Source organism: Miscanthus floridulus, chromosome 2 (genome assembly GCF_019320115.1).
Source record: "Miscanthus floridulus cultivar M001 chromosome 2, ASM1932011v1, whole genome shotgun sequence".
Lineage (NCBI taxonomy): Eukaryota > Viridiplantae > Streptophyta > Magnoliopsida > Poales > Poaceae > Miscanthus > Miscanthus floridulus.
The window spans coordinates 25203672-25275061 of NC_089581.1; the positions used below are offsets into that span (position 1 = coordinate 25203672).

At 46.2% G+C, this 71390-nt stretch overlaps 3 protein-coding genes, 1 long non-coding RNA gene and 1 pseudogene across 16 annotated transcripts; 1 reads left to right on the forward strand and 4 right to left on the reverse strand.

The window, feature by feature from the left end:
- Nucleotides 1-344: 344 nt before the first annotated feature.
- On the reverse strand, nucleotides 345-5393 carry LOC136520243 (potassium transporter 27-like). The gene is made up of 10 exons (XM_066513700.1): nucleotides 5021-5393; nucleotides 4642-4864; nucleotides 3607-3855; nucleotides 3423-3473; nucleotides 2461-2721; nucleotides 2303-2355; nucleotides 2088-2202; nucleotides 1741-1995; nucleotides 841-1646; nucleotides 345-710 (listed from the first exon to the last, which is right to left on the reverse strand). Exons 1-10 carry the CDS (start codon nucleotides 5189-5191, stop codon nucleotides 456-458), a joined length of 2439 nt encoding a protein of 812 aa, XP_066369797.1. The 5' UTR covers nucleotides 5192-5393; the 3' UTR covers nucleotides 345-455.
- A 2419-nt stretch (nucleotides 5394-7812) lies between these two features.
- LOC136520262 (uncharacterized) lies at nucleotides 7813-10233 on the forward strand. Of its 13 annotated transcripts, none has more exons than XR_010775201.1 (9): nucleotides 7813-8085; nucleotides 8193-8307; nucleotides 8475-8537; nucleotides 8634-8733; nucleotides 8820-8872; nucleotides 8954-9064; nucleotides 9168-9357; nucleotides 9440-9518; nucleotides 9894-10233. It is a non-coding gene; the product is annotated as an uncharacterized lncRNA (long non-coding RNA). The 13 variants fall into 13 exon arrangements; XR_010775215.1 differs by having other exon boundaries at nucleotides 8634-8694; XR_010775205.1 differs by having other exon boundaries at nucleotides 8193-8537; nucleotides 8807-8872.
- Nucleotides 10234-21700: 11467 nt separating this feature from the next.
- On the reverse strand, nucleotides 21701-22264 carry LOC136536233 (uncharacterized). Its single transcript, XM_066528596.1, has one exon. It carries the CDS (start codon nucleotides 22262-22264, stop codon nucleotides 21701-21703), a length of 564 nt encoding a protein of 187 aa, XP_066384693.1.
- A 4745-nt stretch (nucleotides 22265-27009) lies between these two features.
- On the reverse strand, nucleotides 27010-28190 carry LOC136520251 (probable potassium transporter 16). Its single transcript, XM_066513708.1, has 2 exons — nucleotides 27679-28190; nucleotides 27010-27547 (listed from the first exon to the last, which is right to left on the reverse strand). Exon 1 carries the CDS (start codon nucleotides 28063-28065, stop codon nucleotides 27724-27726), a length of 342 nt encoding a protein of 113 aa, XP_066369805.1. The 5' UTR covers nucleotides 28066-28190; the 3' UTR covers nucleotides 27010-27547; nucleotides 27679-27723.
- A 23792-nt stretch (nucleotides 28191-51982) lies between these two features.
- Nucleotides 51983-56602, reverse strand: LOC136538253 (probable potassium transporter 16; annotated as a pseudogene).
- Between the last annotated feature and the right edge of the window lie 14788 nt (nucleotides 56603-71390).

A 71390-nucleotide genomic window follows, 5' to 3' on the forward strand; every position in this document is an offset into this window, starting at 1 on the left:
GACCATATCTCTTGAGGGTTTTTTTCTTGGGTGCAAGAACATGGAAAGCTTGCGCCTTCCCTTTGATAGAGGATTTGTTTTGTGGTTCTTGGTTGGGAGTAGAATTATGGGTTCGAGACAGATTGCAGCGTTCTAACTAAGTGGTGGCGCTCACGATATCTTGTTATCAATATCTAGAATTCTTAGGATGGTCCTCACCTTGTAAGTTATGTTGTCTTTTGAGTCCTTTGATGCCATAATGGGTTTGCATCTCCCACCCCCTTCTTTTTGGTTAGTAACTTAATATCCATGATTCTAAAATATCAGTGAAACACATGCATAAAACTGAAGTTTTGTATCCATCATTGCTGTAGTAAATCAAGCACATTAATCTCCATGAAATAAATGAATACAGAGTCCTTTTTTGGGCATCAAAGTTGTGTGCAATCAGATATCCTGTTCTTCATCCACATTCCTTAGATTTCATATGAGATTCCGACCTTTAGGATCTGGCGACGGGGTATTGACAGCATCTTCTCACCATTTCTCGAGTTCTTTCTAAGAAAAGAGTATAGGTAGTTGACAGCTATCTTCTTAATGAGTGAGGAATGGGGTCTTGCCACCACCTCACTCTCTCCAAATATGTACACCACACCTTTACTCATCTCTTCAAGGACAGCCTGTTGCTCCTGCTGAATCTTCAGCATCTCTACTATATTCATTTTGTCTCCCTGACACAAAGTTGAACAAGCATCAGTACCACCATTCGAACAGAAATTTAACGGATACTGATAAAGCCAAGTCATTACAGAATGTAGGTGTCTTTATGTTTATATGAGGATAATGCAATAGATTATTCACCTGAAATTGCATAAAATGCTTGCTCTTTCCACTAGCTTGCCTTGTGTGCTCTGAGAACGACTCTGCTGGTGTGAACATCTCCTCAGCATAGACTGCCTTTACTTTGGTTTTTTCATAGCTACCAAAGCTCTCAGCGTGAGAACTGCGGTAGCTGGAGGACTGCTTCATCATAGGCTCACAACCCACACCATAGAGGTTGACATCCCGGATGTAGTACTGGAGATGCTCTACAAGTTTATCAACAAAGTCCTTGGCCTCCTCAAAGGGGTCTCGGTACCCATACCGTGCCACACATTGGAATACCTTATAATCTTCTCTGTCTACCTGTCTAAAGAGAAAGCGTTCTGACATGTCGACAGATGGAATTGGCAAGTGCTTCATTGAGACGAAAATGAGCACTGAATGGATGGAAGGGATCTTCTCGATGAGATGACAGAACACTGGGGGTATGCCTTGAACCAACTCAGTATAGAAGAGGCCAATCCCTGGTACTCTCTGTATGTCACAGCACTCAAGGAGTTCTTTCACTTTGTCACGGGGCACAGAATGCTCGAGCTCAAAGTTGTATTTCTTCACATGCACATAATGCCATACAATCATCACCACCATCAGGAATGCTGACATTGCCACAGGCACATATGCCCCATGCGCAAATCGATATAGGATAGCAGATAGATAAATTGACTCAGATGACATAAAAACAACAAAGAACGCAACAATCCACCAGATACTGATCTTCCATACTAGGAGCATCACGATTGTCAACAATAGGGTTGTGACAATCATAACAAGAACAACACATATACCTACATGGAAGGAAGAGACAAAGTCACATTTCTTTAGATTTGAAGATAGGCACAATACAAATGTAACTATAATTATAAGTTCTTAGGATCTTACCATGAGCTTCCCCAATGATGACGGTTGTCCTGAAGCCAATTGTGACAAGGCAAGCGCCCAAGCACAGCAAGTAGTTTACTTCAGGGATATATAATTGGCCCGAGTATTGCCTTGAGGTGTGCAGTATCTTTACCCTTGGAAAGCAACCAAGTGTCTGGGAATGTGAAATTGTTGCGAAGGCGCAGGAGATCATGGCTTGGCTTCCAATGATCGATGCAGCTAGTGCAAGAATGAACGTTGGCCAGAACAACGAGACTGCGTCCAAGTGGATATATATAAATGTCTCGTAAAGAATTCAGATGTACATATGTACCAGTGAGATACCAAGTGTTGGATTCTATACTTACTTGGAGTTGATCTGTAGAAAGTGTTAGCCACATCCTCGGGGTGTACTCTCAAGTATGCTGCTTGCCCAATGTAAGCAAGCAATACTGACGGGACTAAACCGAAGCCAAAGCTTAGCTGAAGCAGATGAAAGAGAATGTTAGTCTTATGGATTTTTTAGTGGTATGATAAATTAATGATCTTTTGTTCTTTAATAAATATTAAATGATACACATACCTGGATTGATTTGATGCTGAAGTATCCTAGATCAGCAAAAAGAGCTTCTGTGCCTGCGATATTTGCAGAATATTTCCTCAGTATGCATTCAGTGTCATGCTGTGCAGACTCCTGATTCTAGCACAATAGGCCACTATTTTTTGATATACAAATGGTACCTGTGAAACAAAGGAGTATGCCTCCAAGGGAGACCCATCCTTTTTTCTTGTTCCTTCTAAAATAGTCGATGATGTATTTCATATTGAATGCCCTGAGAGCACCGGTATCATACTTTATCAGGTTGTATAACCCAACGCCTGCAATGAGGAGCAGCCAGAGGAGGATGATCGGCGCAAACAAGTAACCGACTTTGTCTGTCCCGAACCTCTGGATTGCGAACAGCACCACCAAAATTCCCACGGTGATCCAGACTATCTCATCTGTGTAAAATATCACATGTCATTGTTGTGCATGCACCTCATTCATATGTACTAGAAAATCAACTGTGCCATATTTTCTTCAAAGTATAAGTTCATTCATATGTAGTCGGTTGTGTGCAGTTAAAACACACAATGAATCCTGTGCATTTTTTTATTGAATTAGATGTCACTAATGGAGGCTCCTGGCGTCACAGCCACATATACTTAGGCTGGGCCACATATTAATTGCTAACGGCGACAGTTCATTCCATGTCTTCAGTTCCAAAGATGGCCGGCAGATTTGAAAGTCAATAACAGAGGCATCGAGAGTCATTTTAGGTGCACTGTATATACTTGTGGCCCAGAGTCATTTGTAAATTACATATATTAACGTATATGTGGAGACCATTGATACAGATTGGATGGTAATGGGGCAACATCCCTATAGAGTATTGTCTGGAGTATTAATTGGTAACAACGACAGTCTTTTGCAAGTCTTCAGTTTATTAGCTGATAGAGATGTCATAATCATAAACAGTACTAGCGTGTAGAATAAAGTTGGGACCTCAAATTTTCTGCTGCCACAATATTCTGTTCCTACTTACTTCAAGGATTTCTCACATGAAAGCGAATCTAGAACAACTTTATGAAATATGTGTCTGAGTTGCACGTTCGCGAAAAAAAGAGAATATAGAACAACTTTTGAGTGGTTTTCCTCATACCTGTTGTAAGAAAAGACGCCTTTTCTTTTAGACCACCAACAGCAGAGAGAACTGCGCATTTTCAGGCAAGAGGAAGAAAACCGAACCATGTTAGATTATGCATATTGTACTTGATATCTGCTTGGAAATATACTCGAATCCAGATCATGGCAAATAATGTACTCAAGATAAGTTTTTTTTTAACCTGAAATTGCAGGAGTCAGAATAGCGTCGCTGATAACCATGGCGGTGGCGAGCATGGTGATGAGGAAGAGGGAAATCTTTACAGTCTTGTTCGTCTCGAGCAGCTCCTTCATCCACTCCGCTCTCCGGAGCGTCGCCGGCGGTTTGTCGCGGTTGTACTTGGAGACGAGCTCGTCTTCAACCTGCTGGTTCGGGATCAGGCTCACCTTGGCGTGGCGCGAGATGAGAGTGTAGAGCGCGAAAGTTCCACCTGGAGCAGAAGGAAGGAATCAGTTTACTTGGGGTTTGATTAATTTGTTTGTTTTGCGACTTTTCTTACGGCATCTACTGACTGTTGCGGTCTTCTGCTATCACATCTGATCTTACAGCCAAAGTCTTTGGATTGGATGGATATGGGCCAAGCAACGGTGAAGGGAAAAGACTGAAAGAGCATGACATTTCTGTAACCTAGCTGTTACATGGTTATTGGAGCCTCATGAGTTGGTCCAGGAAGTCCGGACTTACCATTCACTGAGATAATTACACCCATCTCAGTCTCAGATAACACCTAGCTAGCTACCTTGTACTATCAACTACTAGTGTATATCTTTGACGTGACTTGATATGAATTATGATGCAGTCTCCGGTGCATGTCTGGCGAGTTAGGGTGAGAGTGACTAATTTAGGAGGTGTTACGTGAGGGTGTTGTATGGGGTGTTCGGATATTAATAAAAAAATTAATTACAGAATCCGTCAGTGCTCCACGAGACGAATTTATTAAGCCTAATTAACTCATCATTAGCACATGATTACTGTAGCACCACATTGTCAAATCATGGATTAATTAAGCTTAAAAGATTCATCTCGCAAACTATGCAATTAGTTTCGTAATTAGTCTATATTTAATACTCTATGCATGTGTTCAAACATCCAATAGGACAGCGACTAAAATTTAGGAGAGGCAACCAAACACCCCCTTAGTCTTCGCATTGGACTAGTATGTACTACTGCACTGCATGACAGCATGAAGCAAGGAAGTTTTTGGTTGCTGACGTACCATCACCGTCGTCGTTGGCTCGTAGGGCGATGTAGACGTACTTGATGACGGTGAAGAGGAGGAAGCTGTAGATGATGAGGGAGAGCGCCCCGAGCAGGTCGTCCGGGTGGCCGACGCCGTCCCGGAACGTGCTCGAGTACACGAACAGCGGCGACGTGCCAATGTCGCCGTACAGGATCCCCACGCACTGGAACGCCAGCCGCAGCGTCGTCCCCCAGCCATCCTGTGTTTTGTTACGCGCACAAGTTCATCGATCGATCAGCACGTGATGATCGAGGCAGAGGCAGGCATCGTACGTGTTCAAATTTTCATACGTCGATCGTCCTGACAAAACAAACAAGCTAGTTCTAGCTAAGGTAGTGCAATGCTGAACAACAACCTGTCCGTGGTGGTTCGCGCCGGCGGCTCTTGTTGCGGCCATGTACAGGGAATCCTGCCGCTGCATGGTCGCCGGCACGTCGTCGTCGACGGCGGCCTCATCGCTCTCGAGGTCCACGATGATGATCTCTTCCCTACTTCCTCTGCTGTCAGCTGCTTGTTGGGCCGCCATACATACCAGCTGATAGATAGCTAGATCGTCTCTGCTGCTGCTCTCTATATGAGGTGGAATCACACAGGATCGGAGCTGGCCTGGTCTGTGTTACTAGCTACGTACACAAGGATATGTACTAGCAATATATAGCTAGTACCGCAGCAGTTGTAGTACTTGCCAAGTACGTCGTCCGAGCTCTAGGCGAGCTCAAGAGCTTGGGCTCCCTTTTATAAGCTCTGTCCCCTGAGGAGCTGCTGGCTCTGCTACCTAGTACGTAGCTCCGTTACTTCTCGTCCACGTTCTGGTTCCATCTTTGAAAAATCGTCGTTGGAATCGATCGAGAGCCTCAGCCTTTTCCGGTTATCGGTCGTCACAGAATGCATCATCGTCTCATCGATACCTACCCGGCCGGCAGTTTCGTCAGTAGCTACTTCACCATTCCTGTGGCAGGCAGAGTCCATGGATGCAATAGGCACTGTCGCAGATCGAGAGGCGACCGCCGGATTGGCTTTGGCTTTTATCTCCTGCTGCGTTGAATCTTTGACAAATCGTTGCTTGCGATTATTGAGCCATCCATCCATGTATACATAATACATCACTGCCGTTGTCACTCGCTGGAGTAACAAGTACGTCCAGGTACGTGTGGCAGTCAAGACATGAACTGTCGCGGTAGGCGCTTTTCATTAGTTTTGGCATTAGCATCGCTTTGTCCGCGTAGAAGCCAGCGAAGTCGCCGGACGCGTAAAGCTCAGATGAGGCCTGCCCAGTTCGATCGCGCGCGTCCGTCCGCAATTGCTTCACTTGCGACCTCGATTGTGACATGGCAGCGTTGCATTACCAACTCGCTTTGTCGCTTTGCTTCTTCGAGTCACCGGGTTCAGACGCGAGCACAAGGAAACACAAGAAACCTGCTGCTTCGATCGTTTTGCATAAATTGCTCAGGCGGGCAAAGCGATTTCAGGCGACCGGTTTCAGACGCATGACAGATCTGATCAAAGTTATTCAGAATTACAAGCTTACTTACTGTTACTCCATTTCTTCTAAATTTGAGATAGCAAGGTAATAATTTTGAGCCATTGATTTTTTTTAGATTTTTTTTTAAATAATTAATTAACCTAGAAAAAAAAATGTTTTCAAATCCCTGCATGCATGCTCGGGAGAAACAGAAACAGGCCGCCTGACCCGCGGCCCTTCCCTTTCATTGCACAGCCTGGCGGATCCATGCATGCGTGCGTATATTACCATAAAAAAAAATCCGCAAAGTCCATCGTATATGTATACAACAGCTAATGCATTTTCCCCTAAAAAAAATGCTAACGCATGTTATCCGATTAAAAAAATACGTTACGTACAATACATTAATTGGGGGCTAAATTTTAGCGATCTAAATAAGTTACACGCTAACATATTACAGGTAATCGAGTGTGCGTATTATGTTAACTCGAATGAAATTATATTATATTATAAAAATTGAGAAGGCCTTGAAATAAATCACGTACTTGTCAAGTATATTGAGCATCTAAATTTTTATGGAGGTTGAACATGTTTGTTGGGAACGTACACACGTAAAAAAATGGCGGCCTCATCATGTATACAGCGTGATAATATATATTTTTCTTAAAAGTGGTAAAAAAATTTATAATATATACTTCGTTTCATATACGCACATAAAGTTTCATATTTGTGCATGTAAGTTGGCACATATATACACATGTTAGGTTGCGTTCCTGAGTTACAAGTGCATCAAAAAATAATTAGTTTATTCTAATTCAGTTATATTATATCTAAAGTTGCAGAAATAAAAAGATTTACCATATCTAAAAGATCATGTATGCATCAATTAAATCATAAAAAAAGATATTTATCTAAAATTTTCCTTATTTCACCTACTACCTTCTAGAAAGTAATAAGTGACTCTAACCATCCGATTTAATTAAATGAACGGATCACAGTTATTTGGGGTACCACAGTAAAACCAACAATTCAAAAATACATGGAGGTGTGATGAAAAAATATGAAAAATATGGAGAATAGAAAGGCATATAGAATTATCTATTTCAACCGAGCAGATGAAAGAGAATAAATCTCTACTATAATGGATCAATCAAAATTATACTGGGTGCCCCAGGAAAACGTCCCCTGCTGAGAGCCTCTAACCATTGTGCACCCAGAAAAATACACATAAAAATTAATCTACGTTAAAATTAAAGGCTAATAAAACACACCATCCAAATCCAATGGCCGATAGAAGAAGTTTGATGCGAGTCTTCAAACGCGCCCACACAGGGCTTCAAACGCTCGCCACGCACACTCCATCCTGAGCAGGGTTCCAAGTCTGGAACACGGAATAAAAAAGCAAACGTCGGGATTAAGGCTCTGTTTGGTTCCAGGGACTAGAGACTAGAGACTAAAAGAGGACTAAAAGAGGGACTAAATAACATGTTTGGTTTCAGGGACTAAAGGGCTGAACAATGACTAAAATATCCTTCTTCTTTCTTTGGATAGAGGTGAAGGAGGAGAGAGAGAGGGATAAGAGCTGTAAAGTTAGTCCATTAATCCTACAAAGCCTCTCCCAAAAGACCAGTAGACTAGAGACTAAAGTCCCTCTAACAGTCGCTTTTATTATCTAGTCCCGTGGAACCAAACAGACCTAGGTCTTTAGTCGGGATCTCGCCGTTGCCGCACGCGCCGCCATCACCGCACACGCCTGCCGGGGCCGCACGCGCCGTCGCCTCCGCCTCTTCGTTTTCCTCCGCCAGTCGCAGCATGTGAGCCTGCAAGGAGCCAGGGGCCGCGCTGCTGCGCTCGCACGACCTCCCCTCCTCCATGGCCGCGTGACCTGGTGCCCCCTCGAGGTCTTCTCCTAGGAGCGCGTGACACCGAGGTCTCCATCCCCTGCCCACAGCCCCACGGTAAGTCCCAATCCGACCTTTGATTTTGGATTGTGGAACCCTAGAGCTGTTCAATTTGTAGTATGCGATGCTCCGTACTTCTGCGCTAAGGGATTTCCCCGCATCAGCTTTTCCATCCTGCATCTACACAAGGAACAGATGGATGCTGCGCAAGGAACAAATGGATTTGGTTATGGTCCGATGTGAGAGTTAGGGATTGATATTGGAGAATTGTGTCGTCAGGTTCTGCTTATTCTTATGCAAATACAGTATTATCAAATATTTGATTTATCAATGAGAATAGGCTGTAGTATTTTGTTGTTATATTTTGAAAGGATACGCATTGATTTTTTTGTTGTTACATTTTGAAAGGATACGCATTGATTTTGTCATGCTCATCTTCCTTTCAGTACAAGCCTGTGTCATGTACCATGCAAGCACACAAAGAAGACAAAATTAAGGTTCATTATCATGTAAGCATATGATCTGTATACCTGTTTAGCCTTGCTATATTTTCCACATTAATTTTTCAGTGATGTAGACCTCTAAGGGATTGCTCTCATATACAGATATGGCTTAACTCACACAGTTAATATAGCTACGCAGAAGAACTGAGCTAATTGCTTGGCAGTACGATCTTTGTAGATGCAATATCTTGTCTCATATATGGTTTGCCTTTTCGTGTTTGATTAAAGCACTCCTAGGTACTTTTCATGTGCTAATTGTCTCACTGATGGATCAGTTTTTTATTGTAGCTATGACAGAGGTGACTGTTTGAATACTCTTGGAAATGTCCAAGTGATAAAAGGTTATTGTCCTTCACTATAACAATAAACTTTCTTTGTTTATCTGTATCCAGTGTCCATACTAAACTGTATAGGGCTACCAGCATGTTCCTATTTGTTCGCTCGGGAAATAATACAGAGTCTCGCTTGATGGGAGCTATGGATGAAGGAGATGTAGTATTTGGTGCCAGTGCTGAAGTGGACCTTGATCACAGGTTTGGATCATTTTCCTTTGACCCCATTTGTGTTTTTAGCATGGTAACATGACAATAGTTGAATATCTATATTTTCTAATATTTTGCCTTGATACTGGATTAGCGAGAGAGTTCTCAGAATTCAACTGGGATATGGCGTAACTGTGACAAACACCGAAAAGCAGGTTTTTTTATAAATTTTATCTTGTTTTGTATTTTGCCGTAGCATTAGCACGGGCAAACTAATATATATAAGAGAAAAGAGATGGGGGCAGCCTACGCACCATGCAACTCCACACATTATGCTTTCACAGGTCGGTGTGAGCCCTTATGCCAACTCAATCGATTCGATCCGTGGATGCCTGATGATTGGATTTAAGTTTTTTGAATTTTAAGGTTTGATCCATGGCATCAAAGAGGATCCTCAAGGAGTTGAAGCACCTTCAGAAGGACCTGCCCACCTCCTGCAGCGCAGGTGATTTTGACTGAAATAACTCAAAACTGAATTCAGGCTAGCCAATAAAAAGGATGCCGACTCCAGTTTTAAACTTCTAATGTAGCATAAACTTTTTGCGACTTTAGTCATAAGATAGAAAGTTTCTGGGAACATCCTTGATGAAAGAAGAAGTAAACAATTGTTAGATTTAGGGCTGAGGAAAGTTGTGCAGTGAAAGAAATATATAGGTCTTACAAAATGTTTGTTTATTACTTTTCATACGGAAAATGCCAATTCAAAGGAAGCCATTTTTTAACATTGGTTTCAATTTTCAAACAATCTGTGTACTATTTGACTTATTATGCATGATTTCCATTTGAATATTAGTTCCTATACTTGATCTTTGATGTGTAGGAGAATCATCAGAATCGCTCATGTCAAGGATCTCGAATAAATTAAGGATGGAGCAAGAGATCACAGTATGACCAGGAATTGGTTCACTTAATGGAAACTAGGGATAATTAGCAATTGGTTCCAGTCCGTTACATGATCAAACTGTATTAATGATAGGTTCAGTATGTCATGTCTTTCATATCATTGTTTTGGCGTTTTGGCAATGGTTCAGTAAATGCAATGCCTTGTTTATGTAAAGACAGTGTAGTTGTCGGTGTTTTGAACAAGCACCGGCAAGTAAATTTATATTGATGCGCGTTAGGCCCGGATGGTGCGCTAAAGGACACAAGATTTATACTGGTTCGGGCTGAATGTCCCTACGTCCTGTCTGTTGCTGCTCGTGTTATTAGCACCGAAATTGGTTCGTAGTAGGGGGTGCAAACAGTCGAGAGAGGGACTGGTCATAAGTCTCTGATAGAAGGGTCGAAAGGATGCCAAGAGCCTGGTAGCAGCTTGACTGTGTGTGATGTGTGTTGTGTTGTCCGTCAAAAGTCGGTCCCTTTGTTGGAGGATGCACATCCCCTTTTATAGATGAAGGGGACGGCTTTACAAGTGAGAAGGAAAGGGTGCGTATGCTACTGAGCATTGTTGTTCACGTCTACCAAGCCTTGTTGTCTATTCTAGCGGATACAAGATAATGGTAAGCGCCTACAATACTGTCGATGCCACTGTAGAATATCAGGATGGCTACAAAGTACTGCTCCGCGCAGGGTATGGACTCTGGTATAGTGGTTTTGACTTATGAGCCTTGCCCAGCCTTGCTCTGCACGCCTTCTAGTTCTTATGAATCCCCGTTGGAGGGACACGGGGTCGGAGTTTGAAGTAGCGCTGTGGGCAAGACCTTTCGATCAGAGAGGGCGTCCGGAGGCCAAAGCGAGTGCTCCGATCTGGTGGGCCCGAGGGGTCGTGGAGCGGGCGCCGCTCCCTTGGGACCACAACGTGGTGACAGCACATCCGTCATTGTGGAGGGCGCGAGTCCTTTCCTGGACCGTAGTGGTTGTTGTATGTATACGTCGGGTTCCGTGTCTGAAGGCTGAAGGCGGCGCCTACAATACTGTTCGGACCCTGCAATGTCGGAGTGGGCTAAAGCACCTATCCTGTCGTTCCCTGGCAGTACTTTTCCTGTCAGGGCGCAGGGTATGGTCCACGATGCCGCGGTTGACATGAACGCCTTGTCTTACCCTGTACCTATCATCACGAGTCTAGCTTTTATCCGTCGGGCGAGATTGAGCCCAGCCCTTAGGGGTCGGGCGAGGCAGAGTCTAGCCCTTAGCCCTCGGGCGAGGCAGAGCTGGCCCACGGGCGTCGAGCAAGGCAGAGTCTAGCCCTTAGCCCTCGGGCGAGGCGGAGCTGGCCCACGGGCGTCGAGCGAGGCGGAACCAAACTCCCATCATTCGGGCAAGAAACGCAGTGGCGCCCTTGTCCGTCCGGGAGTTTTTAATGTTCGATGGTTATTAATTCCACCTCCTGGGGTACCCCGATATCCGCTGCCGAGGGGTGGCTGCTGCCCGGTGATGAGGACCAGCCGTCGCCGCCCGAAGGGTATGTCGTGTCTTTCGCTATCTTTCATGAGCAGGGATTTGCCGTACCTGCACATAGATTTCTTCGAGGGCTGTTGGATTACTACCAGGTGGAGTTGCAGCATCTTACTCCCAATGGGGTTCAACATATGGCGGCATTTGTTGCCTTGTGTGAGGGTTTCTTGGGGATCGATCCTCACTTTGATTTGTGGCGACACTTCTTTATCGTCAGTCTGTCGAAGAGGCGGATTGGGGGGAAGGAGGTGAGTGTGCCGATGGGATGTGCCAGCATTCATCTACGCCATACTCGGGCGAGCGGCTACCCATTGATGCGTTTGTCATCCTCCAACAAGGGGTGGCATTCGTAGTGGTTTTACGTCAGGGACGACATGAATGCCCCCCTACCGAAGTATTCAGGGCGCCTCATTGAAGAGGCCCCGGAGTCATGGAAGTGGGGTGTCCTAACCAAGGAGAAGAAGCATATCACCAATCTTCTCGCCGCCCTCCATACTCTGAAGGACTAGGGCGTGAAGGGGTCGGGGATCATTGGTGCCTACCACTCGAGGAGGGTAGTGCCGCTGATGGCGTGCGCGCTCCCCCTGCACCGGATGGTGCCTGGGGTGCCGTTTGAAGGGACGGTGCTCGTTGATGAAGCATTTCCTCCCTCTGAGGTGGCGCAACGCATCAAGGAGGCAATGGAGCCTACGAAGGACTCCGCCGGCGACATCCTCGATCATGTGTATCCGGTGTCAGGGTATCCCCCAATGCGACCGGAACCGGGGTTTTTTGACTTCGTAAGCTTTCTTTCCCCGCGCTCCTCTTTTCGCTTGAATTTCCGACCCCTTGATGCTAACTTTGGGATGGCAGAACCAGCCGAGGAGACTCTCTTTCAAAGAGAGTCCGGCCCCAGAGCCAAAGGACCGGGTTCTAACGGTGGCGAATCGCACCATGGCTGAGTGGGACAAGAAGATGAGGGAGCTCATGAAGAAGAAGGCGATACGGAAGCAGCAAGCTCACGATCGAGGAGAGGAGACTAGCAGTGAAGACGATGATGATGATGATGACGACGATGATGAGGCAGCAGCCGACGTGGCTTGGGGTGACCTAGAGAACGAGGACTCACTATCCATGTAGGGACCCCTTCTGTTCCACGTGGAGGGAAGTGAGTTCGTGAGGACGGTGGAGCCGGGACTGCCTCTGGGTCCGGTGGGAGCCGGTGGATCCGCCGTCACCCTCGGGGTATCGGCGGAGGATCAGTGGATGGGAGGGGATGGATCCGAGGCTGTCCCTGAGGTACTGGTGAAGGGGGTGGCTCCGACACCATGCCTAGTGAGCTGATGGAGGGGGGCGGCTCTGGCGCCGCGCCCTATGAGCCCATGGAGGGGAGCGGCTCTGGCGCCGTGCCCCTAGAGACAAGAGAGATGAGCCCCCCCTGCCTTGGAGTAGGGGGTAGGCTTGAAACGGTCCCGCCCACATGAGTTGGAGCAGGGGTCTGGGGGTTTGTCCCCGAAACGTACCCACCGCCCGAAAGCGTTAGAGTATGTCACCGATTCCCCTCATTTTTTTCTTTACTTTTTTGTTCCGACCTTATGCCCTTTTTCCATTTTGTAGATTCTTGTGATGGGGCCACCCTTTGGGGCCAGTGCCCAAGAAGAGCCTTGCCCTTCCGGAGGGACGGATGGCGCTGCCCGACGTTGCCCCTGTTTCGGGCAGGAGTGGCGCTAACGTTGCGGCCTCGTTGGCTGGTCCAGTGGCGTCCGCGGTGGCGCCAGTGCCGTTGGTGGTTGTCGAGCAGGCGGCCATGACCGCGACAAGCCGAGAGCAGCTGAACGCAGCTGTGGTGGCGTCCGAGGGGGTGGCGCATTCTGTGCCCCCGGCGGCCTAAGTGACGGCGCCTGACGTGGGCCGAGCGGAGTTGGATGCCGCCGTGGTGGCATCTGACGGAGCAACGTAGTTCACGCCGCTGGAGGACCAGATGGAGGTGGCCGCGACCACGACAAGCCCGGCAGGGTCGGACACCACCATGGTGGCATCCGAGGGGGTGGCGCAATCTGCGCCACCAGCGGTCCAGGCCGTGGCGCCCGGGGCAGGCCGGATGGAGGAGGACATGGCTGGAGGGTCTTCGGGCATCGTGATGGTGGTGGGGAGGACCAGAAGGCAGCCGCCTTTGGCCCTATTGTTAGGTGGCAGCCGCTCCCCCGCACGGGATGAGCCACCGGTCCAGTGGATGGCCGCTCAGGACCCAGCGTCGGTTCTTTTTTCGCTTGACAATGCTGCCGAGAGCTTGGAGCGGGAGAATCTTGACGTCGGGCTCTCGGTGGTGATGGGTGCCCTGAGGGAGGCCAGTGGTGCCTTGCACGAAATCCTCATTCCTTCTAGCCGGGTATCAGCTTGATCTTCTCGCTTGTTTTCTTCTTACTTCACACATTTCTGTTTTTTTGTGTCTTCTGATTCCGGTCCTCTTTTCAGAATATTGTTGCTCGTAGCCGGGACAAGTCCTGGTTCCTTCATGAGCAAAAGGCGGAATGGGACCGCCTTACCGAGGAGGCTAGGCTGCGAGGAGATGTGGGTGCGCAACTCGCTGCCGCCTAGCAGTGGGAGGCTGAGGCGCGGCGGGACACGGAGGAGGCTCATGGGATGTTTGAGGACCTATCGGCGAGGGTGAAGCTAGACGAGGAGGATGCCAGCAGGCTTTGAAAGGAGCAGGACGAGCTGCTACAGAAGGACGCCAGGCCAGCGAGTGGCCTGACGAGCTCCTGGCAGAGCTAGAGACAGAGCGAGACCTCAAGCTGAAGGCTGAGGAGAGGTCTGCGGCGTTGCAGCAGAGGGCGGATCGGGATGCCGAGACGATAGCCCGGTTGTGCGAGGAGCGGGACGAGCTATGCCGGACCGAGGAAAGACTTCGCTCGGAGCATAGTGCAGCCCATGAGGATTGCGACCGGGCCATCCGGGAGCTCGACGAGGCACATGGGGTGGCTGACTCCCTCTGGGCGGATCTTGGAGTCGTGGTGAACCAAAGGTTGGACATTGAGAGCGTTGCTGCCAGGCTAGAGAAAGAGCTTACCAAAGTGCGAGGGATCCTCTAGACCGAGAGTGATGAGCATGACCTTCTACAGGCCGCTGTTGGGGTGGTCATCGATGCCCTGAGGGTGGCGCAACCAGTGGAAACCAGCTCGCTCGTGGCTCGTGCCGTGGGTATCATGGCGTGGGTGGGACAACTTGAGGAGGACGCCTTTCATGCCGGGATCACCCAAGCCTTTGCTGTTGCTCGTTCCCATTATGATCGAGAGATTAACCTAGAGGTAATGAGCCATGGCTTTGCACCTGTCTATGATGACGATGAGCTGGACGAGATGGAAAAGGTAGTGGCTCCCCTCGCACGGAACCTGGCGAATAGGCTAAAAGAAGAGGTTCTCCCTTCGCAGAAGTAGTTAGTTTGATAAACACTTATCTATAATATGTGAACAAGTGTTAGTGCTTTTGTGTCCTGGAAATGGTTTCATAATTTTTGTTTCGTTTGTTTGATCTAACCTTCTTCTCTTTTTGCGATGAAAAAAGATTTAGACAATGGACCCTTCCGTTTGTTAAGACCGTAGGGCCCGAGGTTTTTTAGGGGAGATTTTGATTGTGCTAGTGAGCAAAATTACCGTAGCTGTCTAGGCGTGGGCTTTTTGTGGTCTTACTAGTCTGTTCCCCCGAACCTTGCCGCCAATCTTGATGCGAGGAGGAGGTCTAATGTCATGTTTTTTCGAAAAAAGAAGGGAGGTACCCATACCTTTATTAGCCCCCGAGTGAGATTCGACTCCTTGCGGTTGCTGGGGTCGGATGTTACTAGAGACCGGAGCGAGGGAGGCGAACTTACATTTGTATTTACTCGTACCCCTTACCTAGGACTTTGATGATCGCTGCGTGACCGTGCGTTCGGTCTTATCGCTGGTCTGGCCTTCCCCGAGCCCCCATGCGTGGTGGGATTCGGTTAAGGGCCGGTTCATTCGTGATCGTCGTCCCATCAATGGTTTTTTCACAACTGGAGGGGTTAAGGCGACGTCTCTTGCCTCAATGGCTCAAGTGACGTGCTTTATGAGCTTGCTAACAGGGATGTTCAGACGAAATCCGACCCCATTTGCTTCACGGTAGGGTCGGCGAAGCCCTCGGGTGGCGTTCCATTACTCCTTGGCCCGCCTTCCAACAAATTCCCCCTCAATGGGGTTTCTATGGGCTCGGCTAAAGGCTGGATTGAACAAGAAGGTTGAGATGACCCTATTTGCCTTAATGTGGGTCGGGCAAAGGCCGTTGAGGCTTATCTGTGTTTTCTCCCCTGGCTCTTGTTTGACGCGAGGTGGCCTCGGACCCTTCGTTGGTCAGCCTTTGAACCTCGGTCTCTTGATCTTGGATCAAGCGGCTCGAGCCCCCAAGCCCTTTAGGGTCTGTTAGGGGTCGACTGTGTTTTTGCGCGCTACCTCGTCCTCAGTTTCCATGACCGGAGGGGCTGAGTTGACGACACTTGTCTCGATGGCTCGAGTGTCGTGCTCAATGAGCTCTTTAATGGGTATGTTCATGTGGAATCTGGATCCATCATTCGCTGACGGGGTCGGCAGAGCCCTCATGTGGCATTCCACTACATCTTAACCCGCCTCCCGGTAGATGCTCGAGCCATTTGCTGGGCTCAGGTGGCCCATTGGCCTCTCCTCGACAGAGATTCTGTGGGTCTGGCTCGAGGTTAGAATCGAACGAGAAAGGTCGAGATGTCCCTGTCCGCTTCTGAACAGGGTCAGGCGAGGCCGCTGGGGCTCATTTTGGTTTTTCTCCCCTGGCTCTTTTTGACACGAGGCGGCCTCGAGCCCTTCATGGGCCAGCCTTCGAACCCTGGTCAGGCATCGCTTATATTGAATGAGGCGGCTGCCGCTTTGTGACGCGACACGAAGCGTTGAGATGGAAGGATTTGCATATGCAATGTTTGGATGTATGGATTTAGCATATAGTTTAATCAAAATGAAAGTGGGGGTCGGTAATGTTACCTTGGTGGTATGAGCCATAGGAAGCTCCTACCAGACATGTCCATGCCAGGTTCGGGTCCGACGTTTGCGACGAGGCCGGCGTAACCTGCATAAGTATCGCTATTTTTGTTTTCGTTTCTTGGCGGTGATCCGAGCCACTCGATTGATTTTTAAGCGATTTGTCAGCTTCCCCCCTGAAAGGGGGCTCTACAGGTGGACCCCTCCAAACTCCTTTTGGGAAGGCGGGAGCTAAGGCTAGTAATGTGAGGAACTGTGAATGCGATTATGCTGGTAAACAAAAAACACCGTAGCCATCGGGGCATAGGGTCTGGTGGTTCGTCCAGTTATATTCATCGTTTTATTCCCACACGCCGTGCTTCTGGTTTCTCAAATGTAAGGAGGGGTCGGGCTAAGAGGGTGTTTAAATAAACAGGCACCCTCGACAGCCCCTGAGCGATGTTCGTGCCCCTGCCATTGCTAAGGTTGGAGGCTCGGTAAAGAATTTAACACTCAAAGTAAGTAAACAGGGGTGCTTATCTTTTAATTGGTCATTCGTTCGTTGTTATGCCAAGGCCACCCGATCGACCCAGGAGGCCCGTTGGGCTCCCCCTGGAGGGAGGTTCCGTCATTGGGTTGTTCCATGGTCCTGCCTAGGGAAGCGAAGAGTTGCATGAAGGTGAGCGTGCCCCGATTCTCGCGCCCAGGGCGCATTAGTGGCGGGCCATGCTCGGGTGACGTTCTGACTTACCAGGCAGCGTCCCATCGTTTCCGGCGCGTCCTCTCAGATTTCTGTCAGCATTGATTTCACATTTGTATTGAATAGGGGAAGGCAAAAAGTTTTTCGTCTGAACCTTTCACCTTTCCTTAGCTGCTAAGCCCCCTCTTTAAATAGGGGGAAAGAGTTCTTGTCCCACCTCCCTGCCAGCCTTTGAGCCGCCACCTCTTCTCCTTCCTTTTCACCGAATGCATTGGCTCCTAAGTAAGAGACGGTAATGCCAGGGAGAGAAGAACTCATGGATCCGCTCATGAATCTGGAGCGCGATGTTGAGTTGGAGGTCATCCAACATAGATGAGATGGTGCAGTTTGCCTAGGCTGAGGAGGGGTTGCCGCTGCCGAAGGAGGAAGGGCGCCGGAGGGTGCTGAGCGTTGTCGATTTTGCCATCATTGGTTGCAGCCTTCCTTTAGTGGGAGGCGCTTCCTACCCCGACGCCGTTGTCAGGGTTGTGGCCGATGATGATGGCGTAGTCCCTGGGTGTCCCGATGGAGGGACACCGCAGTCGCCGGTGTGGTGCTCGTCGTTACAGATGACGGCGCCTCCGAGGATCCCGTGAAGCGATAGGACGTCGCCGATGGGGAGCAGTGCGCGGCGGCCGCAGTAGACAAACTAGGCCATGTATGTGCCTGGATGCTGCCGATGGAGAGCATGGCGTGGCGACCGTAGTAGTACTTGTAGTAAAGCTAAGCAGATACTGTAATTGAATAAGTTCATGGGGGGAGCCCCCGAGTGAATAGTCCTATGAATTTTAGGAGTATATTAGTCCTTTGCATGATGAAATTACTTTATAAGTGGTGAATTTGCGCAAAAATGAACAAAATTTCCATCTTTTGTTACGACAAACAGTTTTTTAGTTTGCTCTTTTTGTAGAAGAGGTTTCGATGCCTTCCCATGGCTCAAGTTGCAAAAAACTAGGAATGCGGGTGAATTAGTTCTAATTTTGCTGGTGAGCAAAGAGGTTGTAGCCTCTAGGGCATGGGTCTCCCGCAGTCCTACCAGTTGTACTCAGAATTTGTTCCCAAAATCTTAGTTTTTAGGACTTGTTATGAGAAGAACGGAAACCTTAGAGAAAGTTTGCAAAGATAGCACAGGAAGTGTTTGCAAGATAAACATACTTGTATTATTTGTATCAGCCCCCGAGTGAGGTCTGGCCCCTCGTGATTTGCAGGGGTCGGATGTCACTAAAGATCGGGGATTTGTAAAGACAAAAACTGATAAGAAAAACATGCGTTTATTTAAGGGTAAAAACGACATAGCTGCTCAATGTTCTAGGCATTGGTGAAGACCTCGCCATTGATGGTTTTCAATTTGTAGGCGCCTGGGCGAAGTACTTCCGCGACGACGTACGGCCCCTCCTAGGGCGGGGAGAGCTTGTGGCGGTCCATGTTGCTCTGCACGAGGTGGAGGACAAGGTCCCCGATGTTGAAGGCTCGGTCCCGCACCCGTCGGCTGTGGTACCGTTGCAACGCCTGCTGGTACTTGGCCGAACGAAGGAGGGCGATGTTGTGGGCTTCGTCTAGCTGGTCTATGGCGTCTTGGTGGGATGCCTCAGCCCCCTATTCGTCGTATGCTCTAATTCTTGGTGCCCCATAGTCAAGGTCCATTGGGAGAATGGCCTTAGAACCGTAGACCATGAAGAAAGGTGTGCAGCCGGTGGCCCGGCTAGGAGTTGTCCTTAGGCTCCAAAGCACCACCGGGAGCTCGGCGAGCCAGCGCGCGCCGAACTTGTTCAACCGGTTGAAGATCCTAGGCTTAAGGCCTTGCAGAAGCATGCCGTTTGCATGCTCGACCTGCCCGTTCGTCCAAGGGTGCGTGACGGCTGCCTAATCGATCTAGATGTGTTGTTCATCGTAGAATCAAATGAATTTCCTGTCGGTGAACTACGTGCTGTTGTCTATGATGATGGAGTTCGGTACTCCAAAGCAATGGATGATTGTCGAGGAAGAACAGCATAGCTTGCTCAGATTTGATCGTGGAGATCGGTCGAGCTTCGATCCATTTCGTAAACTTGTCTATGGTGACAAGTAGGTGGGTGAAGCCCCCGGGTGCCTTTTTGAGTGGCGCAACCAGGTCAAGCCCCTAGACCATGAAGGGCCACGTGATGGGGATCATCTGGAGCACCTGGGCTAGGAGGTGAATCTACTAAGCGTAGTACTACCACCCTTTGTAGGTGCGTACAATTTGCTCGGCGTCGGCTACTACGGTGGGCCAGTAGAAGCCCTGTCGAAATGCGTTTCCAACCAAGGTCCTTGGCGCAGCATGGTGACCACAGACCCCGCTGTGGATGTCGCTCAGCAGAAGTCTTCCCTGTTTGCTGGGGATGCAGAGCTGTAGGATCCCGATGTGACTCCATTTGTAGAGTTCGCCTTCTACAAGAACGAAGGACTTGGCGCGACATGCGAGCCGTCGGGCTTCTGTCTTGTCCACCGGTAGTGTGTCGCGGAGGAGGTAGTCGAGGTAAAGCGTTCTCCAGTCGTTGAGAGGATCGGGCTCTGCTACTGGATCCTCTTCAAGCTCCATGACCTCGGGGTCAGGCAGAGTAGTCGGCGGGTCGGCCCCCGGGGCCAGATCAGATAGGCCATCGTCGGCCCATTCTGACCCCTCATAGCACACCGAGGGCTTGTGTTGATCGCTGGCGAAGACACCCATCAGCACTGGCTCTCGGCCGGATGCTGCTTTCGCGAGCACGTCGGCTGCTTCGTTGAGGCACCTTGGGATGTGATTGAGTTCGAGGCCGTGGAATCTATCCTCTAGCCGTCGGACTTCTTGGCAGTACGCTGCCATCTTGGCGTCATGGCAGCTTGACTCCTTCATGACCTGGTCGACGACCAGCTGGGAGTTGCCCCTGATGTCAAGGCATTGGATGCCTAGCTCGATGGTGATTCATAGGCCGTTGATGAGCGCTTTGTATTCGGCGATATTGTTTGATGAGGAGAAATGGAGCTAAACCATGTACCTCATGCGGACCTCGAGGGGTGATATGAAGACTAGTCCTGTGCCAGCGCCCTTTTTCATCAGCGATCCATTGAAGTATATCGTCCAGTACTCTTGATCGACGACTGCTGGTGGCATCTAGACCTCAGTCCACTCCGCGATGAAGTCAGCCAGCACCTAGGATTTGATCGCTGTTCGGGGGGCATAAGTAATGCCTTGATCCATCAGCTCAAGTGCCCACTTTGCGGTTCTTCCTGTGGCATCCTAGCTATGGACAACCTCATCGAGGGGGAACGACATCACGACTGTCACAGGGTGTGACTCGAAGTAGTGGCGTAGCTTCCTTTTGGTGATGAGGATGGTGTAGAGGAGTTCCTAGATTTGGGAGTAGCGGGTTTTGGAGTCGGATAGTACCTCGCTGATGAAATATATAGGGCGCTGCACCTTGAAGGCGTGCCCCTTTTCTTCCCGCTCTACTACTAAGGCGGCGCTGACCACTTGCGTGGTGGCCGCTATGTACAACAGGAGAGATTCTCCGTTGCTTGGAGGAACCAGGATCGGGGGTTTTGTTAGAAGTAGCTTGACCATGTCAAGCACCTCCTGGGCCTCGGTGGTCCACTCGAAGCGGTCAGCTTTCTTCAGAAGTCGATAAAGGGGGAGTCCATGTTTGCCGAGGCGTGAAATGAATTGGCTGAGGGCGGTGAGGCATCCTATGATCTGCTAAACCCCCTTTATGTTCTGGATCGGGCCCATCCCTGTGATGGCTGAGATTTTCTCTGGGTTGGCTTTGATGCCGTGCTCGAAGACAATGAAGCCGAGCAGCATGCCCCTCGGGACCCCGAAAACACACTTTTCGGGATTGAGTTTGATGCCATTTGCCTAGAGTTTTGCAAAGGTTTGTTCAAGGTCGGCGATAAGGTGGTCGGCCCATTTGGACTTAACTACGATGTCGTCGACGTAGGCCTCAACGGTCCACCTGATGAGGTCCCCGAAGCAGTTGAGCATATAGCGCTGGTAAGTTGCCCCAGCATTCTTCAGACCGAACAACATTGAAATGTAGCAAAATGATCCAAAGGGGGTGATAAAAGATGTCGCGAGCTGGCCAGACTTTTCATCGTGATCTGGTGGTTGCCGAAGTATGCGTCAAGGAAGCAGAGGGTTTCGCACCCTGAGGTAGAATCGACTATTTGGTCTATGCGTGGCAAAGGAAATAGGTCCTTTGGGCACGCCTTGTTGAGGCCCATGTAGTCGACACACATCCTCCATTTCCTGCTCTTCTTTTGCACAAGAATGGGATTTGCTAACCACTCCGGGTGGTGTTCTTCCCTGATGAACCCAGCGGCCAACAGTTTTGCTATCTCTTCACTGATGGCCCTGCGCTTTTCCTTGTCAAAGCAGCGCAGGCGTTGCTTCACTGGCTTAGAACCTGGGTGGATTTTCAAGGTATGCTCGGTGACCTCCCTCGGGATGCCTGGCATATCTGAGGGTTTCCACGCAAAGATGTCTTTGTTATCACAGAGAAAGTCGACAAGCGTGCCTTCCTATTCAGAGGAGAGCGCGGTACCGATGCGGACCTTTTTGCCCTTAGAGCTGCTAGGGTCCATGAGGACCTCCTTGGACCCTTTCGCTGATTCGAATGACCCGGTTGATTTCTTGGCATCGGGCGTTTTTTCGGCAACCTCCTCCCTGAGGTTGGCGAGTTCCTTGGAGGCGACGACTGTGGCGGCATGGCCGCAGCATTCGACTTCGCACTCATAAGCGCGCTGGAAGGAGGTGCCGACGGTGATGACCCCGCAGGGACCCGTCATCTTCAGCTTAAGGTATGTATAGTTGGGGACGGCCATGAACTTCGCATAACACGGTCGTCCTAGGATGGCGTGGAAAGTTCTCGGGAACCCCACTACATCGAAGGTGAGGGTCTCAGTCTTGTAATTGGACTGATCCCCAAAAATGATGCGCAGATCGATCTGCCCTAGTGGCACGACCTGCTTACTAGGCACGACGCCATGGAAAGGCGCTCGGATGGGGCGAAGGTTTGTTCGGTCGACGCGCATCTCGTCGAGTGTCTTGGCGTACATGATGTTGAGGCCGCTGCCTACGTCCATCAATACTTTCGTGAGTCACTTTGGGCCGACGATCGAGTCGACGACAAGCGGGTACCTTCCCGGGTGTGGGATGGCATCCGGATGGTCAGTCCTGTCGAAGGTTATGGCGGATTCTGACCACCGGAGGAAAGCAGGTGTGGCCGGTTCGGTCGTATAGACCTCACGGCGTGTGATCTTCTGGCGTCGTTTGGAGTCATAAGCCATTGATCCTCCAAAGATCATGAGGGCACCGTTCGGCGTTGGGAAGGCGTCGTCCTTCTCCTTGGTGTCATCTATGGTGGGGGCAGGTTCCTTCCCCTGCTCCCCTTTGTTGAGGCCTCTAGACAAGTATTTGCGCATGAGGCCACAATCCTTGTATAGATGCTTGGCTGGGAAAGCATGGTTTGGGCATGGCCCCTCGAGCATTTTCTCAAAGTGGTTCAGAGTGCCCTCCATGGGCTTCCGGTCACCCTTGCGGTCGACAGCGGCCACGAGCGAGTTGTCATGCCGTTGCTTCTTATTCTTTCTTTTGGTGGGACGGTTGGAGGCACCTTCGTCGGTGCCCTTGTCCCGCCTTGCCTTGCTGTCGAAACGGTTGAAGATGGCTACGACCGCCTCTTCTCCTGAGGCGTGGCTGGTGGCGATGTCTAGGAGTTCCTTGGTGGTCCACGGGCCCCTGTGCCCCAGCTTGTGAACCAAAGACTCGTAGGTTGTCCCAGATAGGAAGGCTCCTATCACGTCGGCGTCGGCGACATTAGGGAGCTCATTCCACTGCTGGGAGAAGAGCCGGATGTACCCGCAGAGGGTCTCATTGGCCTTCTGGTGGCAGTTCTTGAGGTCCCATGGGTTTTCAGGGCATTTATACGTGCCTTGGAAGTTTCCCACGAAGATCTCCATCAGATCCACCCAACTTTGAATGGCGTTGGACGGGAGGTGCTCCAACCACGCTCGTACCGAATTGGCCAAGAATAGCGGGAGATTGCGAATAATGAAATCATCATCACTCGCACCACCAGCTTGACAGGCAAGCCGATAGTCTTTGAGCCAAAGCCCAGGGTTTGTTTCCCTAGAATATTTAGGGATATTGGTAGGCGGTCGGTACCTTGGTGGGAAAGTAGCGTTGAGGATGTGTCGGCCGAAGGCCTGAGGGCCTGGCAGGCCAGGGCTCGAGCTTCGGTCCTCGCTGCTGTAGTAGCGTCCACCGCGTCGAGGATGATAGCCACGGTGGGCTTCTTCCCTTGCGTCGCTGTGGGTGCGCCTACGAGCATCGATGGTGCTACGCACGTCGCGGTTGTGGCCGAGACGTTGATGTACTAGGATAGCGGTGTGCTGCCTGTCGCCTGGCGATGTCTGGTGAATGGATGCATCCTTGGCGGGGCGCACCGAGGGCGTGCGCTGGCTGGCGTCGGGCTCGCGTTGCCAAGACAACGAGCTTTCCGCCTGCTGCGCCGCCATACGCTCGAGCAACGTATGAATTTCTCGGTGGGCTCGGCGATCCTCGGACGTCGTGGCCTCTAGAAGGCCGTGCAGCAAGGTCATCGCAGCAACGATGTTTTGGCTCGCCCGAGCGAAGTGAGGGAGGGTCCCATCATCGGTGAGGATCCTCTGGTGTATAGTGCGGGTTGTGGCACGCGCGCGCCCACCGTTTTCACGGCATTCGATCTCGCGATTGATGTCCGCGTACTCCCGCACGAGCCCTTGTCCGGCCTCATCGATCTCCAGCTTCTAGGCTCTTAGCTACTCCATCCTCAAGCGAGATGGGGCCGCTGCCTCCCCCCCGGACCTACCGTCAGGGTTGCTTGTCGGGGTAGCCTCCTCCCCGGAGACGCTTTCGACGCGCCCCTCAGGGGTTTGCACCATGAAGCATTCCCGAGAAGGGTGATGGCTCCCCCTGCTGGAGTTAGAGCTGGAGGACAATGCTGGCTCCTCCGTGAGGAGCTTGTGGAGAGTCTCTGTATCGAGTTCAATTGCCCCCATAAACTCGCTGTCCGTGGGTGGCTGAACCATGTGTAGTGCCAGAAGGTGGCTAGCGGTCGCTGCGGCGTTGTGGAGACCGAACAAAACAATTGTCGAGGCGCTCCGCATGTGGCATTCCGGAGAGAGGGTGATGCAGCGCGGGGCCTCCCTGGATGACTAGGGTCCAAGGGAGACGTCGGGCTGGCCCTCAAGCCTCCGGTGGCTGAAGTTGATGGAAGGGAGAGACTGGACGGCCGTGTGGGCCAGCGCCAGCTCTCCTCCTAGTGTGACGATGAAATCCAGGTCACCGAAACGCACGTGTGCGCCCGGGACCCAGCTGATTGCGTGGTTGGCCATCCGACGCCTGATTTGGAACGCGCAAAGACCCCTACCTGGCGCGCCAACTGTTGGTGTTTCGAACAAGCACCGGCAAGTAAATTTATATTGATGCGCGTTAGGCCCGGATGGTGCGCTAAAGGACACAAGATTTATACTGGTTCGGGCTGAATGTCCCTACGTCTAGTCTATTGCTGCTCGTGTTATTAGCACCAAAATTGGTTCGTAGTAGGGGGTACAAATGGTCAAGAGAGGGACTGGTTCCAAGTCTCTGATAGAAGGGTCAAAAGGATGCCAAAAGCCTGGTAGCAGCTTAACTGTGTGTGATGTGTGTTGTGTTGTCCATCAAAAGTCGGTCCCTTTGTTGGAGGAAGCACATCCCCTTTTATAGATGAAGGGGACGGCTTTACAAGTGAGAAGGAAAGGGTGCGTATGCTACCGAGCCTTGTTGTTCACGTCTACCAAGCCTTGTTGTCCATTCCGGCGGATACCAGATAATGGTAAGCGCCTACAATACTGTTGATGCACTGTAGAATGTTAGGATGGCTACAGAGTACTGCTCCGCATAGGGTATGGACTCTGGTATAGTGGTTTTGACTTATGAGCGTTGCCTAGCCTTGCTCCGCATGCCTTTTGGTTCCTATGAATCCCCGTCGAAGGGACGCGGGGTCGGAGTCTGAAGTATCGCTGTGGGCATGGCCTTCCGATCGGAGAGGGCGTCCGGAGGCCGAAGCGAGTGCTCCGATCTGGTGGGCACGAGGGGTCATGGAGCGGGTGCCGCTCCCTTGGGACCACAGCGTGGTGACAGCACATCCGTCATTGTGGAGGGCACGAGTCCTTTCCTAGACCGTAGTGGTTGTCGTATGTCTACGGCGGGTTTCGTGTTTGAGGGCTGAAGGCGGCGCCTACAATACTGTTCGGACCCTGCAATGCCGGAGTGGGCTAAAGCACCTATCCCGTTGTTCCCTGGCAGTACTTTTCCTGCTGGGATGCAGGGTATGGTCCTCGATGCCACGGTTGACCCGAACGTCTTGTCTTACCCTGTACCTATCATCATGAGGGAGCGAGGAGAGGTCGTCAGGCGAGACGGAACTAGTCTTTGGACATCGGGCGAGGCGAGGTCCGTCCTCGGACGTCGGGCGAGGTGGAGTATAGCTTTTATCCGTCGGGCGAGACCGAGCCCAGCCCTCAGGGGTCGGGCGAGGCGGAGTCTAGCCCTTAGCCCTCGGGCGAGACGGAGCTGGCCCACGGGCGTCGGGCAAGGCGAAGTCTAGCCCTTAGCCCTCGGGCGAGACAGAGCTAGCCCACGGGCGTCGGGCGAGGCGGAACCAAACTCCCGTCATTCGGGCAAGAAACGCAGTGGCGCCCTTATCCGTCCGGGAGTTTTTAACGTTCGATGGTTATTAGTTCCACCTCCTGGGGTACCCCGGTGTTAGGTCCCAGTAGTTTCATTTATTCTTAACTATGGAAACATAGAGTAAATGCACCTTGTTTTTATCTCTCTGTTCATGTCAAGTGATTTTGAAGTTTATTTTTCGTAACTTTCTCTGGGGTACCATTAGTTTATTATGCTTGCCTTGTCATATTAGCAAAACACTGAACTTTTAGTGCTTAGTTCAGCGCTATGAAACAACTTTCACAAAGCATAATTAGCTAAATACTTCAAATATGATAGAATTAACTTTGTTACGCGTAAGTGTTTTTTGGATTATATACATGGTCATATACAATTGTTTGAAAGGTGAACTACGAAAAAAAAATCGTCCTTTGGTCGTTTTCATGTGCATCCTTGAATGAAGCCGTGGCGTTAGCACGGGCACTATACTAGTATATATAATGAGTTTTCATTAACCTTGGATTTTGAGTTTCTCCACAAACTAATAACACTTGTGTCATTAGTATTACTAACCGTGTGCAGATGCATACAAATTCTTGGGTGACATCACACAGTTACACAAATTGAGCCTACTACAAGGCTAATCAAATTGCGTGAAATTCTAATGTCACTTTCCAAAACCTACAGGTAATATACGTCATTGTTTGGTAAGTTGTTCTGTTAAATAAGGTTGAAATTCTCAGGTGCTGTCCAATTTCAAGGCAGTTTCGACTTCGTCCAAGGCATGTCTAAATTTTCTTGCAGTAGTTTGAAAATATATTGAAAAAAGGTGAGTATTTTTTATTATTGCATCCAGTTCGTAAATTTTCAAGCCAGGTAGGGGTATGCCAACTGTCGACAAAAGATGCTCGGCAGTCCACTGAGGGGTATCCCACGATGGTAGATTTATCGTAGAGGTGAGCGAGATCAGGAGCGAGATGGTAATACAAGCACCAAGACACAAGATTTAGACAGGTTCGGCCATCAGTATGACGTAATACCTACATCCTATGTTCTGATGTATTGCATTAAGATATAGTAGCTTGTCCGTTAGAGGACCCCTGCCTCTCCTTATATACTCTGTAGGGGTAGAGTTACAAGGTAAATATTCTATTTGGTACTATACAATAGCTTGCGGTGCACGCCGAGCAGCGCCGTGCACGCCTTCATGTGGGCTGGGTCACCTCTGATGGTGTGGCTCATGTCTTATCTTGTGGATACCGAGGGCCATACCCTCGTATGTTCTTATCCCTGGAACGTTCCAGCCCATGGTACAGGTGTGTCACTCCAACCTAATTGGTTGCAGGCGGTTTGGTTCTGGAGGGTAGGTGACAAGTCTCCGTTCCAAGGTCCAAGGCATGGGAGGAACAAATCTCCATTCCGACTATTTTTCATTCCAGGACGCATCTAACTGAATGCGCATTTCTAGTTCAACCTGACTTCAATCCGAGCGGAACACGCCTTGTTCCGGGCCGTTCTGGCTGGACCGAACGAGCCCTTACCAGCTAGAACCATTACCGCCGTGATATGAACCATTACGCCTTATCTTAGCACGAGCTCGTCCTCGTCCTGTTGATTTGGGATCAGGCAGATCTTGGCGTACCGCGAGATCAACGAGTACAGAGCAAAGGTTCCACCTGACGAAAACCGAGCAAATAACGTATGTACGTGCACCTTATTAGCTCCGTGTCCATTTTGCAACTCATCTCATGACAAGAAAGATCATGGTGAATTAAATTCAGTAGCTAGGTAGCATCGTCGATCGCACCGTCACCCTCGTCGTTGGCGTAGAGCTCGATGAAGACGATCTTGATCATGGTGAAGAGGATGAAGCTGTAGATGATGATGTGATGATGGACAGCACGCCGAGGACGTCGTCCTCATGCTTGACGCCATACTTGAAGGTGTTGGCGTAGACGTAGAGCGGCGACGTGCCGAGGTCGGCGTACATGATCGCCACGCACTGGAATGCCAGCCACAGCGTCCGAACCCAGCTCTCCTGCCGTCCATGGTGATGGGCGGCGTGGGCTGGCCTCGTGGCGTCGCGGTACAGGGAGTCCTGCCGTAGCCAGTTCACCGGCGGCAGCTGCAGCTCCAGGTCGCCGCTGCGGGGCACCATCTCCAGGCCACCTCCGGCACCCGCTTGTTGTGCCATCTTTCCGCCGGCGGCGGCTTCCTCTGTAGACTGTAGTAGTCAAGGGCAGAACAGGTACCTTTGTACGGCGGAAAGGCTAACCCACTCCGCACTGCACCGTCCCTCAAGCAGCACCCTGTAGGCTGTAGCTGATTTGTTGGCTTCACAGCTGCTCATGCATGTCGCCTTGGGACGCCTTTTATAGCCCAACTATGGTACGCACCCGCGTGTGCAACTTGTGCTCCCTTTTTTCCTATCTTTGCGACGTCATCGTATCATGGGAACTTATCAATTTTTCTGGTGAATTCTGATCAAATTTATTGGTTAATTGTTGGAGTAAATTAACCTAATTATTAATTAATGGTCGCAACATCATGTTTTTATGAAAGCTGGTCAAAAGGTTAACGTTTTGTGTGGGTGAGAGAGGGAGAGAGAGAGAGATGGAAATGTGCACCTCCGGTACATAAGGATGTGTGAGAGTACAGTGGTGTATGTTGTGAATAGGTCTTCGATATCGATGTATTTATCTAAGAATGACTTATTTTCATAAAGTCAATGGTAAGCGGATAGAACTACTGGTCAACCGTAAAAAGAAGTTTCGTTTTGTTCGTTGTTTTCAACGATGCCACTGCCACATCATCGAGAGTGGTTTTATGTTGATGAAGAAAATCACATCCTCAAATGCATACTTTCAATTCAATTGTTTTATATTCCGGTCATATAGCATTTAATGTGTGACATGGGATTGGAGGATTGTTGGACGAAATGAAATGTCTACGTTCTGTGTAGCAGCTGCTACTGTCGGCACACAGTAACATGCGAGCGGCAGCTGCCACAGGAAAAATGGCTGCTCAACAGGTTCATCTCTCTTTAAATAAATAAATTCCTAGCAAGTTTTTAAAAGATTAGTATAGCTACCAAATGACCATATTACCCTTGATTAATTTAAGTTCCACCATTAAGTTGCACATTAATCGGTGTTTGGGTTACACGCTGGTCACATTATTTACTACTCATCTGGCTAGCAAAATTGGCCAACAGGAGAGGATGCTGCAGTAAATAGAATGGGAATACGAGAAAGTATTAAATGGGTATGGGCCGGTGGATCGTCATCCTCTAGGAATCGACTTATTCATGGATACATTTTTACTCCAGAAATTGATTTTTTAAGGGACAGAGGGGTATCTTTACTTTTGTATAGAAACTTTCACAGCTTCCATGCATGCTTACCGTTACAAAATTTCCATAATAATCAACAACGTAATCTTGACCCGCAAGGTGCCGAGCGCGTTGAAGAATCGATGGGAACCGAGCAGGAAGTCGCACAAGTGCACTATAGGCGACGACAGATCAAGTCGACGTCGTGGGCGTCGTCGCATGGTGCCTAGTGGACTTGTTAGTTTTTACCAGGTGGTGATGGCACCTGATCCGTATGAAACCTGCATTCTTAAGAGCAGAGCCCATGGTTCAACAAAGTGTACGTTTAGAGCCCATCTTTTCAAATTGTCTAATTGTGTACTTTAGGAGTTATGGTCAGTGGCTGCCGTACGTACGTACTAGGACTTTTTAGTTGCCCACATGCGTATTTGCTTGCGTGACCTTGCCGCGCTCAAGTCTATGGTTTTGCTGGATTGAAACTTCGGTGTTCTACTAGCTAGTCGACACAATGTGTTCATACTTCATAGGTACAGGACGTACGAAATTTGAGTTAGTAAAATGTTCTCACCTTTTTTTTGCAATAATAATATTATAATTTTTCTGTGAACAAACTGTAGCTTGGCTATTTATTTAAGTTTGTTTTATGGTCAACCTGTGTTTCACCTAGTTTTGAGTCCTGTCGTCGAGTTGATCACATTTCTCTGAATTTATAAATTTAATTAGCCAGTAGTAGGCGGTGTGATTTATCAGGTCAGACTCTCAGAGCTGGTTACAGGGGTAGAGTGTGTGCGTGAGTTCATATTATTAGTCAGTGTACGCACATGTATTATATTTTTCTTTGCGAGGACGCACATGTATTATATAAGCGTACGTGTCCGTACTGTGATTAAAAAAGTATTATAGTTTTTCTAACTTTAACTAAATGCTACGAATATATTAGGTTATAGTGGGTGTGCACCCGTAGAGGTGAATATGGACACATATATGTAACCGTTTGTATCTATACTGTGATATTCATAGAAAAATAACACTCCTTCGTTCTAAATTATAAAAAGTTTATCTTTTCTAGATTTATAGCTTTTGCTATACACTTAGATTTACACTCAGTCTAAATACATAATATAAATAAGAGTTAAATACATAGACGGTCCTTAACTTGTAGCCTTATACCACTTAGGTCCACGTGTTGTACTGTTGTAACACTAGGATTCATAGATCTAGCCTTTGACTGTTCTATTCGGTATAAAAGATGAAGTAGTAGATCCTAACAAATCCTAGTACATCTAGACAGAGAGATGGAGATAGAGAGATAGGGTTTCGAACCTGAGACTGCAAGGGTGGAAGATCCAGTGGCCTCCATCAGTTTTGTCGATGCAGTCTGCGCACGAGCAACGATGGTCGGGGAAGATGTCGGTGTAGTTGCCGTCGTCGGAGCGGGACGACCCGACTGATGGCTTCCCGTCACTGGCTGCGCCCCTCTTGATCGAATTAGGGTTAGTGTCGGTGGGGAGGTCGGCTCAGGTCCACCTCATGATTAGAGCCGCCGGCCCCCACCTCTTTATATAGCACAGGGTGACAGATGCCCTCCAGCCATGGTGGGCTGGACGCCCCCGATCAGGGCGCAAATCAAAGGCCCAACTGGGCCGTTGGGTCCAATTAGGTTAGAGATCAGTCTAACAATCTCCTCCTTGATCTCTTTCCATCTTTCACTTTCATATTCTTTACTTTTGTTTATTCCATTACAGATTAGCGCATAGAGCATGTCTCATCGACACGATCCATTGCCGATAGATTTAACAGCTACAACACACTACTCTGTTCTGAAATAGATACTTATCTTTGGACCTTCTTTTGTTCAGGAATTATAGGCTTTCCCTTAAACCCATGCCGGCTACATGTTCTCTGAACACGTTGGGTGATAAGCCTTTTGTAAGCGGATCCGCGAGCATCTTTACTGTACTTATATGCTCAAGACTTATGACTTGATCCCGGACTTTATCTTTCACAACATAATACTTTATGTCAATATGTTTGGCAGCACCACTTGACTTATTGTTATGAGCATACTGTACTACTGGATTATTATCGCAGTATAACTTTAGTTGTCTATAGATGTCGTCAACCACCTTCAAACCGAGTATGAACTTCTTTAACCAGTTCACCTGCCCCGTTGCCTCATAACACACTATAAACTCGGCATACATTGTGGACGATGTAGTGACGGTTTGTTTTAAGCTTTTTCATGAAATAGCTCCTCCTGCGAGAGTGAATACATATCCAGACGTGGATTTTCTATTATCTCCCGTATAATCAGAATCTGAATATCCCACTATATGGAGTGAATCAGATCTTCTATACGTCATCATGAGGCCTTTCGTTCCTTGCAAATAACGCAAGACTTTCTTTACCAATTTCCAGTGTTCTATTCTAGGATTGCTCTAGAATCTGCCAAGTAACCCGGTAACAAATGCCAAGTCAGAGCGCGTGCATATTTGAGCACATTGCAAGCTTCCGACAGCTAAAGCATATGGAACCACTTTCATTTGATCGATCTCATATTGGTTCCTAGGGCATTAAAAATCCCCATATCTGTCGCCCTTGACTATAGGAGCAGGTGAGGGACTATATTTGTGCATACTGAATTTCTTTAAGATCTTTTCAATGTATGTCTTTTGTGACAGTCCTAATACCCCTTTACTTCTATCTCGGTGAATCTCGATCCCTAGAACGAACGAAGCTTCACCAAGATTTTTCATATCAAACTTTGAGGACAAAAACTTCTTTGTCTCTAGTAGTAGACTGACATCACTACTAGCGAGTAAGATATCATCCACATACAGGACAAGGAAGATGAACTTCCTATTCTTAAACTTTGTATAGACACAATTGTCCTCTACATTCTCTTTAAACCCAAAATTCTTTATTGTCTGATCAAACTTCAAGTACCACTGTCTTGAAGCTTGTTTTAATCCATAAATGGATTTCTTTAGACAGCATCCCATTCGTTCTTTTCCTTCCATGACAAAACCTTTCGGTTGTGCCATGTAGATATTTTCCTCCAAGTCTCTATTAAGAAATGCCGTCTTTACATTCATCTGATGTAATTCTAGATCGTAATGTGCCACTAATGCCATTATGATTCTAAAGGAATCTTTATATGAGACTGGAGAAAAGGTCTCATTGTAATCAATCCCTTCTCTTTGCGTAAAGCCTTTTACCACAAGTTGGGCTTTATATCTCTCTATATTCCCTTGAGAGTCAAGTTTTGTCTTGTAGACCTATTTACAGCCTACTGTTTTGGCTCCTTTAGGAATTATCTCTAAATCCCAAACTTTATTGGCATTCATTGATTTCATTTCATCTTCTATGGCCTCAAGCCACTTTGATGAATGATCACTTCTTATGGCTTCTTCAAATGAGGTGGGATCATCCTCCATTTGAAATTCCTCAGTGTTGTACACTTCATAATCAGCAGGAATAGCTGATTTTCTTACTCTTTGAGACCTTCTAGGGGTCTCCACATTTGGCACATCTTTTGTTTGAGGTTGTTGTTGCTCCCCCTCATTTGTGCAATAGGTTCTACAGGATCTTGAAGAATAGGTTCCTCATCATCATTTATTGTTGCCAAAGGCGGGATAACAACAGGTGCTGGAACCATAGTGTCTTGTACTGTCTGTGCAGCAACAGCAGGTAGTGAGAAAAATGGCTCATGAATTATCAGAGTGGGCGCATACACCTACTTCTCTTTAAGGTCAATTTCTTGAGCTACCATGCTCCCCCTCATCATTTCATCCTCTAGGAAGACAGCATGTCTCGTTTCCACAAACTTTGTATGTCTATCTAGACAGTAGAAACAAAAACCTTTTGACTTTTCTGGGTAGCCAATGAAATGGCAACTTACTGTTTTGTGATCTAGCTTCCCAATATTTGGGTTAAATACTTTAGCCTCAGCAGGGCTCCCCCACACACGTAAGTGGTTTAATGAGGGTACTCTTCCTATCCACAACTCATACGGTGTTTTGGGCACCGACTTACTTGGTACTCTATTGAGAATATGAATGGTGGTTTTTAACACCTCCATCCATAGGCTCATCGGTAAGGTGGAGTAACTTATCATACTGCGCACCATATCCATCATGGTACGATTGCGCCTTTCAGCTACTCCATTCTACTGAGGTTCGCCCAGTGTAGAATACTGGGCTACTATGCCATTCTCCTGTAAGAACCTTACAAAAGGTCTAGGAACTTGGCCATATGGGGTATGCCGACCGTAGTACTCCCTTCCACAGTCGGACCTGACTATCTTAATCTTTAAGTTGTGTTGGTTTTCAACTTCTGCCTTGAATATCTTAAATTTATCCAATGCTCCTGTTCTTTCTTTGATTGGATAAATATAGCCATAACGGGAGTAATCATCTGTGAATGTTATGAATGAATCATAACCATCCACACTCTTTATGGGGAAAGGACCACAGATGTCTGTGTGAATAATCTGTAGAATTCCCGTGCTTCGTTTGACATCTTTCTTAATTTTCTTTACATACTTTCCTTTTATGCAATCTCTGCATTGTTCTAAATCTGAGAGCTCTAATAGAGGAAGAATATCATTCTTAACTAGTCTTTCTATTCTCCTCCTCAAAATATGGCCTAAACGACAATGCCATAATTTCGACAACGCATCGTGAGCTCTCTTTTGTTTTCTATTTACATCCGCAGACGAGGATACATTCACATTGTCGCATGCAACGTTCCCATTATCGCATACAACATTCACATCATCACGTAGTGATAACAAATAAAGCTCATTTTATAAGATAGCATTACCAACACATGCATCATTATATGTTATCTTACATTTGCCATTTCCAAAATGGCAATCATAACCATCGTTGTCCAAACATGAAACACTAATCAAATTCCTCTGTAGGGAGGGAACATAAGGAACATCTCTAAGTATGAGTTTGAAACCATCAGCTAGCTCTAGAGAAAGATCGCCAACGGCTTCAAATTCTGCTTGGACTCCATTTGCGACTTTAACGTGTCTTTTGCTTCTTTGCGTAGTCCTCGTCGAACGTAATCCCTTTCTTTGCCATAATCATCTTTAGGTAATCAGGACAATCTTTCTTATAATGCCCTGTCTTCTTGCAGTGGAGACATTGATCTTTATCCACTGTGAACTTATTTTGCTGAGGCTGATGCAGCATAGGACCCTTTCCCTTTGACTTTGAGGAGAAGTTTGCATTAGTATTATTTTTCTTATTATCTTTTAGATAATTGATTGTGCCACCATTGATAGCCTTCATTCTCTCCTCCTCTTGCACACACATAGCCATTAGCCTCTCCATATCCCATTTCTCGGGCTGTATGTTATAGTTAACAACAAAAGTGTCAAACTCTTTTGGCAAGGAAGTAAAAACCAGATGGATAAGGAACTCATCCTTGAGAGCCAGATCCATTGGTTTTAGCTTAGATGCTAAATGGCTCATCCTCAGTATGTGCTCTCTTATGCCACCATTACCTGAGTATCTCTCTGTCACCAGCTGCTTTATCAGCTGGATAGCATATGTCTTTGAAGAGCTAGTGAACTGACTCTTTATTCTTTCGAGATACTTAGTGACGGTGTCACACTCTGGGATTGAGCCCACAATAGCAGGCTCAATCATGTTCTTTATCACTACCAAACACTTCTTGTTGGCAGTGACCCACTTCCTATGCTCAAGGTCATAGGACATTCTTTGGGATGCAAAGTCCCTCTCTCTGGTTGCCTAGGTGGCATCAACCTCGTTTGTCTCCCGCACCGGTGCCATAGGCTCTGTGGGACATGGTGTGGTGACTACCCAGTCCACCTCAGCGAGGATGAAAGCTAGGTCGATCTTTTTCTTCCACTCAATGTAGTTATCACCTTTTAGAGTGGGGATTTCTTTGATACAACTCAAGTTGTATTTGCCTGAAAACACAATTCAAATAATGTGAGAACATAAATGATAACAATAACAATTGCATGCCTTAGTTCAACGTTGGTCAAAATTAAAATATACAATTGTTCTCTACATTAATTCTATATCACCGTTGGGCAGAAAATAGAATTGATGCAAGACAAAACATCATAATATTGTCATTAATCAATGTTGGTCAGAATAATAACAATATTATAATTAATTAAAACATATCTATTTTTTCAAAATTAAATTCTCCCGTTGGTTCGAATTTAATAATGAAAATAACATCTTTACATACGCAGCGGAAAATCATTCAATTTGATGAGTTTTACCCACAAGGAAAAATACTTTTTCTATTTTCTTTTGAGCTAATTTCTATTTTCAATTTTCTGGAAAAAAGAAAAAAAAACAAAAATTGGGCTCATTCTTTACTGTTTCGGCCCAAAACCGGCTCGGCCCATCACTGCACGCGCGCAGGCCGCACCCAGGCCACAACCGAGGCCTGGGCCGGCAAAGCTTCGTGCGCCCGCGCACCAGCCTAGGTCGCGACGCTGGCCTATTTAATCTTGGTCATCCGTCTGCATCCGACGGCTGCGCGCGCATCTCGCTCGGATAAAACACCATCACGGCCGCCCGAGCAGAAACCCTAGGTCATTTTCATTCACTCTCTCTCTCTCTTCACCTCACTGCTCTCTCTCTTCTTTCCTTAGTACAGCCGCAACAGTCACCGAGTGAGCAAGCGGGCGAATCAGTAGAGCAACGAGCCCCGGCACTATCGTCGGCCCCCTCACCGGCGTGCGCGTTCCCCAGTGGGTGAGCGCGCCGCCATCGAGCGGCCTAGCCACGGCGCCCCTGTGGCCAGATCCCGGCGAGCAGAGCCCCTGGCCAACCCTTTCTTTTTCCCCGTGCGCTGGCGTGCATGACGACGAGGTAAGCCACCCCTTTCCCCTCTTCCCCTTTCAGTTTCTTTGGTTCTTGTGCTCGGATTTCATTCGATTTGGGGATTAGGGTTAGGGTTTGGGGATGGGGTTTCACTATTTTCTTTTTCCCAAATTTATTTTGGGTTTTAGGGTTCGATTTTAATATGAAAACGAGCCCTGCTTCTTTAACCCAGTTAGGGTTAGGGTTCATCCGAACCCTCTTCTTTTCTTAGTTCCGAAAGGATCGAAGTTAGGGTTCAACCGAACCCTTTGTTGGTTGAAGCCCCCTTCTTATTTTAGATCCGCACTGGATTTCCTTTTTGATATGCTAGATCTATTCTTAAACGTGGCTCTAGTACCATTGTTGTACTGTTGTAACACTAGGATTCATAGATCTAGCCTTTGACTGTTCTATTCAGAATAAAAGATAAAGGAGTAGATCCTAACAAATCCTAGTACATCTAGATAGAGAGATGGAGACAGAGAGATAGGGTTTTGAAGCTGAGGCCGCAGGGGTGGAAGATCTAGTGGCCTCCATCAGGTTCATCGATGCAGTCTGTGCATGGGCAGCGATGGTCGGGGAAGATGTTGGTGTAGTTGCTGTCATTAGAGCGGGGCGGCGTGGCTGGTGGCTTCCCGTCACTGGTTGCGCCCCTCTTGATCGAATTAGGGTTAGTGTCGATGGGGAGGTCAGCTCAGATCTACCTCGTGATTAGAGCCGCTGGCCCCACCTCTTTATATAGCGCAGGGTGATAGGGGCCCTCTAGCCATGGTGGGCTGGGTGCCCCTGATCAGGGCGCAAATCAAAGGCCCAACTGGGCCATTGGGTCCAGTTAGGTTAGAGATCAATCTAACACCACGAACTCTCAAAATCAAAATATGGATCCCTAAACTTGTTAAGTTGTGGTGCCTTGGATCTAGTCTTGGCTACGTGACAAGCCTCAATTCATGGATCAAGCCTCGACAAAACAAACACTCAGCTAGAGCACTATCACAGCTAGCCTTCTCTAGCAATGCTCTCTTAGCGTTCTTTTCAACTATCTCTGACTGCAAAGCGGGACATGACTTGCACACACCCAACAAGCTAGGCCTATACTTCACTTCATCTAGCTCATCGAACAAATATGCATTCTCAGTTTGCAGGGTGTTAAGATTTGACATGTGTATCGTGCAGGTATCGCACTTCGTCTCCTCATACATAACTAGAGCTCTAGCAAACTCAAGGTCCTTAAGTGCTTGTTCTATTAGCCTTGAACTTGTTCCGCTCTTTCACCTAATGTCTAAGCAGCTTGTCCTGACTAAGCAAAGCTTCATTCATGGTATTCAACTCAGCACCAAGCTCGTTAGTAGAACATGATACCTCAAAGTTAGAGTCTTCATCATCGTCCTTGCCGCCTGTCTTCTCATCGTCAGGTGCCATGACATAGAAGCCCTTCTTGGCGGTGTCGGCGTGGAAGCAGAGTCCATTCAGCTTATCCTTGATCTTGCGCTTGAACTCATCATCACTAGAGGTGGAGGAGTTGCTATCAGTGGAGTCCTTCTTGAGGTCGCTGAGAGAGTCAAAGGAAGGCATGCTGTTGTGCCTTGGTAGTATCTTGCAGAACTGCTTCTTGAGCGCCTCTTGTATAGCTTCATCCCCCTGGACTTGTGCTTGCCGAAGGTGTACTTGCGCTTGTCCTTGTGCTTGTCGTAGTCCTCCTTGCCCTTCATCTTGGTGCAGTTGGCGATGCAGTGGTCAGGGTCTCTACAATTGAAGCAGCCCTCCTTGTGTCCACACCTCGTCGTCGGTTCTTGTGGTTGTCGTGGAACTGCTTCAACCGGTTGATGACCAACGCCAGCTCATTATCTCCAAGTATCTCAACCTGCTCCTCAGTGATAGATATCAAATAATACAAGGAAAACCAAGTGGGTGAGGGGTTAGCAGAAGATCCTCCTAAACCAGACACTAGAGCCATGGATGAGTTTGTTGGGTTCTCAATTTTGGCTCTGGATTGCTAGTCTATTTCTATGGACTCGAGCTTGCTAAAAAGCTCATCGACTGTGAGAGTCTCATAGTTTGGGGACTCAATGATTGTGACAACTTTGATGTCCCAAACCTATGGTCTAGGCTTGTAGCAATTTTTGGCCCTCTCATGATTGTCATATGATAGCTGTGGCTTTTTAGCATGCATCTTGTTCACAATCGATTGAAATCATGCCAAGTCCTTTGTCATCGTAGCTAAAGGCGATGCGCTAGCCTGGTATTCAATGCTAAGGCCAAGTTCTGTCTATTTATAGGAAGACCTTCGCGACAAGATCTTAGCAAATTTTAAGGGATTCACAAGTGAATCCTTGACTTTCATGGACCTGTTTCAATACAAGCAGAATCAAGGAGAAGTCCTAAAAGACTACTTCTAGAAATCTGTGCAAATGAAGGCAAAAGCACCCAGTGTCCTAGAGGATGTCGCTATCGAAGTAGCAATCAAAGGCCTTCGCATAGGTCCATTCACAGCTGACCTAGCTAGGGAAAAGCCTCGGACCATCGAAGACCTTTATAACAAATTTGTGAAGTATTGCAGATCTGACAATGACCTCCATAGAAGACTAGAAGAACAAAACCAAAGCAAGTAGTTCTAGGGCAATAGTAGAAACGCCTAGAAGGGCAATAGAAGCCAAGGTCAGCCGTAGCCACAACAAGCGCAAAACTAGCAAGTCTTCAACATAGAATAGCGAGGAAACAACTAGCAGGGGTAGCAACTGGCAAAGGCAGTCCTAAACGACACATCCCAGAAACAACCCAAAGGCAAGGGAAATAGCCAAGGTAGGAACTGGAATAGAAACCAAAACCAAAGGCAGCGAAGGCAGTATTGTTTCTTTCATGGAGAAAATAAAGGGCATACAACCAAAGACTGCTTAGATGACAAGGAGACCCAAGAAATGATCAAAAGCAGAGCAAATCCGCCACCTCCGCCACAACAACTCGTGAGAGAGGTGAACCATACCTTCGCAGCATCTCAACAGCAATACTGCCCAATTTACCCAAGCCTAAACTCCACTAAAATTCACCCGTCCACTTTAACCGCTGCTTACTACCCAAACTTCCTACCCGCATGGAAACCAAGTACTCAGTAGTAGGGGCTGACTAACAACCAACAGGCGGAGGCCAACCTCACTTACATAAACCCGATGCCTCCACACATAACATTTATTAATACCAACCAACCATCCCAAATACATAATAGATAGCTAGAGGCATTGCCTCTGCTTCCAAGAAAATAGCTCGCAACACCCAAAAATGAACCTAACCTAGAGAACCAATTCAACCCTCACACACCGCTTCCAACCATCGACATGATATTGCCCATAGCTGGGGGCTCCTCGATGGAGTTCCAAACTAAGAAGCAGAAGAAGGATCAACTTAGGTTGGTCAACAACATAGTAGTTCAATGCCCAATGCGTTATATGGATTGGTCGAAGATGCCAATCACCTTTTCAGAACAAGATTTGCGGCTGGAGAGCTACCCTCATACCGATGCCATGGTAATCAAGGCCAACATTGCAGGATGGGAAATCAATAGGATTCTCATAGACTCCGGAAGCTCTACAGATATTATCTTTGTAAATGCCTTTGACTAGATGAAGCTAAGCAGAAGTCAATTATAACCTTTGGACTCACCACTAATTGGTTTTGGAGGGAAAAGGATAGATGCATTAGGAAAAATATCCTTCCCAGTCTCCTTTGGAGGTCAAGAAAATGCAAGAACAAAATATGTACTCTTCGATGTAGTAGATCTCTAGTACCCCTACAATGCCATCTTCGGAAGAGGGTTCGCAAACAAATTCAATGTAGCCATTTATATGGATTATCTGTGTATGAAAATACCGGCCTTGCATGGAATCATCACAGTTCACGGCTGCTAGAAGGAAGCAAAAAATATAGAAAGAGCCATCTACAAATCGCAGTGCAACATCAACTCCGTCGAAGCAGCTAAAACTAATTCAACGGAGCCTCCGGACATGCCGAAGGGAAAACATATCTCAAGGATCAGGAAGAAATGAAGACAGTCCCATTGGAAGATGTAGTCCCATATAGGAAGGTCACAATCGGAGGCAACCTATAAAAAAAGAGGAAGAAGAGCTCATAAAAACCTTAGCAAAAAACAAAGACGTCTTCACCTGGTCAGCCTCCGACCTGAAAGGGGTCAGTAGGGACATTATACAACACTCCCTTGACATCAACCCCAGAATAAAACCAAAAAAGCAGCAACAAAGGAAAATGTTGGAGGAGAGAATTTTAGCAGCAAAAGCCAAAGTTCAAAGGTTGTTAAACACAAATGTCATGAGAGAGGTCAAGTACTCAGAATGGCTGGTGAATGTAGTACGGGTGCCAAAGAAAATTGGAAAGATGAGAATGTGTATAGACTTCATAGATCTAAACAAAGCATGCAAGAAAGATCCATTTTCACTACCAAGAATAGACACCTCCATTGACAAGGCAACATGATACAAGCGTTTCTCTCTCCTAGATTGCTTCTCTGGATACCACTAGATCTGGCTCAAAAAAGAAGATGAGGAGAAGACAAATTTCACTTCCCCTTTGGAACTTATTGTTACACAAGAATGCCCAAAGGATTGAAAAACACTAGATCAACCTTCACCAAAATGATGGAGGCAGTCCTTAGCCCCCAGCTGCCAAAAAACATCATAGCCTATGTCGATAATATTGTGGTGATGAGTAAGGATGAGGGAGACCACATAGCAGATTTAAAAGAAACCTTTGCCAATCTAAGAGAGGCTAGGCAAAAACTCAACCTAGAAAAGTGTGTCTTTGGCGTAAGCAGAGGTAAAAATGCTTGGGTACATCATAAGACCCAAAGGCATAAGAGCCAACCTAGATAAAAGAAAGGCCATAATTTCAATGGTGGAACCATCAACCAAAAAGGAAGTCTTAAAACTCACTAGAGGAATAGCAGCGCTAAACAGATTCATCTCAAAGTTAGCAGGACATAGCCTCCCATTCTTCAAAGGTTCAAGAGGCGGAGATAAAGTGGAATGGGAGCTAGAACAATCAAAGGCCTTCTAACAACTCAAAAATTATTTGGCTACCAAACTCATGGTAATAGTGTCAGATCTAGAGGCACCATTGCTGTTATATGTTATAGCCTTCGACCATGCGGTCAGTGGGGTGCTTCTCTAAGAAAAAGAAGAAGAGTCGAAGGTCATTCAGCAGCCGGTCTACTACATCTCAGAAGCCCTATCAGGAGCAAAGCTAAACTATACAAAGATAGAAAAAATGGCGTATGCGGTGCTGATCTCCTCAAGGAAATTGAAGCATTATTTCCAAGCACATGAAATCATGGTACCATCTTCACAACTATTAGGGGGCATACTCTACAACAAAGAAGCCTGCGAAAGAATAGAGAAATGGGCAATAGACCTATCCCAGTTCGAACTCAACTATGTATCAAGAACAACAATCAAGTCGTAGGCGTTAGCAGATTTTATGGTAGATTGGACACCTTCAGCACAACAAGCCCCGTAGCCTTAGCCCCAAATCTAGACACTTTACACAGATGGGGCCTAGGGGCATCTAGGCACTAGGGCCTCCACCATTTTGATAACACCATCTGGCCTCCGCACAAAGTATGCAGCAAGGTTGGAATTCAAAGCAACAAACAATATAGCAGAATACGAAGGCCTTATACTAGTCCTCAACAAGGCAAATGCACTGGGAGCAAGAACACTACTGGTAAAAATAGACTCCCAAGTCATAGCTGGACAAGTTGAAAAAGAATACATGGCACGGGAACTAGAACTAGCCAAATACCTAGCCACAGTAAGAGCTCTTGAGCGAAGATTCTAGGGATTCACCCTACAGTACATACCAAGAGAAGAAAATGCAGAAGCGAACGAATTGGTGAAGACTACAACAAACAACTTGCCCATACCAAATGGAGCCTTTTATCAAGTACTACAAGCACTAGCAACATAGGCCACGGTGAAGGCATTCAAAATAATCCTAGTCACTAAGTCTAAAGACTGGAGGCAATTGATCATAGATTGCCTCAACAACATGCATCACACAGAGGATGAGGCGAGTATAGCTAGAATGGTAGCGAGAGCAAGAAACTATACACTGATAGAGGGAGTACTGTACAAAAAAGGGGTTGTCCAACCGCTGCTCAGGTGCATATCTCAAAGCCAAGGTAAAAACCTTCTACAAGAAATTCATTTAGGATCATGCGGCTAACACATTAGTCCAAGGCACTATCTATGAAGGCCATCAGGCAAGGGTTCTATTGGCCTACCCACATTAAGGACGTAGAAGAAATTGTCAAGACATGCCAAGTATGCTAGAGCACCTCCCCACACCAGTCAAAACCTTCGGTCGTTGTATAACTCATCCCACCCATTTGGCCCCTCCAAAGATGGGGGATGGACCTGGTTGGGCCATTACCACCATCACAAGGGGGAACTAGTTTGAAGTAGTGGCCATAGAATATTATACAAGGTGGATTGAGGCCAAACCACTTGCCAAAATCATATTAGAGACAGTAAAAAAGTTCTTCTGGCAGAACATAATTTGCACATTCAGAGTATCAAGAACCCTAATAGTAGACAATGGAAAACAATTCAACTCAGACAACTTCAAAGAATTTTGCAAGAGTATAGGTACCAAGGTTGCTTTTGCCTTAGTCTACCACCCAAAATCAAACGGAGCAGTGGAAAGAGCTAACAGAGTGATATTCTCAGCAATAGCAAAGACTCTATTCAACCTTCACAAAGGCAAATGGGTAGAGAAATTACCGAAGGTAGTATGGTCCCATAACACTATAGCCTCTAGAACAACAAGCTTCACACCGTTCAAACTCTTGTACAGCAAAGAAGCAACGTTGCTTGAAGGAGCCAGGCATTAGAGCCTCTGTGTCATAAAACAGGCACTGACAGAAGATGAAGAATACTCCAAAGAAACAATTGAGGGCACAAGACTAGAAGCAGTTGAAAACATTACAAAATACTAAGACCAAACCAAAAAATGGAGAGACAACAAAGTGATTAGGAAAATCATACAAGATGGAGACCTAGTCCTCAGAAGGAGACCTAATGCTAAAAATGTTGGAAAGCTCCAACCAACCTAGGTCATTCTACCTAACCGATGGCGAAGGCAGAACAAAAACACATACCTGGAACATTGACAATTTGCGTAGGTTTTACATCTAAATGTAAAAAGGTGACCTCCGTGGAACTATAAGTGAAGGTCATCAAGTTTCTAGTTTTCGCATTTTTTTACATTTCATGCAAAAGGGCTTGCACTCTTTTCCTCACAAAGGGGCTCCTAACGGAGGTGAGGTTTTTAATGAGACAAGTTCCATGTAAAAACCTCTAAAAATATAAAGAGGAATCCCCCCAAAAATACCATAAAAGGCGAAGGTTGAAAGTGGCTAGCAACGCAGCCATAATATTCGACTACAACATTACAATAGAGGACCCTCTAGTGCTTTAGACGAAGGGTCTAGATCATGGAATGACCTCCTTGGCTAAAGTATCCTGCAACCTTGAGAAAGACCTGTCCATACTTAGGCTTCAAGGATTTATCAAAATGGCCAAAAAGGACAACGCTAACCCAATAAAGACCTACCTTCGGCATAGGCATCAAGGAGAGGCTTATCGTTAACAAGCTTTAGTTAACTGCTGAAATTAAGAGCTAAAGTACAATAGCAGTAAAGGCCAAAATATATGCCAGGTACAGGGAAATCCCAACTTAAAAACATATCCAAGCAATAAACACCAGCCAAACACCAAGAGGTATTAAAACGTACAATTGGTAGACTATAAAATCCATCACCCCGCCGCCGCAACAGCCCCAGTCAGTGCATTTTCATACCACTACCCCCAGAAGAGTGCCAGGGGGAATCAAACCAGTAAAAAAACAATACACTATAGAGCCAACCCAGAGGGAAATGGAGTCCAGAGTCTCCTTAGAAATGAGAGACCAGAAGGTATCGTGCGAAGACTCGTAAATCCAGTAGCTTGCGCAGCCCAGCAAAGGCCACGTTCTGGTCATATGCATTGTCCACCTGATGTCGTAAAGCCTCCGTGAGGCCCGGAGTGACCTAAGTTCGACAGTAGCTAGTCAGTGTCAGAGGTTGCGAGAGGGTATCGCATGAAGGCTCATAACATCCCCCACAACTGAAGACACCTTCTAGCATGACCCGACATCAACCATGTTTGATGGGAGCGCAACTGCTCCAGCATGGCCAAAGGCCAAAACAAGAAAGTCTAGGAGCAAGTAGAAATAGTGCACAAGAAATGCTTCTTCGACCTTCGTTGCTTAATCAAATTGCTCTATGGCCTCTTGAGAAGCATCAAGAATAAAAATCAGCATCTCCGATGAATGCTCAAATTGCGCCATAGCCTTCGCAGCATCAGCAATATCAAACATGAGCACCTCATCTCCTCTGCTGCAACATACTAGAACTTCCCTATCAACTTCAAGCAAGCACAGAGGTGGAGGCCAGAGTGGCAAAACAAGCACCAAAGCATCTGCAAGGCGCCCAAGGTCAAAAACCAACAACTCAGCTCCTTTGCGCAAAAGCACATACTCGTATTCAACGTTGGCCAGAGAAGAGAGAAGTAGAGGGAAAAAGAGAAACCAAGGCATAAGAGATGTAACCCTTCATCCTAGTCAAAAATTATAATAAGAATCCTTTGTAATAAGAAATACACAAATAAACAATCAAGGAAAACTTTATTTCAAAGCAGATACAATTACAACAATAGCGTATTAGAAGCGCAGTAGTACAAAAGCCCAAAGATGGCAAAGGAAAAAGAGAAGGCGCTAAGGCCTCCCAAGTAACAGCCACAAAGACGCAAAGGCCAGCCAAACAAAGTCAACTAAAAAACTAAGGACGACGCCCTCGTCAAGCTAATGATCTGGTAAACTCTGCACGTTCATTGTCAATATCATACTTCACAAAATCAAACATATCATGAACAGAACAATGAGGGAAGTTTCCCGCCAATGTTGCCATAATTCACCATTAACATAATTGCCGTCTTGATACATAGTAATAGGAGGCACGCCCTGCACAACCCTAGCGAAGGAGACCTATGCAGGACAAGTTCACAATTTAGACCTAAATATATACAACTATGGCACATCACCTTCAACCAAGCCTAAGAAAGCTAACTAAAACCTACACTACACCTCTGAATCAACAAGAGCAAACGTGGGCTCTGGGGGCTTCGGGGCCTCAGTAGCCGGAGATGGAGCCTTTAGAGCTGGCACCTCCGTAGCTAGGGAAGATCACGCACCAGCAGCTCCATGTGCAGTTTCCTTCTTCTACAACTCCTATAGAAATAATATCAAGTTCTAAAAACAAGCAAGCACTAAAAAACCTAAGACAGAAACAAACAAGGTACAAATGGAAAATTAACCTTAGCTCGGCGTGCCTCTGCCATTGAGCGAGCCTTCGCCCAGCCAAACCTCACCCAGAACGACTTCATGAAGTGGTGGACTGATCTTCGGATATCATGCGAAGTTGTTCCAAGGTCGGCCGGGCCCTCAAGATCTCTCTCCTTCATGTCTTTAGTATATGGGCAGCCATCCTGCGCTAACATCTTTGAATGTTTGTTGCGGAGTCTAAAGGTCCAAAATCCACAGCACCTCCAATGAAGTCAGGGAGCTTCATGAAGTTGGCCTTCAACCAGGAGAAGATGTTGAATGCCAAAGGCTCAGAAAGCAGTGGCGACGTAGAGCCTCCGAACTGCTCAAGTGTTCCCACGTAAAGCTCAGCCACCGCTAGCCCAATGGACTTGGCATCCTCAAGGCGCTTAGATAACATATCTACTTGCGCCTTTAAGGCAGCGCTAGACTCGCTCTTAGCATCCACCTCCTTTTGAAGGCTGTTGGCTAACTCAATGGCCTTCAGGGCGCGCTCAGCAGCCAGTAGCTGGGCAGCCTTCGTGCCATCAACCTCCTTATTTAGCAAGTCAACCTTCTTCTAGAACTCCTCTAGTTCAGCACGGATAGTGCGAAGGCCACCAACCTCCCCTACAAGCCAAGTCTTTTTGGCCTCTAGAGTCTCTACCTCCTTCTTCAAGGCCTCGATGGCCAAATTGCAGTCGACCACCTCCCGCATGCCATGCTCTTCGATGGCCACTGAAAGATAGTCATTGCCAAGACAAGCGTTAGCCATAAGCAAAGTAGTGTAACAGCCAAGAAAACAAAAAAAAAACATACCACACATTGCTGCTCTAAGTTCATCTACAACAACTTGAAGTAGTCTATGTTTTTCAGGTGGTGGCGAAGGTGGCCTAGCAGCAAATAAAGCGTAAGAAACGTAAGAAAATAAAAGATATAGGAAGAACAACCAACTATATCATTATGAACAGCTTCAAGCACATCTGCCCACACACTTATTGTGCTGTCGGAGGCACCTGGAATAGAAAAACAAAATCAGCAAGACCAAAAACAAAAATAATGTAGAAACGAAAAACAAGAAATAAAAAGTAACCTTTGCCACCATCCAAGCCAGTGCGAGATGGATGAGGAGTCGGACCCCCCAAGCGGAGGCCTCGGAGGGGCTCCTAAGCCAATCCGGGCGAGGTCCACACCCAAAGCGTCATTAGGGTTTTCATCAGTCCTCCCAAGGGCCTCCGTCAAGCCCCCTGGAGAAATAAAAAACAAGTCCCGATAAAATAAGAAAGATTAAGCACTAAAGGAATAGCAAAGCTAAAAAGCAACTCACAAAGATGCAAAGGACTCAGGACACTCTCTAAGCCTCCAGCATCCTCGCACATGGTGACTGGTGGCCTAAAACCCTATGCCCCAAGACAGAGCAACTTGAGAGCTTGCCTCCGCCTTGTCCTCGAACACCTCGTCGAGACTTGCCATAGGTCGGCGAAGGCCAATACCAGTGGCCTCCGCCTCTCTAGGTGGAGAAGTGTCACCACCACCAGCACCATCACCCTCGGAGCCAAAAGTTTCATCACCCAAAACACCGAGCATAGGCACCACGGCGGAGGGTTCAGCAGCAAGGCCACCGCCCACACCTTGGAGGGCGGTATCCACCAAATCATCGCTACCAAGATCCAAGGAGGCAGCAGAGCGCTCACCTCTCGTTCCAACAGTAGTGGAGCCAGAGCCTCCGCCAATGTTCTTGACAACCTCCTCCTCATCATTAGCGGAGGCAGCTATGGACACATCGGCGGAGGCGACAATAGAAGCAGCCCTAGTCTTCCGCCTCTTGGTAATGACCTTAGATGCAGTAGCCCCCTTCCTCTTCCTCGCCTTTGCAATAGCAGTTACATTCTTGGCAGTGGCCTTCCTTGCCTTGTCCTCTATGGACTTATGCACCTTCACAGGAACATCATGTTCCTCATGGTGGATCCTGAATTCCTCAAAAACTCCATTAAGCTGGGGCATCATACCAGTGATGGCCCGACACGCTAGATACTCCTTGTCGGATATCTCACCAAGTATCTTGCGCGCCCCAGCCTTGGTGGACTTCGCCAACTTCTCCGTAGCCCGGCCCTCCTTCTTCTCAAAACCAAAGTACGGAAAGGAACCCTGACACCTTCACCAAACATAGGCAGGCTAACCATCTCAATGGTCATGGCGACCTGTTCCTACTGAGGGGCTAGCAGTTAGCCACCACCATCTCCTCAACCAATTTGCGACCTCCGGAGTACCGATAGGCTAGAGCGAAGGCCCTGTCGCATGCTTCGCAACCATCCTCAGTCCTCAAACTTGGGGTTCCCTAAGTCAAAGGCCTCATTGGAGTCATCACTGAGGCTAGCGGATAGCGGGTATTCTTCTTCCCGTCTAAGCTAGTAGATGTCATGCCTTCGGTCCTCACATAGAACCAATACTGCATCCAATCCTTTGACCACTTGTTCTTCTAGGCGAAGGAGATCTCCAACTTCTCACCCTTTTGGGCCCTCCACGGCATAAAAGCGCAACTCCCATACTTTGCCACTAGCCGATCTTTGCCAACTCGCTTAGGCTGGCGCTGGAGCTCATAGTACTCATAGAAAGTACCAACATTAGGCTCCGCTCCATAAGACAAGTAGGCCCAACAAAACTTACTCAGGGTAACTATTCCATTGGGCGTTAGATGGTGAAGTTGTACCTCAAACACCTCCAACACCTAGCAAAGGAAGCGCGCCGCCGGGAAGCGAAAGCCGTAGAGAAAGAAATCCCTATAAACCATGGCATCAGCGGCCTTCGGCTTAGGAATTGTCTCCCTCTCTAGAGGCTTCACCATAGCATCCCCAAAGCAGCCCAGCTATCGCAACTCCTCAATCATGTCCTTAGTCATGAGCGAAGGCCTGAAATCCCACATCTTGGATGTGCCAGACATGTCTCTTGCCTCTTCAGCGGTGATTAAGTTTGCGACGGAGGCCTCAACTCTAGAATGATCCTCTTCAAGCCCCAATGCCTCCGTACTAACAATCATGCACTCCTCAAACTACGTGGACCACCCACTAGACCTAACACAAAGAAGGCGACAGTATGGCCCAAAGAAGGAAGTTTGGCATAGAGGAGGACTGACAGGCATAGCCACTTCTAAAACTCAGAAATAGCCTAAGAGGGGAGCGAAGGCGAAAACCAACTAGGCGAAAGCCGGGTGAAAAGGGACAGCATAGGAAGCGTCAGCAACAAAAGCGATGGCTAGGATAGGGATAGGGGGCCTTCACCTACTATCTGTTATATAGTCCCCGCAGCGACGCTTTGATTTTTGGGGCCAATGGTCACACCCGTTCAAAAATACATTGGTTCCGCAGCCACCGTGATGAATCAAATAACAACACGCCACCAATGTAGCGGTCTGATCCAGGTGTCCTAGGGGGAAAAGGGGGAAAAGCCCCTGTGTTTGCAAGAGCCTCCACATCTTAGAGCCTGAGGGCTAGGTTTCAAGGGAAAGGCCCACAGGGGGAAAGCCTCCATGCCACAGAGCCTGAGGACAATGTTTTGAGGGCAAGGCCCGCCAGCATCAGACCAAGCCCTCAAGCAGGGAACTATTGGGACACAGTTATGAGTCACAGAGTCCAGGTACCACAACAACAATGAAAGCCAATGATTGATGAATTTTATGAGTGATGTGTAGGAAGAGAAGATGAAAGCCTCTGCCCAATTCGCCGATCAGGGCAAAGGCCCAGACGATGCGGCAAAGGCACCCGAACGCGGTGCGAGGCGAAGGGTCTGACACCCTGGGTGGAGGCTTCGACGCCATGAGCGGAGGCTCTAGCAACCAGAGCGAAGGCGCCCGAATGCAGTCAATGGTGAAGGCTCGGGCGGCACCTGAGGAGGGTACGGAGAGTCGGTGCGTAGGTACAGGCAAAGGTCGCCCTAGACAAAGGCCCTGAGAGTCGAGGGACTTCCTAAAGGACAGCAGTGTCGAGCCATGGGCCACAGAAAAACTCTCAGTTGTGGCCCATCAAACAATGGCAGTTGAAGGTGATGGCACCCAAATTATGCTTAGTAGTTTGTATTAGTATAGGAATATTATGAGGATCTACTATAACTATCAAGGGGTAAAATTGTAAAAGAGCCATAGCAAGCGGTGCCCTATAAAAGGGGAACACAAACTCTGTACAAGGGGAGGTAGTTGAATGCATTTATGAAACCCTAGTTTGGTCGGGACCCACTTTTCACCTGACACGCCTTCACCCAAGGCACCTGTCCGGGCGAAGGCTTCAGCTATCTCCTTTTAGTCCCATTTGTTGGAAACCACCATTTTCCAACAGAAAACATCGAATCAACTGACTCTCTAGGAATCTACACAAAGTTCTCATACTCTCAATAGTGGGTCTCAATGAGTCTGGTCTTAACATGGGACATGCTCTCGTGATACTTCTAAAGAGCGAACCATATCTCATGAGCCGTCATAAGATTTGAAACACAATCAAACTCTAGCAGAGAGAGATTTGTGAAAAAGCATTTAGGCCTTACTATAGCCTCATGTTAATCAATTTGGAGCTGATCAACCCGAGCCGCTAAGACCATGTAGTCCTAAGTGAAGCAAATGTCCCAAACTTTCGAATTGATGCTCTGCAAGCAAGTAGACATCTGAACCTTCTAGTAGGGGTAGTTAGTTCCATTGAAGAAGGGAGCCTTACTACTACCTCGCTCCATGTTGCCTTCACAGATTAGGAACCGGTTAAGGTAGAATTATCCTACCTGCTCTAATACCAATTGAAGGACTGAGAAAGCTCACCAAAGCGGGAGTGAATGGGAGCTAAATCCAATTTTCTTCAGATTTTGGCCTTCGTCCAAGATTCAACCCCAAATCTTCAAAAACTGCTCAAGAAGCTCACACAAGTCAACTAGTGACTAGATGAACCCTAGGCTGCAGCAAAAACACACCGAAGAAGGTGCGGAAGCAAATCGGGCAAGATCTAGTGAGAAATCTGATTTGACAATTCAAACTGGATCAGTCCTGTGTGCATATCAGACATGTCTGGTATGAACTTGACAGTGCACATCAAGATAGCTCACAAAATAGTGTCCAAAAATTATGAAATTTTAGACATAAGCTCCCAATACATTAAGATAGCTCTCCACCAAAAGTCTGCTCAAAATTCTAAATTCAAAAATACCGGACCTAAGCGAGCATACCAGACCATCACACTAGACCGGTCCGGTATGAATCAGCATGTGGGAATTTTCTTCAAAAATTCAAATCTGATTCAAATCAACTCAGATTGAACTCAAACCTTGTAGGGATGTTCCAGAGGTGTTGAGATGATATTCTTAGAGCATCAATACCCAGAACTCACCCAAACTCCCACGATCCTAAAATCCATCAAAGAGGTTGGAGTTTTCTCAAAATTCCTCCCAAGGGTGAATTTTTGTGCTCGTGATGAATATAGACAATTCATCACTTGGTAGATAAGATCATTAGAAGTCCTAGCATGTATCCAAACCCTAAAAACAACCCCATACTCGTTGGAACATAAGAGCCAACAAAAACTCACAAGAGAAGGGGAAAGGGAGAGGAAGAACCAAACAAAACAAACATAAACAAGAACTCACATCTTGAGCCACGAATTTTAGAGGACAACTTGCTTTATTTCAGGCACCAATAAGATCTGGTTCTTACGGAGATCAGATTACACAGCAGAGAAAACACTCTCTACACTGCAAATCTCAAACACAGGGAAAACTAAGACTGTCTATTCCTGGAAACAACCTAGTGACTTAGACAAAAGCTAATGAAGAGATTGCTGGTTGGGGCAGCCTCCTATCTTATTTATAGAGCTATTACACATTCTCAACAAAGCTCTTAGATATTTTGACTGAACCACTTAACCTAGGGGTGAAATGGTCCAACTTGAGATCTGTGCATCTGACGACTACGAGCTCTTCACGACTTTGCTTCACCTCGACGCAAACTTCGCGATGACGCTACATGCCACCTCCAAGTCCATCCAGAACTCCAACCGAGTTTGGAGGCCCAACCCACCAAACCCCCTAGAGAAGCATATCTGCTTTGTCTCTTCCACGATCTAAACATGTGTCGCCGTCGTCCTTGAGCACTCGATCACCAAGTCCTCCAGCGCCTCCGCTTGACTTGGTCAACAAGGTCTACTCCTCCACATGTACTCTTGCTTGTTGATGCCCCCAAGTGTCAGCCACCCATGGTTAGTCTTCTAACCATCTTGGTCCCTCGGTCCAAGCCTCACGTCCATCCTTCACCACTCATGGTCCATTGGCATGACACGTCTCTACTTGACCTTCTTCATGTCCATCGACCGTCTCTGTGCTCCACCCTTGCACACCAACACAGCTAATAGACATGTTGCCCCCACACTCACGCTAGTCTCAAACTCAACCAAAGTCGATCGTCTCTTGACAATCACTCATCACAACTCGATACACGAGGGCACATATCAACCTTGTGTTCGCATGAGTAAAACATGAGTCGATTGGGATAATATAGTAGTTAGCTCACATTATGTCTTTGGAAGATTGTCATGTTGAAATATATTCGTACAGGCGCGTTGCGAGCTCTTATATTACAATTGAATATCCACACATGAAAGGAAAAAAAAAAATCGTTCCAGTCAAATATATATACTCCATGTGCGACCTAGATCTCATATGTTATTCCAACCTTGAGTAGTTGGCCTCTTGGAATGTATAGCATCTTCTCTCCATTTCTTGAGTTTTTTCCTTAGGAAGCTATAGACGTAATTCACAATAATCTTCTTTAACAAGTTTGAATGAGGCTTGGCTACTACTTCACTCTCCCCAATTATATAAACAACACCATTGTCCACCTCGCGTTGGATTATCTTTTGATCCTCCTCGATCTTCAACATCTCCTCCAGGTTCATTTTCCCTGTCTGTTATCAGAAAAGAGTATATATGATTAGCACACAAAGAAATGAGAAAATGAAATTTTGAATAACGTTGTTAATTTCTAGAAAAACAAAACCCATGCTGTATGAATTTATCACCTGGAAATGTGCCAATCTACTGCTCATGGAGACTGGATGCATTGTGAGCTCCGAGAAGGATTGGGCCGGTGTAAGCATCTCCTCAGCATAGATGCATGTCCTGAGGGCTTCCTCTCCCAAGAAAAGCTGTCCACCCGAGCACTATGGAAGACAATCTTCAATGGTTCATCACCACCAACTCCATAGAGGTTTAAGTCCCTGACATAGTACTGGAGGTACTCAACTAGAATTTTAACAAAATCACCGGCCGTTTCGAGTGCGTCACGGTACCCATATCTTGCCACACAACGGAACACCATGAACTCTTTGGGCTCCACTTGGCGGAAGAGGAAGCGCTCCATGACATCGACATGGGGTACTGGCAAATTCTTCACCGTGATGAAGACAATCACCGAGTGGATGGTAGGGATCTTCTCAATGAGGTGAGGGAAAATAGGCGGTATGCCTTGCACCAGTTCGGTGTAGAAAAGCCCTAGGCCTGGAACTCTCTTTAGGTCCCGGCGCTCGAGCAGATCTTTTGCCTCGTCTCGTGACACAGTGTGCTCAAGCTCGTACTTGTACCGCTTGACATGCACGTAGTGCCACACGATCATGATGAACATGAGAACAGCCGACATGGCCACTGGCACATACGGTCCATGGGTGAACTTATACAGGACTGCAGCTGTGTAGATGGACTCTGTAGACATGAAGACAACGAAGAATATGGCTATCCACCAGATGTTTACCTTCCACACGAGGAGCATCACTATTGTCATCAAGAGAGTTGTGATAAGCATCACAAGGACCACACAAATTTCTGTTTGTACAGGTAGAAACATATATAGTAAGTGATGTGTATGTGTATAAAATGAAGCCATGCATTCTGTGTGCAGAAAATATTTAAACTTTTGCTTCAAAAAAAATGTTTAGACTTGTTACCATGGGCTTTGGCTATGAAACCAGTTGTCCTGAAGCTTATGGTTACAACACAAGCTGCAATGCAGAGGAAGATATTCACTTCAGGGCTGTACAGCTGGCCTGAATAACGCCTTGATGTATGCAGTATCTTAACCCTTGGGAAACAGTTGAGTGCCTGTAAATGCGACATGGTTGCAAAGGCACACGAGACCATAGCCTGGCTTCCAATGACTGATGTGATGAGAGCTAGGACAAAAGTTGGCCAAAACAAAGATGCTGCATCACACAAGACAATATCCATTACATACTCCTTTTATGGTTGACTGAATAATCAAGAAATTAATAGCAGAAGCTACTATTTGTAGTCACATACTTGGAATCGATTCGAAGAAAACGTTAGGTATGATATCAGGCCTGTCCATGTGTTTCCTCAGGTACGCCGCTTGCCCAATATATGTGAGCAACACTGAAGGCAATAAGCCGAAGGTGAAGCTTAGCTGGAAGACAAAAATAAGGTTCCTTAAATGGATATGGTAGAACTTGCATAAGTTTTAGTACTGATCCATTAATTTTCAGAGTAGTGATATAGTAAGAGAATTAATGTACACTGCATGCAAAGAAATATATATAATCCCATCCCCAGGAGCATCACACAAGGTCATTTTTATTCTTTTTACTTTAAGAAATGATCAGAACAGCTGTTTCTACTTTTTTATTTACAGTATCTAAATAATCATGTGTACCTGTATAGATCTGATGCTGAAGTATCCCATATCAGCAAAAAGAGCTTCAGTGCCTGTCAAAGAAGCACAGCAAACCTTTATAAACAAATGTAGCTAGCATGAACAAAACTACAACAAGACATCATAAATGCACATACCTGTGAAACAAAGAAGAATTTCACCCAATGAGACCCATCCTTTCTTTTTGTTCCTTCGGAAATAGTCAATGATATATTTGGCGTTGAAAGCCTTCAATGTGCTAATGTCGTACTTGACCGTGTTATAGATCCCGATGCCGGAGATAAGGAGGAGCCACACAAAAACCACCGGTGCAAATGTGTAACCAATTTTGTCGGTCCCAAAGCGCTGGACCGAAAAGAAAACCACCAAAATGGCCACTGTGATCCATACCATTGCATCTGTGTTTGTACAAGTAACCATATGTGTCAAACATTAATTAATTAATAACTCTGCAAGATGCTGGATATTTTTGGCCTTAATTTTCTGAATATACTATAAGAATTTTTCTTAAGGAAAAATAGAACACGTTATCATGTGGACTAGTTTGATTGACCTATTCAATTAGTCGACTTTCAAGTTAAGTAGTTAGTATCTTGCGGTGCACGTACTATCTGTGAGTTTTCCTTGGGAAATTGGAGACAGTGTTGACACCCAAAATTATCCAAAGTGCATAATGGACCCCGCTACAGAGTATATATCTGTATTTAGAGAGGGGTGACTAATATTTGCCGCAATTAATGACACAAAGTCTTGTCTTCTGATTTTCCTTTGCATCTCTTCCAAATACTCCATATAATACTAACATCACTAGACTATATTATATATGCGAGCAAAATATATGCATTCTACAATTATACGTACATAATACGTGGCTTTCAGCATTACTATACCTGTAGTCAGATGAGGTGCTCTCAACTTGAGTCCGTTGACAGCCGCAAGTACTGAACCATTAAAACATGCAAAGAGTGATCATGTCAGGCCATCCAAACGCCAGGCGAACAATATTTCACATGAACACAGAGTGATCATGCATGCATCTATCTATTTATGTATGAGCTATATGGTACGTACGTACGTACCTGATATCGGAGGGGTTAGCATGGAGTCGCTGATGGCCAGCGCCGTGGCAAGGATGGTGAGGAAGAAGAGTGAGATCTTTGCTGCCTTGCTCGTCTCCAGCAGGTTCTTCATCCACTGGGCTCTACGAAGCGTCGCCGACGGCTTGCCACGGTGCTTGTACCTTGACACGAGTTCATCTTCTGCCTGCTGGTTTGGGATGAGGCACACCTTGGCGTACCGCGAGATCAGCGAGTAGAGCGCAAACGTGCCACCTGACGGATCGACACAGAATCAAACGTGTCAATGTCGGCAGTAGTTATTACCACCACAAGCTATGCAAGTTTTTCTCCTCTGCAGCTAGATACCTATTGAACACGTCTAGATTGATGGTGATACTGCAACTAATGCAGGCTCGATCGAGCGATGACTTGATCAAATCAAAGCTGCTGGTGGATCTAGTGTCAAAGGCCGTTTGCATATGCACTTGCGCGTACGTACCGTCACCGTCATCGTTGGCGTAGAGCGCGATGAAGACGATCTTGATCATGGTGAAGAGGATGAAGCTGTAGATGATGATGGACAGCACGCCGAGGACGTCGTCCTCATGCTTGACGCCATACTTGAAGGTGTTGGCGTAGACGTAGAGCGGCGACGTGCCGAGGTCGGCGTAGAGGATGCCCACGCACTGGAACGCCAGCCGTAGCGTCCGAACCCAGCTCTCCTGTGTACGGTGTAGGGTACCCATGCATGCATGTACATTCAATCATCAGATTATATACGTGCGTTGGCAAAACAAGTTGCTCTTATTAATCCCAGGACCAAGTACGAGTATACTAAATTGTGGAGAAGCAGTGAGCAGCGTAGCGAGCTGGTTTGCCATGCCATCCAGCGACCAGCATGCGGGTACCTGTCCGTGGTGGCCGGCGTGCGTTGGCATGGTGGCGTCGCGGTAGAGCGAGTCCTGGCGCTTCACGTCAAACGGCGGCAGCTCCAGCTCCAGGTCGCGGCCGCTGCTGTAGCTGTAGGGGACGATCTCCATGCTACCACCACCCCGGCCGGCGGCAGCCGTAGCATGCTGATGTGCCATCTTCTTCTCGGCCGCCGGCGTCGTCTTAGCTTCCTCTGCTGCGAAAGAAGAGCCTCCTCCTCCTCCTCCCTCGAAATTATAGGCCGGCCGGCGGCAGTCGGCTCGATCGATCACCACCTCACGCTGCGGCTGTGCAGCAGTGCGTGTACAGCCTTTGGCTGTTTGCTTCTTCCCAGTTGCTCATGTCACTAGCTATGAGGTGCCTTTTATAATTATAACCATCCAAGCCAACCGACCTATCTAGCCATCGTCTAGCATGGAGCTCCTGCTCCCAGTTTTCAGCGTCGTCGCAGCCTGGGAACTGTTAATAACTCCAGAAAAAAGTCTTTTTAACCACTTACGACTTACATATATAATTGCTGCTACTCGTACTAGTAGTTACGTGCCTTAACAGCCTTGGTAACTAGGAGGGCTGTGTAATATATCTTGCTAGTACGTCTACGTACTACTAATCTTCGTCCTGTCCTAGCTGGTTCCGTTTCCATGAGAGGTTACTTAATTAGTCTGTCTGCTGAGCCTGCAGTGGTCGTCAACCTTGACTCGATCCACGCTGATCGATCAAGGGGTGTTTGGCTTTTACGGCCCATCTAAAATTCCTGTCACATCGAATATTTGACACATGTATGGAGTATTAAATATAAACTAATTACGAAACTAATTACATAACTTGTGACTAATTTACGAGACGAATCTTTTAAGCCTAATTACTCTATGATTTGACAACGTGATGCTACAATAAACATATGCTAATGATAGATTAATTAGACTTAAAAAATCGTCTCATAAATTAGCCTCCATCTATGTAATTGATTTTATAATTAATCTATATTTAATGCTCTTAATTAATATTTAAACATTCAATGTGACATAAATTTTAAGAGCGACTAACAACCAAAACACCTGTAAAACGGGTACGCGGAAGTCGCGGCTGCCCTGCCAATGACGGCACTAGCTGCCTGAGGCGACGTACGTGGCGTGTCTACGATGGGGGTGGACTGACCGAGTGATCCAAAATGGAGAAGGGTCGTCGTTCCTGTGATCCTCTGTACATCCATCGTTGTCAATACAGCTCTGATCTGACGTTTCATATATATAGACTACGACGCGTGATCAGGGTTCAACAAATACTAATCTACAGTCTATTCGTTTCAGCTCAATTGGCTTATAAACCATGACTGGAAGTACGGCTGGCTAATTTGGTGTAAGAGAAAAATACTATTTAAATCGTAGATTATAAACCAAATACGAGTGAATAAGCCGAAACTAACAGGCTCCTAGTGTTTTGGGGAGATACTCCTAGTATCTTTGGGTCCCACCTGGACTTTTGGCTAATATAATACCACTTGTATTGGCGGCTACATGCATGCATGCGTATTAGCATGCGTACGCACTGTCTGTCGACCAAGATTAATTCAATCTGTATGTCACCACGATTTTCAGATCGATATGCCGTGTTGGATCTCAACTGTATTGTATTCCATCCTTCTAGCCATATATATATATATATATATATACGCGATCATGGTTACGTTCAACAAACTGGAAGTAATCTAGTGTTTTGGGAGATGCTATCTGTGGTTGCCGTACGTGAACTTCCGGCTACTTGGCTACATGCATGCATGCGTATGCCATAGTCCCGTTCGCTTGTCTTCTAATCCGTATTTTTCATATTATTTTTTAATTAAAATAGTATTTTTTTCTCACACCAAATCAGTCGAAATAGTGTTTCGGCTTTTTTCAGTGAAGCAAACGGAGCCTACGTGCACGTTCTGTTGACCAAGATTTGTGTCAGATAAAAGGTGTTTTTTTTATAACCGTCAGATAAGTGGTGTTGGATTTCAACTGATGATACATCCAACCAGCACATTGCTTTGAAATTATTGATCGATGAAAATTAAATAACGGAATCCTTGTCTACCAAGCATCATATAGTTTTAAACACCCCCCCCCCCCCCCCCCCCGCCCCACCCACACACACAGAAAAGTGTGAGAGAGATCCTTTTATATAAGCTAGATATAAGCCCGTGCGTTGCAATAGGGTCATAAATTTTTTAATTGAACCTTAGTGATCGGATGCAGACGCCCGTTCTCCAAGGACTTCCTATTGAACGCAGACACATGGATCTGGTCTTCGTATCGGAACCAGGTAGGATGTGGACGTGTGAGCGCTGAGTGGAGTGTGATTCGTATCGTATACGAACACGTAAGCAAGGATTAAGATTTGGTATCACTGAGTAGATGATGACTTTATAGTCTTTTTAGGTGTGCAAAGCTAGTGTTGCCCTAATAAAGATCATTAGTTAATCAAAGTTTTTTTTCCTTCCAACAAGCATCATTTGGGACTGTCTGGATCCAGTCAACTAAAATAATTAAATTATGATCCAAACAGACTAGATTATGAGGTGAATTATTATAATCAAAATACTACATTACAATAATCCTATATTCCACTTCAGACCTGATATTTTGTGATTATGAGTATTTTTACTTGAATTAAGAATAATCCACCACAATAATTCAGCAGTCCAAATATCATTATTATTATAGTTCATAATTTAGATTATAATATTCCTACGTATAATTTAGATCATAATAATTTAGTTGTAATCCAAATAGGCAGAAGGTACACATAATCTAAAAAAATAGTTATATATCGGCTCGTTTGGCACAGCTCCATCAACAGCTCCAAGAATGGTTTGGAGCTGTTTTGTGCTAAGCAGGGTAAAATGAAACACCTCCACCTGAAGAACCCCTAAAAATGTGCCCTCCAAAGGGATGGTGGATAGATGAAGCTAAAAAGGCTAGCTTCTCCTAGCTCCATCTCGCACCATGGGCCCTAGAATGCGTTGGTGTTATAGATTTGTTGCTTCCGGTAGGGACAAAGGCATGACGGGCATGGCCAAAGGGCTAGGGTGTGGGCATGACCACCAAGGCGCTTGCACGCGCCGCCGGTCATGGGCGCAGGGGCAGTGAGGGTGTGGCCGCTGGGCTCGCACAAACCGCCGTGGAAGAAGAAGATTGGCGAAGAAGATCGTGAATTGAAGGACTGAGTGGATAAAGAAGAAAAAATAGAGAGGAGGAAAAAGATAAGGCCATTATGACGTTCTTTTCATTTTTTATATCATAAGAGGTTGTTATGTCAAAGATTCATGAAAACAGCTTTAGCTCTACCACTAGAGCTGCTTATAGAGCTAAAGCATAAAAACGATTTAATAACTAATGAAGTAGAGCTACACCAAACAGGGCCATAATCTTTATGGGTTAGATAGCACGTGATCCCTGCCTCTGCAGCCAACCAGGGCCATAAACTTTCGGGCCAGAGCTCTGACGATTGCATTGCTTAATTTCTACAGCTTAACGGCCAGCGCGCGCGGCTCTCGTGTGACCTGTCCTATCTAGACGTGCAATTCTCTTTGCAGGTAATACTATTAGATAGATTAGATGCCGAGCTTTTTCAAAACGTGGCCTGTTCCTGAAAGTGACGACAAATATAGACCTTATATTGTCAAATGATTCGTTCAACGAGCGGAAACGCAGCACACACAAGGACAAAGCGCAGCAAACAAGCCATGGCATCCTACCCGTCAATTAATTTACAGAAAATGATGTGTCCTACCGCAAAAGTTTCAAGGAAATTTTCAGAACCCAGAATGGTTCTTCCGGCAGTTACGACCTGGCCTACGTGAGCAAAGAAGTCAAGTAAGTAAGTCGGTCTAGTCACTTCTGGCACCAAATGAACACCACATATTAGTATTTTTCTTTGCTGAACTTTCTCCGTGACCGAGTAAGGTTGTGATTGCAATGTTTTTGTTTTGTGTGTCCATGAGAAATGGTGTGTATATATGCTTAACAAACTTCATGTGTTCATATATAATGATATACACACCTTAGGAATAAGGTTCTGATTGCAATGTTTTTGTGTGTGTCCATGAGAAATGGTGTGTGTGTATATTCTTAACAAATTTCATGTGTTCATATATAATGATGCCACACCTTAGGAAGACACGCATTTAAAAATCTCACAGATTCTCTAGAAATACTAATTTGGAAATTCAAAATGTGACTATACATACGTACGTATGAATCATTCTGTAAGTATGTCCATGCATTCAAATGCAGATAAGTTAGCGGGAATATTATTCAACATTTCTCTGTCGTCACGAGTACCATTCAATGACGAAGTATTCCTAAAATGTGAAAATCATGAAAAAAGCTTAGTGGATGATGAAGTATATGCTTTGCAAATTTGATGCGTCTAATTCATTTGCTAGGCGTGCACTGTATGCATCGCATGGGTGATGAGTCATCCAAGCAACTGGTCAACATCCCATATATGTGAACTTGTGTGAAGCCATTGTTAGGTTGATCTCCACCAAGTTGGCCCAACGGCCAATTTGGGCCTTTGATCCGCGCCCTAATGGGGGGCGCCCAACCCAATCATGGTTGATGGGCCCCCGTCGCGCAGTGCTATAAAGAGAAAGGTGCGGGCCGGGGCGCTGAGTACGAGGTTCACCGCAGCCGCCGTTTTCCCCACCTACCTTCCAAACCCTAACCGATCAAGGGAGCGTTGTGAGCGACGGGAAGCGCCACCGCCTTCGCCACCGCCACTACATCGCGCCTTCACTACACTGCGTCCAACTTCGACACCGCCGCCGGACTCCACTGCTACCCCTACACCGACACCCGTTCATCAACACCGAACACTGACGCCATGGACAGCTCCTTCGCCAAGCCCACTGATGGCCAGCCACTTCTTTTCCTCTCTCTCTCTCTATCTCTAGTTCTTGTTCTAGGTTTGTTTATCCCAAATGCAAGTGAATACACCCACTGATCTACACCTAGTCGATCCGCTAGTTATAACAATGGTATTAGTTGCCTAACCTAGCATGCAGATCTAGATTTTGGGGTAGAAATCCAAGAGCAATTAGAAGGAGATGAATCGAAAGAAACGAATCGAGTTGAATCGTACTAACCATAACCCTAACCCTAACCCTAGAAGGGGAACGAATGGAGAAGGGGAGGACTTACCTGGTTTCTTCACCACCGTCGACAACGCCATGCGCAGGAAGAAGGACCCGCCGCTGCCTCGCTGGCACGTGGGAACACGGCCGAGCCGCGCTCGTCACCGTGCGCGCGAGCCCCGGCTTAGGGCGCCACTACAAGCCCGCTTGATGGGGGCGCGTTCACCCTCAGGCGAATGCGCGCGCCGGCGAGGGGGCCTATGGCGGCACCGGCCTTCTCTTCTCTAGCAGCCTCAAGTCACCGCCGCTGCTGCGTCGCTGTGCTGAGTGTGAAGGGGAGGAGGCAAATGAGCTAGGCTTTTTGGGGGAGCGGTCGCAGCCTGATTTTAATCGGCTAAGATCGACGGACAGCTGTCGGATTCAGATTGACGGCCAGGGACAGCCGGTCTGCTTTTGGCCCAGGTGGGTTTGAGAATTGCCGGCCCAGGCCCAGGTTGCGGCCTAGGTGCGGGGAGCGCGGCTGGATTTGGGCCGTTATGGGCCTTCAGGCCAGATGCACAGTGACCTTTTCCTTTTGTTTTATTATTTTTAGAAGCAATTTTGATGAATTATGTTAAATTTTGATGATTAAATCTCTGCTCAAATTTGAACTAACGAGAAAATTTGTTCAGAGAGTAGACAAGTACTTGTAAATGCTTTTGAATAAAATTATTTTAAGATTATTTTCATCTTTCTACTGCAAAGATGATGTTTATGATCCTCTAATTAAATTAGAACCAACGGAAAAAATTTAATTGGCGGAGTACTCATTTTTCATTTAAGTTAAATTAAGGTATTGTTATTTTCTAACCAACGTCGATGATAACAATATTATAAGTTTTTTTATGAGTTGTTTTCCATGAATTAATTCCATTTCTGCCCAATGGTGATATAGAATTAATATAGAAGAATGTTGTATTTATGATATTGCTTTTTTTTACCAAAGTTGTTGATAGCAATATTATAAATTTTTTATTTATGAGTTTTATGCATTAGTTCTATTTCTTCCCAACGGTGATATAGAGTTAATGTAGAAGCACGTTGTATGTTTTAATTTTGACCAACGTCAAATTAAGTCATGCAATTATTATGTTAAATATTTCTCACTTTCTCTGACGTTGTTTTTAGGCTACAGTCAAATGACGCTTATCTCATCCATTCTGCCTCTCAATGGGAGCAACTATAACACATGGTGAGAGAAGCTTGAGATAGCACTTGCGTTCTCTGACAATGATCTAGCACTTATCTCTCCGTGTCCCACTGAACCAGTGGACCCGGTGAGGGAAGCAAATGAGACTGATGCAGCTTTTGCTACTCGGCAACGTGATCATGCAGAAGTAAGAATGAAGTATGATTTGATCGTGCGAAATGGGATAGTTCAAACCTCAAGTGTTTGATGGTGATTAAAGGCTCCATTGAGGATCCAATAAGGGGATAAATCCCAGAATGTACCACCGCCACTAAGTATCTCAAAAAGGTGGAGAGTTAGTTTACTGGCTCTTCAAAGGCTTATGCAAGCACTCATATTAAGAAGTTAGTTAATGAGAAATACTTTGGTGGAGGGACTAGACAACATATATTGAAGATGAGCAATACGACATCTAAGCTCAAGTCAATGGACTTAGGACTCAAGGATGAGTTCCTAATTCATTTGATTTTTGCTTCTTTGCCCAAAGAGTATGAGACTTTTGTTGTGAACTACAACTTACAGCCAAATAAGTGGGACATTAAGAAGCTCATTGCAATGTGTGTGCAAGAAGAGGAGAGGCTTAAGAGCTCACATGGTGACTCAGCCAACCATGTGAAGGAATATAAAAGGAAGAACTTTAACAACAAGAAAGATAAACCACAAGGGAAACCTTAGTGGGACAATAGCTCCTTCTCTATGTCACAAGGAAAGGCACCACAGAAAGATCACCATAAAAAATCCAACTATGTTCAAGTAGGCAAGGACACATGCAAATGGTGCAAGAAGACTGGACACTATCAGAAGGATTGTCCAGATTTCCTGAAGCACCTGATAAGAAAAGGTGAGGATATTATTACATTCGTAGATGAGTCCTTGTATTTAGGTTATGCAAAATCTACTTGGTGGATTAATTTTGGTGAAACTATTTATGTTGCTTATTCATTATAGGGATTCCATACGAGAAGGACCCTACAAAGAGGAGAAAGACACATTAAGGTGGCAAATGGAGTCAAAGATGAAGTAGAAGCCATGGGAGAACTTCCATTAGAATTAAATGATGGCTTTGTACTTAAGCTTACAGATGTCCTTTATGTACCCTCTTTGCGTAGAAACTTAATAAGTGTCTCATGTTTAGGCGATGATGGATATGATTGTCATTTTGGTAATGGAAAATGTAAGATAGTGTTTAATCATAAGTGTGTTGGTCTTGCCTTCCGACAAGACGGGCTTTATTTGTTATCTCTTTCTAAGAATGTGAATGCTGTGACCACTGAGAATGAGAATGCCTCCTCGTCTATGAATGCAAGAAATAAGCGGAAGAGAGTTCATAATGTATCATTAAAATTATGGCACTGTCGTTTAGGCCATATTTCGAGGGGGAGAATAGAATGATTAATTAAGAAATCAATTCTTCCACCATTAGAATTTTTAGATCTAGAACAATGCATTGATTGCATAAAAGGAAAGTATGTTAAAAAATAAAGAAAGATACCAAACAAAGCGTAGGAATTTTAGAAATAATTCACACAGATGTCTGTGGTCCTTTTCCTATAAAAAGTGTGGATGGTTATGATTCATTTATAACATTCACAGATGATTATTCTCATTATGGCTATATTTATCCAATTAAGAAAAGATCAGAAGCATTGGATAAATTTAAGATATTTAAGGCTGAAGTAGAAAATCAACACAATTTAAAGATTAAGATAATAAGATCCGACTGTGGGGGTGTACTATGGTCGACATATCCCATATGGCCAAGTTCCTAGACCTTTTGTAAAGTTCTTACAGGAAAATGGCATAGTTGGCCAGTACTCTACACCGGGCGAGCCTCAGCAGAATGGAGTAGCTAAAAGATACAACCGTACCTTAATGGATATGGTGAGAAGTATGATAAGTTACTCCACTTTACCAATAAGTTTATGTATGGAGGCGTTAAAAACCGCTATTCATATTCTCAATCGAGTACCAAGCAAGTCGGTGCCCAAAACACTATATGAGTTCTGGACAGGAAGGGAACCCTCACTTAACCACTTACATGTGTGGGGCTGTCCAGCTGAGGCTAAAGTATTTAACCCAAACATTGGGAAGCTAGACTCCAAGACAGTTAGTTACCATTTCATTGGCTATCCAGGTAAGTCCAAAGGTTATCGTTTCTACTGTCCTGACAGACATATGAAGTTTGTAGAAACAAGACACGCTGTGTTCATGGAGGATGATATGGTCACGGAGAGCATGGTAGCGCGAGAAATTAACTTTGAGGAGAAGCGGGTATACATGCCCACTCTGATGGTTCAGGAGCCATTTTTCTCGCTACCTATTGCTGCTGCACCAATAGTACAAGACACTGTAGTGACAACATCTGTTGTTAGTTCTCCTATGGCAACAATAAATGAACATGAAGAACCTGTCCTTCAGGATCCTATAGAACCCGTTGTTGCACATGAGTAAGAGTAACAACATCCCCATATGGAACAAGCGCCAACTAATGAGTCCCTAGAAGGTCTCAAAGAGCCAAAAAACCAGCCATTCCTGATGACTACGAAGTCTATGAATGTGAAGAATTTGAAATGGAGGTTGATCCCACCTCATTTGAAGAAGCCATGAAGAGCGCTCACTCATCAAATGGCTTGAAGCCATGCAAGATGAAATGAGATCAATGAACACCAATAGTGTTTGGGACTTAGAAAGAATTCCTAAAGGAGCCAAGATAGTAGGTTGTAAATGGGTCCACAAAACTAAATATGACTTCAAAGGGAATGTGAAAAGATTTAAATCACGACTTGTGGTGAAAGGTTTTACGCAAAGAGAAAGAATAGATTATAATGAGTCATTTTCTCCAGTCTTATGTAAAGATTTTTTTAGAATAATAATAGCGTTAGTGGCACACTACTATTTAGAATTACATCAGATGGATGTAAAGATGGCTTTTCTTAACGGGGATTTAGATGAAAATATTTATATGGCATAACCAAAAGGTTTTGTCATGAAAGGAAAAGAACGTATGGGATGCCGCCTGAAGAAATCCATTTATGGCTTTAAACAAGCCTCTAGACAGCGGTATTAAAGTTTGATGGGACGATAAGAAAGTTTGGGTTTAAAGAGAATATAGAGGACAATTGCATTTATACAAAGTTCAGGAATGGGAAATTCATTTTCCTAATCCTGTATGTGGATGACATCTTACTTACTAGTAGTGATGTTAATCTACTACTGGAGACGAAGAAGTTCTTGTCCTCAAATTTTGACATGAAAGATCTCTGTGAAGCTTCGTTCGTTTTAGGGATAGAGATTCACCGAGATAGAAGAAAGGGAGTTTTACGATTATTGAAAAAGGCATACTTAGAAAAGGTTCTAAAAAATACAGTATGCATGCGTGTAAGCCTTCACCTGCTCCTATAGTCAAGGGCAATAGTTTTGAGGAATTTCAATGTCCCAGGAACCAATATGAGATCGATCAAATGAAAGCGGTTCCATATGCTTTAGTTGTAGGAAGCTTACAATATGCTCAAGTATGTACACACCCTGACTTAGCTTTTGTTACCGGGATACTTGTCAGATATCAGAGTAATCTAGGAATAGAACACTGGAGAATGGTAAAGAAAGCTTTGCGTTATTTGCAAGGCACAAAAGGTCTCATGCTAACATACAGAAGATCTAATTCCCTCCATATAGAAGGGTATTCAGATTTAGATTTTGCGGGATATGTAGATAATAGAAAATCCACATCAGGCTATGTATTTACTCTCGTAGGGGGAGCTATATCGTGGAAAAGCTCCAAGCAAACTGTCACTGCATCGTCCACGATGTATGTCGAGTTTATAGCATGTTATGAGGCCACATGGCAGGTTAACTGGCTAAAGAAATTTATGGCCGGGTTCAAAGTGGTCGATGACATTCATAAGCCACTCAAGTTATATTGCGATAATGAGCCAGCAGTATGTTATGCTCACAATAATAAGTCAAGTGGTGCTGCCAAACACATTGACATAAAGTTTTATGTTGTAAAAGACAAAGTCTGGAATCATTCTATTAGTCTCGAGCATATAAATACAAACAAAATGCTTGCAGATCTGCTTACAAAAGGCTTACCATCCAATGTGCTCAGAGAACACTTAGCCGGCATGGGTTTACAGGAAAGCCTACGATTCCTGGACAATAAGGGCCTAGATGAGAATCTGTTTCAAAACAGAGAAGTGTGTTGTAGCTGTTAATCCAATGGTACTAACTGTTGTGACGAGGCACGCTCTATGCACTAATCTATGATGGAATGGGAAAAATAGATAAGTATTTTAAATTGAAGTCATAAGGTGAGATCAAGGGGGAGAATGTTAGGTTGATCTCCACCAAGTTGGCCCAACAACCAATTTGGGTCTTTGATCTGCGCTCTGATCAAGGGCGCCCAACCCAATCATGGTACGAGGTTCACCGCAGCGCTATAAAGAGGAAGGTGGGGGCCAGGGCGCTGAGTACGAGGTTCACCGCAGCCGCCGTTTTCCCCACCTACATTCCAAACCCTAACCGATCAAGGGAGCGCTATGAGAGACGGAAAGCGCCACTTCCTTCACAGCCGCCATTGGATGGCGCCTTCACTACACTGCATCCGACTTCAATACCGCCGCCGGACTCCACTAGTACCCCTACACTAACACCCGTTCATCAACACCGAACACCGATGCCATGGCCAGCTCCTCCGCTAAGCCCACTGATGGTCAGCCACTTCTTTTCCCCCCTCTCTCTCTATCTCTAGTTCTTGTTCTAGGTTTGTTTATCCCAAATGCAAGTGAATACACCCACTGATCTATACCAATTCCATCCGCTAGTTATAACAGCCATCACTAGACAGTCAGTACTGCTTTGCATTTTTTTAGCATATTCATGGCCACAATTAGCCTGAGTCAGGAGAGCAGTATTTATGTAGGAATTACAGGCAGCAGCCAGTCTTTGTAACCAAAAGCATTTGTGCCAATCAGAAGATATAACTGATGAGGCGGTTTAAGTGAAAAATCAGGAGTAATCACTCAGGAAACTTAATATGTAAAATGTCATTATCAAATTGATATTTAAAATCAATTGATGCGTCAATCCCCTACGACTTGTTCAAGAATCTGAGTTACCATGTTGATAACTAAATGCTATATGTGGTTCACATCCAACAGGAAGTCTGCTTTTGAAAAGTAGGTACACTAGCACGTAGGACTTCCTTCAGGGACAAAAGTTCAATATATAGAACGGTCTGTTGTTTTCTTTGAAATCTGAGAGTTGACTCGCAGAGTCAATGTGAATACGGACATTTGGATCGGCATGCGCTTCAAGATACCATATGGGCTTGCCCAGTCTGTGTTTTTTTTAATATAATCGGCAGCTCTCCTGCCTGGATCGTTTCAAAAAAAAAAGATACCATATGGGCTAGTTCTCTAGGTGCCTAGTAGGGCAAAGAAAGAAAACTTCCAAGTCTTTGTATCTTCCCTGTTGAGCATAATCCAGGGCTATATATCACGTCATAGTCTGCGCTACCATTACTAGTGCTGTGCGCTCGTCCTAAAATGGTGGTAAGCAGGAAGAGTCACAAACAATTGTAGAATAAAATTCAAAACAATAACAAAAACCAATGTATCATGGAGAGAAAATTTAAATCTGAAATCGATCAGCTGTGTATAAAAACTTTAAAATATGTACATTGGAAATGATGGAATATAAAAATAAAAAATATAAATTTAGAAAGCATCAAAGTTAAATTACTCTTTTATAGCTTCTATCACCATGACACAAAAGGATTTCAATTTTTACGGCCGGTTTTCAAAACCCTTATTACACTGCCTATCGTAGAAATTAGGTATTTTCTACTGTTCTTAAAATTGATTTGTGGGCCGATTTTGTGAAGTCAACCGTAGCTGAAAATCAATTTTTCAGTTGCATGACTTAGTCAAACGTCTCTAAAAATGGTATTTAGAATTTTAAAAATCATAAAAATAAGAAAAAATATTGTCGTGTGCTCAAGAGCTACCACACTGTCGACAAGGAATCGAACTTGGAACCAATTGCCTTACATTCACTCTCTTCTGCCACCACACCACATGATATGATGATAGTATTTTGTATTAATATGTATGAATCTTGTGCATAATATTTTGGCTTCAAAATGATTTTAAAGGGAAAAAAGTTTCGACTACAATGTTTTAAATCTCGTTGAAGACTACAACATTGATACTAGTAGGGATGTGAACATACATGGCAAACAACTTTCGTCACAATAGAAGCGCCATTCGTCATAAACAACCTTTTTGTGATGAATTACTAACGAAATTCGGTTTGTAAAAAATGAAGCATCATATTTGTTGCACTGTGACCAACCCGAGCTATTGGTCATAAAAGTGGGTTGATTCATGATGAAAAATGTCTGTCATAAAAATGTCTTTGTATGCCTAGCATTGCCCATGTGGTAGCGGCCATGGACGCGTATCATGGTTAGTGCGATTGGAGATGTGTTGGCTGTATGTAGGCTTGGCAGGTGAGACTACAGGTGTCATTTGGTTCGTAACCGTGGCAAGCATCTTGTTTCTTCGTCGGAAGTCGATTTGTGGGTCTCTGATGGCTCGGACACTCAAAACACGGAAGGGAAACAACTCAATTTATCCTAGTTCGGACTTTTGAGCCCTACGTCTAGCGGTATAGTGATCTTTGTGTTAGGAATGCCCAATCGGCGGGTTACAATGGTGGAGATCAAGATAGATTGGTAGAGGATTGCTCGGTGCTATCCTAGAGTCCATCTATCTTCTTCCTTCGAATGAGCAAGAAGCCGGTCTCCTCTAACTAAGTTGGGTTCACTCTCCTTCTATAGGGGGTCATGCCTCCCCTTATATTCTGAGGAAGGCATGGTGTACAAGTTAGTTTAGCTCTAGTCTATGGTCTATGCACCGGGTGCATAAGTCCTCTGTTGTGACGTTGATGGACATAGCCTTGTCTCATAGGGAGGAGCCAATAGTGCCACAACCGCCTCCTCACGTCCCTGCCACCATTATGGCGCTTGACCGTCAGGGGCTTCCTACTGCAGCGTGGCCTCCCTTAGTTGAGCCTTGGCTTCTCGAGGCTTCCTTGGCTAGCAAGGAGCCCACGCCTAGAGGGACTGCTGAGTAGGCCCTAGATCCCTTCGCCTCTGGAGTTCGTGAAATCCCTTGTCCTATTGTGTCACGCCGGTTGCGTGACCCTACCGAGAGAGTGGCCAACAGGGCCTCGCACCTATTGAATGGGCAGATGGCGCAGCACCTCCATACCTGTCTGGATCCGAGTGCCCTAGCCAGTTCTTGTGCTGGGCACTAACCTATGGCTCGGTACATCCGGGTGTTGGCCCGGGTGTGCGCTAGGTGGAAGTTAGTCTTGGGATGCCATCACTTGGCAGTTCAAGGCCATGACGAGCCCCAAGCGATGGTTGTAGGCATGCTCAGGCTCACCCTAACTCCTTCCTAAGGGTGTGCATGAGCGTAGCAGATGGGTATGGCCCCTGAGCCCCCGGGCGATCTGTGGGATCGATCTAGGGTCCGCTGATCGGCTTCCTCTTCCCTAAGGACTTGGCATAAACCTATGTAGTGGGACTCTCGTTAGGAGTCTCTGAGCCCTTCATGGCCTTCCATGTGAAGTCTGTGTTGGTGACAAGGGGCTAAACCCAATCTTTTTTACTAGATCAATCATGGTGCACCGAATCTTGGCGGTCTTTGATCGAATGCCCTTCTGAGGGTGCCTGAACCTTTAGGCATGCGCGCGGCTTCTGAGCCAGGTGATGCTACGATCATGCATTATGAGGGAAGGCCCAAGCAAGGGCCTAGCTGACCCATCGGGGGTCGCTAGCTCTAGCCCCGTGTGGGGTGCCTTTCTTACCTTGGCCTACCATGGGTCGAGCGATAGGGTGTTGGGGCCCTAGCTTGGTATCAATCCATCGCTCGGTGTCCCACGCCCGCATGAGGGCTCGGTGATAGGCCTCCTTGGCTTGGGCCATGCTTTGTGGTGGTAAGATGCATTCTACGCCTTAGGTTTAGATGGCCCTCGTTAGGCCCATCGCTCGGTGCCCCCTGCTCTCATCCTTACCCCACTCGGTAGTGATCACGGGACGCCCACTGATCAGGCCCAAAATTCCTAGTGGAGGGGATGGTGCAGCCCCCGAGACCATCGTGGGGCCCTTTGTCAGTAGGCGGGACAATTTCTCCATGCGCCCATCCAGCTGACGCCTAATGTAGTCTTTTGATAGTCCTTAGTAATCATTGCACCGGTAGGTGGAGTTAAAGCGTGTGGTGCCTCTCCTTTGCAAGGGGCGAACCACGACACCATGTGGCGATGATCCAAGGGCCGAGGGGCTGCGGCGTGTGCCCTTCTCCAAGGGGATCCCAATGAAGGGTGGGGCGCTTCACCTATGGTCTCTTACTGCCGCATGGGTGCGTTGCCTAGAGAAAATTTTGTAATTCAATGCTCCCTCCATACCAAACTATAAGAAATTTTGTTTTTTCTAGATACATAGCTTTTGTTATGAACTTAGGCCCGTCTCAATGTGGTTTCATGATAGTTGAGCATTAAATAAACTAATGTGGCATAGTATTGATGAACAGAGATAGGATAAAAGTTGCATGGGATAAAATGAGTTTTATGAGGATGAAACTCGTACTATGTTTGCAATGCATGGAAGTCTTGCAAACAGTCAGTTGAAACTCCCATAGAGACTAGTCTTAGATATACAGTAAACGCAATGTATCTAGAAAAGTCAAAACAGTCACTACTACAGAAACGTTTTGTAGCAATGGCTCAATTTTTTTGTAGGGGCGGTTGGGGATGGAGGTGCCCCTATAGGGGCGTGCTCGGGACCCACGAGACCAGCCGCCCCTACAAATGGCATAGTTGGGGTGGCTGGTGATATGAG

What these genes read in the sequence shown, in the direction of transcription:
- LOC136536233 (XM_066528596.1), bottom strand. Translation starts at nt 22,264, where the DNA reads ATGGACGTAGGCAGCGGCCTCAACATCATGTACGCCAAGACACTCGAC.
- LOC136520251 (XM_066513708.1), bottom strand. Translation starts at nt 28,065, where the DNA reads ATGGCACAACAAGCGGGTGCCGGAGGTGGCCTGGAGATGGTGCCCCGC.
- LOC136520243 (XM_066513700.1), bottom strand. Translation starts at nt 5,191, where the DNA reads ATGGCGGCCCAACAAGCAGCTGACAGCAGAGGAAGTAGGGAAGAGATC. An exon ending in GGCGTCTTTTCTTACAACAG is followed by an intron (nt 2,722 to 3,422) that starts GTATGAGGAAAA and finishes TATTTTACACAG; the next exon opens with ATGAGATAGTCTGGATCACC. An exon ending in AGCATTTTATGCAATTTCAG is followed by an intron (nt 711 to 840) that starts GTGAATAATCTA and finishes ACTTTGTGTCAG; the next exon opens with GGAGACAAAATGAATATAGT.